We start from the raw sequence: 72,089 nt of genomic DNA, 5'->3' as shown, positions 1-72,089 counted from the left end.
CCAAACACAGAGTAGCGAGTCTGATCATGCAATGTCCTAGATAGAAATAACCTTACTTTCTTCCTCCCTTCCTTCAACATTTTATTGTGAGTAATATTGCACTTTCCTTAGTGGTGGTAATACAAGTTTATATAAGAAACATCCTTGTCCTCTATAGTCTAGTATATATAGCCTAGTGTCAGGGACATAAAGTTAAATATATATAATAATGGCAGTGAATAGGAGTGTTACCATAGAATTATATCCAGAAGGCTATATGACACTGAAGAAAATATCTAGATCAAATTGCAGATTCAAAGAATTGTTTGAAGAGCTAACTACTTGAACTAAGAATAATATGTAACATGTAAAAACGTAAAGATCTTCCAGGCCCAGGGCACAGGCCTCTGAAGTCAATAAAATATGACATAGCCTGATACACCAAGGACTGTACATGGTTACCATAGCTGGAGTAAGGGATGCAAGAAACAGTGAAAGGAGTGAGAGAGGTTATATGTGAGGTTATAAAATAACCTTTGTGCCTGGTAAAGTGACAGTATGAAAGCTTGAAGAACAATCAACTGGAATTGGAAGTTTTATTAGATTCTCTTTTAAAAAACATTCATGGAAGCAATCTAGATGTTCATCAGCAGATGAATGGATAAGAAAGCTGTGCTACATATACACAATAGAGTATTACTCAGCCATTTAAAAGAATACATTTGAATCAGTTCTAATGAGGTGGATGAAACTGGAGCCTATTATACAGAGTGAAGTAAGCCAGAAAGAAAAACACCAATACAGTATACTAACACATATATATATGGAATTTAGAAAGATGGTAATGATAACCCTGTATGTGAGACAGGAAAAGAGACACAGTTGTATAGAACAGTCTTTTGGACTCTATGGGAGAGGGAGGGTGGGGATGATTTGGAAGAATGGCATTGAAATAAGTATAATATCATATAAGAAACGAATCACCAGTCCAGGTTCGACGCAGGATACAGGATGCTTGGGGCTGATGCACTGGGATGACCCAGAGGGATGGTATGGGGAGGGAAGTGGGATGAGGGTTCAGGATTGGGAACACATGTACACACGTGGTAGATTCATGTTGATGTATGGCAAAACCAATACAATATTGTAAAGCAATTAGCCTCTAATTAAAATAAATAAATTAAAAAAAATTTACTACAAAAAAAAAAATCATGATGCCCTGGGAAAAAAAATCTCTTTATTCTTCTGATTTGAAGGAATCTAAGAAATGTTAATCTTCAATCCCTTAATGTCATATAAATGTATTTTTTTGTCCTGGTTTAAACATAGGGATTCTATAGTTCTGGTATTATGATCTACTATTGCTGAACTTGAATTCTAAAATTTCTAGCACCAGCTCTAATTCTTAAGTTCTCAAGGGTAGATAATGAAGGTTACAAGACTCTAAGAGGGAAGATCCTGTGGAGAAGGAAATGGCAACTCACTCCAGTATTTTAGCCTGGGAAATCCCATGGGCTTTGGACTCTGGTGTACTACACTCCATGATATCACAAAGAGTTGAACATGACTGAGGAACTAACACACAAAGGAAAGGACAGAAACAGTAGTAAAATTTAGTGCTTTCCTGTCTCTTCCGACAATATCATTTCCAAATACATCCCCTTTCAATTCAGTTCAGTAGCTCAGTCGTGTCCAACTCTTTGCGAGCCCATGAACCGCAGCACGCCAGGCCTCCCTGTCTATCACCAACTCCTGGAGTCCATCCAAACCCATGTTCATTGTGTCGGTGATGCCATCCAACCATATCATCCTCTGTCATCCCCTCCTCCTCCAGCTCTCAATCTTTCCCAGCATCAGGGTCTTTTCAAATGAGTCAGCTCTCCGCATCAGGTGGCCAAAGTATTGGAGTTTCAGCTTCAACATCAGTCCCTCCAATGAACACCCAGGACTGATTTCTTTTAGGATGGACTAGTTGGATCTCCTTGCAATCCAAGGGACTCTCAAGAGTCTTCTCCAACACCACAGTTCAAAAGCATCCCCTTTACCCCCTCACAAAAATCTTCTGACATAAGATTAGCTTGTCAGGTTCCTCTGTTCATGGAATTCTCCAGTCAAGAATACTGGAGTGGGTAAGCATTCTCTTCTCCAGGGGAATCTTCCTGACCCAGGGATTGAACTCATCTCCTGCATTGCAGGCAGATTCTTTACCATTTGAGACACCAGGCAAGCCCCAAGACATGCGAAAGAAGGATCAGAATTGGGTAAAGAGTATGAAATAATGCACTGAAGAAAAGATATTTTGTGCCTTATTTCATATCTTGTAGAAACATTTACATCTTAAGATGACTGGATTTAGGAGTTTAATAGCATTTCTGAGCTTTTTGTAAACAGTATTAATTTTTTCCTTTGTTATTTTCCCCTGAAAGTTAGTAAAACTGAACAATGGTAGAAAAGTCATGTTAGTAAAGTTGTAATATTAATTATGTACATACAGTTGTGCCTCTGTTACCACCTTGCAGATTCTATTATGCCTTACCTCACTTCCACCCTCCACAAATGAAGTCTTACACTTTTGTTTGTTTTTCTTCTGTTATAAAGTCTTTATATATTTCCTCTTCTTGCCATTTTCTTCTCCAACAAATGAAAAATGGAGATAAAGCTAAAACTGGGCTTAGAGAGAAATTTTAGTAGAAAATGAGTATTTGCTACTTAGTCCCTGTCATGCCCGACTCTTTTGCAACCCCAGGGACTTTATAGACCACTAGGCTCCTCTGTCCATGGAATTTCCCAGGCAAGAACACTGGAGTGGGTTGCCATTTCCTTCTCCAGGGGATCTTCCTGACCCAGGGATCAAACCTGCATCTCCTGCATTGGTAGACAGATTCTTTACCACTAGGGAAGCCCAGAAAATGAGTGTAATAGGAAATAAAAGAAACTCTGAAAACAAGTTAGTTAAGTATTTAGCTCCAGAATTTAGAAAAATAAGTAAAGAACATTTCTTTCTCCCCCCCCCCAAAAAACACCCAGAAAATGAAATAAAGTAAATGCTAGTGCAAAAAGATTTGTTTAAAAACTATTAACTAATAAATAAGATTAAAAAGACAAAAGTTAACTCATTAGAAAGACTAGTAAACTTGACTGGAAAGAATGATCAATTATAGTTGAGGAAAAGCATAAAAAAATCAAAATTAGGAATGAAGAAATGACATCATTACTAATCCAACAGACACTTTTGAAGATGTAAAAGAAAACAATTTTTAAAATCTGGGTACCAATTTTTTGAAAATTCAGATAAGATGTGAAAATATCTAAAAAGCACAGTTTTTAATAGTAATAAAAGGAAAAAAGGCTCAATAATCCCATAATTATCAAATACATTATATTCATATGTACAAACCAACACAAAGACATAAAAGTAAAAGGGAATAAAGACAGAAGGACAAAATGAAGAAAGGAATGGAGGGAGAGAGAAAAGGGAAGGAAGAGAAGGACAGTAGGAAGGGAGACAGACAGAAAGAACACAGAACAGTTTGCTTTAATTTCCAAACTATAGGCTCCCACTACACAAACTCTTTGAGAGAACAGGAAAATAAGGAACACTTCCTAATGAGGTTTATAAAACCAATTTTATTCAACATTGCAAAGAAGAACCCAGCCAATCCAGGCACCCAAAGGGAAGTAACACACAAACACACAGAATAAATGGAAAGGAAAGAAGAAAAGTAAATACTATTATTTATCGAAAGCCTTATAAATTAAGTAGAAGACTAAAATGAATCAACAAATAAGATTTATGGCATGTCACCACAGAAAGAATATTTTTCATCTTTTCCACCAACAACCAGAAGAGCAGATTTAAAGAGTTACTATTTAAAACACATGAAAAACCACATACTTAAGAATAAATTTCCAGTTTTTTAAGGAATCTCCACTGTTTTCCATAGTGGCTGTCCTAGTTTGCATTCCCACCAACAGTGTAAGAAGGTTCCCTTTTCTCCACATCCTCTCCAGCATTTATTGCTTGTAGACTTTTGAATTGCAGCCATTCTGACTGGTGTGAAATGGTACCTCATTGTGGTTTTGATTTGCATTTCTCTGATAATAAGTGATGTTGAGCATCTTTTCATGTGTTTGTTAGCCATCTGTATGTCTTCTTTGGAGAAATGCCTGTTTAGTTCTTTGGCCCATTTTTTGATTGGGTCATTTATTTTTCTGGGATTCATGTTGATGTATGGCAAAACCAATACGGTATAGTAAAGTAAAATAAAGTAAAGGAAAAAAATTTTTTTAATTAAAAAAAAATTCCCCCCCAAAAAAATAAAAGAATGAATTTCACAAAGGTATAAAACACTTCTACTCTAAAAACTATAAAACAACATTGAAACTAAATGAACCAAGTAAATGGAGGTATAAATCATATTAATGGACTGAATGATTCAGTAAACTATTGTGAAACATTCTCCCCTAGATTGTTCAGTGTAATCCCACTGAAACCTCAGAATTTCTGTGTAGATTGGTGTGTGTGTGTGAGTGTGTGTATTAACTAGTTATTCTAATGTTCACAATAATTTTTAAAAAATAAAGTTGTCTTACTCTATTCAATCACAGAACTGTTACAAAGCTACAATAATTATGACAATGTGATTTTTGCCCAGAATTAGACAAATGGAGTATTAAAGCAGAAAAGAATACAAAACTTGTACATTACATATATGGACACTCTATATGGAACCATATAGCAGTGGAGAAAAGATGGGTCTCTTCAATGAAAGTTGCTAGGTCAATTTTATATTCCTATTTGGCCACCTCATGCGAAGAGTTGACTCATTGGAAAAGACTCTGATGCTGGGAGTGATTGGGGGCAGGAGGAGAAGGGGATGACAAAGGATGAGATGGTTGGGTGGCATCACTGACTCAATGGACGTGAGTCTGAGTGAACTCTGGGAGTTGGTGATGGACAGGGAGGCCTGGCATGCTGCAATGCATGGGGTCGCAAAGAGTCAGACACGACTGAGACTGAACTGAGCTGAACTGATAAAGAAAATAAGCATCACCTCCACCTCATACGTTAAACAAAAATCTCTTCCAAATGAATTATAGATGTACATGCAAACGGTAAAAAAATAAAGTTCCTGTAGATAACACTGGGAAGTATATTTGAGTTGTTGGAGTATAAACCACTATTTCTTTAACATATAAGGCACTAAATATAAAGAAAAAAGTTTGCTCTAAATTAAAATGGGAAATTCCATCCATCAAAACATACTTTCAAGAAAATGAATATTAAGAAGAGGATATATAAAGAACTCTATAAAATTGATAAGAAAAATCAAACAAGGCAATAGAAAAATGGAGAAAAGTTTGGAATGAACACTTCATAAGAAACTAGATGAAAAATGCTCTGGGGGAGGGTTTACATTTTATTTTATTGGAGTATAATTGCTTTCCAATGTTGTACTACTTTCTGCTGTACAATGAAGTGAATCAGTTATATCTCTACATACATCCCTTCCCTCTTGGACCTCCCTCCCACCACCCCTCCCCCATTCCACCCATCTGGGTCATCCGAGAGCACCGAGCTGAGCTCCTTGTGCTGTACAGCAGCTTCACACTCTATCTATTTTACACACAGTGTTGTATATATGTCGATCCATCTCTCCCAATTCCTCTCACTCTCTCTTTCCCTTGTTGTGTCCACACGTCCATTCTCTAAGTCTGTCTCTATCCCTGTGTCCTGCAAACAGGCTCCTCTGTAGCAAACTGCTTAAATATATGAAAAGATATCTGACATAGCCCAACAATGAATGCTGGAGAGAGTGTGATGAAAAGGGAACCTTCTTACACTGTTGGTGGGAATGCAAACTAGTACAGCCACTATGGAGAACAGTGTGGAGATTCCTCAAAACACTGGAAATAGAACTGCCATATGGCCCAGCAACCCCACTGCTGGACATACACACTGAGGAAACCAGAATTGAAAGAGGCACATGTACCCCAATGTTCATTGTAGCACTTTTTACAATAGCTAGGACATGGAAGCAGCCTACATGTCCATCAGCAGATGAATGGATAAGAAAGTTGTGGAACACATGCACATGGAATATTGCTCAGCTATTTAAAAGAACACATTTGAGTCAGTTCTAATGAGGTGGATGAAACTGAAGCCTAATTATACAGAGTGAAGTAAGTCAGAAAAAAAAAAAACAATACTGTATATTAACACACACATATATATATATATGGAATTTAGAAAGATGGTGATGAAAACCCTATGTGCAAGACAGCTAAAGAGACACAGATATAAAGAACAGATTTTTGGACTCTGTGGGAGAAGGCAAGGGTGGGATGATTTGGGAGACTAGCGTTGAAACATGTATATTACCATATGTGAAATAGCTGACCAGTCCAAGTTTGATGCATGAAACTGGGCACTCAAACTGGTGCACTGGGATGACCCAGAGAGATGGGATGGGGATGGAGGTGGGAGAGGGGTTTGGAATGGGGGGACAGATGTACACCCATGGCTGATTCATGTCAATGTATGGCTAAAACCACCACAATATTATAAAGTAATTAGCCTCCAATTAAAATAAGCTGATTAAAAAAAACCAGCAGCATCTCAAAGTTGACCTAGAAATTTTACTTGTAGAATATAACCAACAAAAATGTATATATGCATGCTTGAAAGACATAAAAATCTTTATAGCAGCATTATTTTTTATAACCAAAACCTGAACACAATGAAAGTGTCCAGTGAAATAAAAACTGATAATTTTGGGTATGTTCATACAATTATAAGAACTGAAAAGAATGAACAATTCCAACACTGTGGGCAGGAATCCCTTAGAAGAAATGGAGTAGCCATCTTAGTCAACAAAAGAGCCCGAAATGCAATCTTGGATGCAATCTCAAAAACGACAGAATGATCTCTGTTCATCTCCAAGGCAAACCATTCAATATCACAGTAATCCAAGTCCATGCCCCAACCAGTAAAGCTCAAGAAGCTGAAGTTTAACAGTTCTATGAACACCTACAACACCTCTTACAACTAAGACCCAAAAAAGATATCCTTTTCATTATAGGGGACTGGAATGCAAAAGTAGGAAGTCAAGAAACACCTGGAGTAACAGGCAAATATGGCCTTGGAATATGGAATAAAGCAGAGCAAAGGTTAATAGAGTTTTGCCAAGAGAACGTACTGGTCATAGCAAACACTCTCTTCCAACAACACAAGAGAAGACTCTACACATGGACGTCACCAGATGGTCAACACCGAAATCAGATTGATTATATTCTTTGCAGCCAAAGATGGAGAAACTCTATAAAGTCAGCAAAAACAAGACTGGGAGCTGACTGCAGCTCAGAACATGAAATACTTATTGCCAAATTCAGACTTAAATTGAAGAAAGTAGGGAAAACCACTAGACCATTCAGGTATGACCTAAATCATATCCCTTATGATTATACAGTGGAAGTGAGAAATAGATTTAAGGGCCTAGATCTGATAGATAGAGTGCCTGATGAACTATGGAATGAGGTTCATGATATTGTAGAGGAGACAGGGATCAAGAACATCCCCATGGAAAAGAAATGGAAAAAAGCAAAATGGCTGTCTGGGGAGGCCTTACAAATAGCTGTGAAAAGAAGAGAGGCAAAAAACAAAGGAGAAAAGGAAAGATATAAGCATCTGAATACAGAGTTCCAAAGAATAGCAAGAAGAGATAAGAAAGCCTTCCTCAGCAATCAATGCAAAAAAATAGAGGAGAAGAACAGAATGGGAAAGACCAGAGATCTCTTCAAGAAAATTAGAGATACCAAGGGAACATTTCATGCAAAGATGGGCTCGTTAAGGACAGAAATGGTATGGACTTTACAGAAACAAAAGATATTGCGAAGAGGTGGCAAGAATACACAGGAGAACTTTACAAAAGAGAGCTTCATGACCAAGATAATCATGATGGTGTGATCACTCACCTAGAGCCAGACATCCTGGAATGTGAAGTCAAGTGGGTCTTAGAAAGCATCACTACGATCAAAGTTAGTGGAGGTGATGGAATTCCAGTTGAGCTATTTCAAATCCTGGAAGATGATGCTGTGAAAGTGCTGCACTCAATATGCCAGCAAATTTGGAAAACTCAGCAGTGGCCACAGGACTGGAAAAGGTCAGTTTTCATTCCAATCCCAAAGAAAGGCAATGCCAAAGAATGCTCAAACTACCACACAATTGCACTCATCTCACACGCTAGTAAAGTAATGCTCAAAATTCTCCAAGCCAGGCTTCAGCAATCCGTGAACCGTGAACTTCCAGATGTTCAAGCTGGTTTTAGAAAAGGCAGAGGAACCAGAAATCAAATTGCCAACATCCACTGGATCATCGAAAAGCAAGAGAGTTCCAGAAAAACATCTATTTCTGCTTTATTGACTATGCCAAAGCCTTTGACTGTGTGGATCACAATAAATGGTGGAAAATTCTGAAAGAGATGGGAATACCAGACCACCTGACTTGCCTCTTGAGAAACCTATATGCAGGTCAGGAAGCAACAGTTAGAACTGGACATGGAACAACAGACTGGTTCCAAATAGGAAAAGGAGTACGTCAAGGCTGTATATTGTCACTCTGCTTATTTAACTTATACGCAGAGTATATCGTGAGAAACGCTGGGCTGGAAGAAGCACAAGCTGGAATCAAGATTGCCAAGAGAATCAATAACCTCAGATATGCAGATGACACCACCCTTATGGTAGAAAATGAAGAGGAACTCAAAAGCCTCTTGATGAAAGTGAAAGTGGAGAGTGAAAAAGTTGGCTTAAAGCTCAACATTCAGAAAACTAAGATCATGGCATCTGGCCCCATCACTTCATGGGAAATAGATGGGCAGACAGTGGAAACAGTCTGACTTTATTTTGGGGGGCTCCAAAATGACTTCAGATGGTGATTGCAGCCATGAAATGAAGATGCTTACTCCCGGAAGAAAAGTTATGACCAACCTAGATAGCATATTCAAAAGCAGAGACATTACTTTGCCAACAAAAGTCCGTCTAGTCGGGGCTATGGTTTTTCCAGTGATTATGTATGGATGTGAGAGTTGGACTGTGAAGAAAGCTGAGTGCTGAAGAATTGATGCTTTTGAACTGTGGTGTTGGAGAAGACTCTTGAGAGTCCCTTGGACTGCAAGGAGATCCAACCAGTCCATTCTAAAGGAGATCAGTTCTGGGATTCTTTGGAGGGAATGATGCTAAAGCTGAAACTCCAGTACTTTGGGCACCTCATGCAAAGAGTTGACTCATTGGAAAAGCCTCTGATGCTGGGAGGGATTGGGGGCAGGAGGAGAAGAGGATGACAGAGGATGACATGGTTGGATGGCATCACTGACTCGATGGACATGAGTTTGGGTGAACTCTGGGAGTTGGTTATGGACAGTGAGGCCTGGCATGCTGCAATTCATGGGGTCACAAAAAGTCAGTCATGACTGAGCGACTGAACTGAACTGAATGTTGAAAAATCTCTTAAAGATAATGTGAAATGAGCCAGAAAAAAAAGTATGCTGCTGCTGCTGCTAAGTCACTTCTACGTGTCCAACTCTGTGCGACCCCATAGACGGCAGCCACCAGGCTCCTCTGTCCCTGGGATTCTCCAGGCAGGAATACTGGAGTGGGTTGCCATTTCCTTCTCCAATGCATGCATGCAAGCTAAGTTGCTTCAGTCATGTCTGACTCTGTGTGACACTATGAACAGCAGCCTACCAGGCTCGTCTCCATGTAAATCTCTAGGCAAGAATACTGCAGTGGGTTGCCATTTCCTTCTCCAAAATAAAAGCATACATACTGTATTATTCAATGTATATATTTATATTTCATTACACTATAGATGAAAATTATGAGCAAAACTAATCTAGGATGTGGAAAGTCAAGATAGTAATTAGTTTTGGTATAAGGGGATAGTTAATGGGATGGGCTGGAGCTGGAGTACCAGAGGTTATCCAGTAAGGCTGTATATCAGGATTGGCAAAGTATGACTTGTGTGTCTAATCTGCCTGCCATTTGATTTACAAATAAAGTTTCATTTGAAAACAGCCATGCCCATTCAGTATATTCAATGGCTGGATCATACAACATCAAAATTAAGTAGTTACTACAGAAAACTCTATGACCAGTAAAAGCCTAAAATATTTACTATACAGTCTTTACAGAAAAGAAAAAAACTCGGTAGCCTCTATTCCATATTATTGGCTGGGTGTCAGTTGCATGTGATAAATCAATGAGCAAGCAGTATGTTCATGAAATGCATAATTTGCTGAATGAATATTATCTTTCTATTAAAATATTATTTATGATTCAATCAATCATTACCAACTTCCTATGATGTATGCAGTGTGTTCAGCTTGTTTTAGATGATTCACCAAGGATAAAATGCACAATCTTTGTTTTCAATAACATCAAAGCCTCAATAAAGACTCGTGGCGTATCGCTCAGGGCAGAAGTAAATGTCACTCTGTGTTTTAATATTTTTACATTCACTGGCAATCAGAGATAGTAAAACAAAGGACAGCCAAAGAAGATTTTTTTTTCAGCTTTTAAGTAGAAGTTATTTATAGCTTCATAACAATTTACCACAAATGCAGTAGCTTAAAAGTGTTTATCTCATAGTTTCTGTAAGTCCAGAGTCTGGGCACAGCTGAGCTGAGTCCTCTGCAAGGCTATAATCAAGAGGCTGTCAGGGCCAGGGTCTCTTTTGAGGATCCACTGAAGAAGAATATGCTTTCAAGATCATGTAGCTGTTGGCAGAATTCAGTTAGTTCCTCACAGTCTGTTGGATTGAGGAACTGTGTTTCTTGCTAGTGGTTGGCTAGAGAAGGCAGCACTGAGTTTCTAGTTGATTGTTGGCTGGAGACAACCCTCAGTTCTTTGCAGTGTGGGCCTGCACAACATGGCAGCTTATTTTATTAAAGCTAGATCCTATGTGACATAAGCACAGAAGTCATGCCCCACTCTCTCTGCCACATTCTACTGGCTAAAAGAAAGTATAAATCCTACCCACAGTCAAAATCAGATAATTATACAAGTGCTTAAGAAAGCAGGGATAATCAGGGACTAATTTTATTTGTTCGTAATCTGTCTTAACAAAAGGATGTAGATGGAGAACCTAGTTAGAGTCTAAACTATTTGAATTCAATAGTGGTGGACTTTTCATTCTTAATACTGACATTAGATTTCAAACAATAATTTGGTTCATTTCTGTTGTTGAAGTATCAGTCCAGACACTTGGGGTACAGAGTGGGGGTGGTGGTTCCAGGAAGCATTACAGTGCTTGAATTAAATTCACCTCACAATTTCTGCCATTTAGAGTTCTTACACAAGAAATAATAGCCAAATATACATTAAAGAAAAATAGCTAAATGGGAACACATTATTGGATGTATTGCTATCTAGGCAAACAAGTGGAGAAGGTGATGGCACCCCACTCCAGTACTCTTGCCTGGAAAATCCCATGGACTGGAGAGTCTGGTGGGCTGCAGTCCATGGGTTGCAAAGTCAGACACAATTGAGCAACTTCACTTTCACTTTTCACTTTCATGCATTGGAGAAGGAAATGGCAACCCACTCCAGTGTTCTTGCCTGGAGAATCCCAGGGATGAGGGAGCCTGGTGGGCTGCCATCTATGGGGTCGCACAGAGTCGGACATGACTGAAGCAACTTAGCAGCAGCAGCAGCAGGCAAACAAGACACCCTCTGTCTATATGAGGCTTCTCTATAAAGTAGACACATGATATCTGGGTGTGAATTTTCACCTTTCCTATGGATTTCGAATTTCTAGGTCCATACAGTAGTCTGTATCCATTGCTTAACTGGCCACGATGACAAGGATGACCAAATTCTCCCCAGAGTCTAGATCCTTACACTGAGTACCACAGGAAAACAGCAAGTAAGACAGCAAGAGCAGATACACGTGAAAACTAATCATTTACCCAAAGTGACCTCAGCCACTAGCAAAATTGGACCCAATTAACATAAAATACAAAATTCTCCAATTCAGGCTTCAACAGTACATCAACTGTGAACTTCCAGAAGTTCAAGCTGGACTTAGAAAAGACAGAAGAACATAGATCAAACAGCCAACATCCATTGGATCACCAAAAAGGAACAGAGTGCCACAAAAACATCTACTTCTGCTTTAACTATGCCAAAGTCTTCGACTGTGTGGAACACCACAAACTCTGGAAAATTCTTAAAGAAATGGGAATACCAGACCACCTGACCTGCTTCTTGAGAAATCTGTATGCAGGTCAGGAAGCAACAGTTAGAACTGGACATGAAACAACAGACTGGTTCCAAATAGGGAAAGGAGTATGTCAAAGCTGTATATTGTCACCCTGCTTATTTAACTTATATGCAGATGAAGCGCAAACTGGAATCAAGATTTCTGGGATAAATATCAATAACCTCAGATATGCAGATGACACTACTCTTATGGCAGAAAGCAAAGAAGAACTAAAGAGCCTCTTGATGAAAGTGAAAGAGAAGAGTGAAAAAGTTGACTTAAAACTCACATTCAGAAAACTAAGATCATGGCATCTGGTCCCATCACTTCATGGCAAATAGATGGGAAAACAGTGGCAGGTTTTATTTGGGGGAGTTCCAAAATTATTGCAGATGGTGACTACAGCCATGAAATTAAAAGATGCTTACCACTTGGAAGAAAACAAATGACCAACATAGACTGCTGCTGCTGCTGCTGCTGCTGCTGCTAAGTCGCTTCAGTCGTGTCTGACTCTGTGTGACCCCATAGACGGCAGCCCACCACGCTCCCTCATCCCTGGGATTTTACAGGCAAGAATACTGGAGTGGGTTGCCATTTCCTTCTCCAATGCATGAAAGTGAAAAGTGAAAGTAAAGTCACTCAGTCATGTCCGACTCTTTGCGACCCATGGACTGCAGCCTACCAGGCCCCTCTGTCCATGGGATTTTCCAGGCAAGAGTACTGAAGTGGGGTGCATTGCCTTCTCCAACCAACATAGACAGCATATTAAAAAGCAGAGACATTACTTTGCCAACAAAGGTCCATCTAGTTAAGGCTATGGTTTTTCCAGTAGTCATGTATGGATGTGACAGTTGGACTGTAAGGAAGGCTGAGCACCAAAGAAATGATGCTTTTAAACTGTGGTGTTGGAGAAGAGTCTTGAGAGTCCCTTGGACTGCAAGGAGATCCAAACAGTCCATCCTAAAGGAAATCAGTCCGGAATATTCATTGGAAGGACTGATGTTGAAGCTGAAACTCCAATACTTTGGCCACCTGATGCGAAGAGCTGATTCATTTGAAAAGACCCTGATGCTGGGAAAGTTTGAGGGTGGGAGGAGAAAGGGATGACAGAGGATGAGATGGTTGGATGGCCTCACCCACTTAATGGACATGAGTTTGAGTAAACTCCAGGAGTTGGTGATGGACAGAGGCCTGGCATGCTGCAGACTATGGGGTCGCAAAGAGTTAGACATGACTGAGTGACTGAACTGAACTGAACATACCAGAAAGTAACCCATTTATTGGGAAAAAGCAAATGAGTAGCTGGAGAGAGATGGATTTGGGAATGGATATATCATCATCCCTATGGATCAATATGGTAGTGAAAAGACAGGCTTGGAGGCTGAAGTACACGTTTTCTTCTCTCTTCATTGTCTTCATAATTGTCCCAGTGAAAATTGATTTGCTTTCTTATTTTTCTAGCATACTGATAATCTAGACATAATAACATGCATCTCTCTATTCCCCAGTGCCTAGAACAATGCCTAAGCTTTCCATTTATATGGATGATTTGGTTTATTTTGCTTTGCAATATTGTCTCTGTGGACCACTGGTCACTCAAGTTATACCCAAAACCCTTCTGAGATTATACAGCACTATATTATATTAATAGATGGAGATAGGAGGATTTCTGCTTTTCTATATATGCAGCCCCAGGGATATTCACATTTTACCAATGGTTCCACAGTTCAATTCCACTTTACTATAAAATCAATGGCTCCAGAGCTGTAACTTGTTCACTCTCTGCTGATAAAGACTGAGAAGGCTTGTTTTCCCCCATAAAGCTGGTAAGAAGCTAGAGAAGGGTGTTTGTTGTATTGATTTTATGCCTTGTGTTCTATTTATAATTGTTCAAATGAGCCTACAAAAAAGTCAGATAACATTAGGTTTTACCGTGTCCTCAGAGATCCATATAACACAGATAATTGAGCCTTTCTACTTTACAGTCAAATATTATTATGATGATTTTCTCAGATTGAATGTTATCTTGAGAACTGGCAATTCAAATGGAACTATAGAAAACTAGCATAAAGGGATAGCAACACGTATGTTGTTGCAGGGAATTCACTTTTTGGAAGTAAGTTTTACCTAATTTTTTTAAAGCTTGATTGATAAATATTAATGTTATAATAACTAATATTGCTATTCTTTGATTTTAAGTTTTCCCAGAATTTATTTTGACACTGGAAATTTATTACTTTAAACTTATTTTTTAAATTGCAATTGAACGAAAATTCATAACATTTTTGAGTTGCCCTTTCTATTTCTTGAGTGTCTATTGAAAAAGTCTACTGTATACTCAAACCAATATTCATTACCTAATACTCCCTGAAGAGCAGTAATTTCCTCCTGATAAGTCAGGTAAGAAAAAAAATAAGCACTGGTTAATAAGAAACAAAATTCTAACATATGCTGAAACATGGATGACTCTTAAGGACATTATTTCTAGTGATATAAGCCAGTCACACAAGAAAAAATATTGTATGATTCCCTTATATGAGACACTTAAAGCAGTCAAAATCACAGAGACAGAAAATAAAATGGTGGTTGCCAGGGACTAGGAAAAGGGGAGACTGAGGAGTTACTGTTTAATGGATACAGAGTTTCAGTTTTACAAGATGAAACAGTTATGGAGATGGGTGATAGTGATGGTTGCACAGCATTATGAATGCATTTAAATCCACTGAAATGCACACTTTAAAAGGATTAGGATGGAAAGTTTTATGTTAGTTGTTCAGTTCAGTTCAGTTCAGTTCAGCCCGTCAGTCGTGTCTGACTCTTTGCAACCCCATGAACCGCAGCACGCCAGGCCTCCCTGTCCACCACCAACTCCAAGAGTTTACCCAAACTCATGTCCATTGAGTTGGTGATGCATCCAGCCATCTCATTCTCTGTCGTCCCCTTCTCCTCCTGCCCTCAATCTTTTCTAACATCAGGGTCTTTTCAAATGAGTCAGCTCTTCACATCAGGTGGCCAAAGTATTGGAGTTTCAGCTTCAGCATCAGTCCTTCCAGTGAACACCCAGGACTGGTCTCCTTTAGGGTGGACTGGTTGGATCTCCTTGCAGTCCAAGGGACTCTCAAGAGTCTTCACCAACACCACAGTTCAAAAGCATCAATTCTTTTGAATTGATGACACTCAGCTTTCTTTATAATCCAACTGTCACATCCATACATGACTACTGGAAAAACCAGTCTTGACTAGATGGACCTTCATTGACAAAGTAATGTCTCTGCTTTTTAATATGCTGTCTATGTTGGTCATAACTTTTCTTCCAAGGAGCAAGTGTTTTTTTTGTTTTTTGTTTGTTTGTTTGTTTGTTTTATAATTTCATGGCTGCAATTACGATCTGAAGTGAAATGTTAGTTGTATTTGACCACAATTTTAAAAATTGTGAAACAAAACAAAACCTAATAGCACTGGGTGATAATTGTCCCACAGCCTTACACCAGCTTATCCACTTGCACTTACCCTCTAGTGTCAGTGGATGTGCTGATCCTCATCTTTGTGAGGATTAATTATTTGGTTGGCAAAAAAATTAGTTCTGTGTTTTCCATAACAGTTTACAGAAGACCCAAAGGAACTTTTTGGCCAACCCAATACTGTCATGCTTTATATTCAATCTCCGCAGTTGTAAAGAATATACCTGCCAATTCAGGAGATGCAGGCATTGTGGGTTCCATCCCTGGGTCTTGAAGATCCCCTGGAGTAGGAAGTAGCAACCCACTCCAGTACTCTTGCCTGGAAAATTCTATGGACAGAAGAGTCCAGTGGGCTACAGTCCACAGAATCGCAAATATTCAGACACACACTATTTCCTTAGGGAATTTTCTATGCCAATTAACTCCTGTCATTCTATAGTTTTAATCTCTCACTATGTAACATTTTTAACCTTAGTTTATAAATATGCTCAGTTCTTTTTCCTATATTACAAATATCCTCCAACTACTTTATGGTCACCCTTCATCATGGCTTATTTATCTCCTTGCTTTCACTGACAAGTTTCCAAAAGTAATATATGCCATGCCTCCAGGAGTTTTCCATTTATTCCCCAAGCCACTGTGGCAGAATCTCAGCTTTCATTGCTGGATTTCAGCTAGTTTTGTCTGTTTGGTTTTTTTGTTTGTTTCTTAGGGTCATTCATGTGTTCTCAGCAGCATTTGATATTTTTGATCCTTAGAAGACCCACTCAAGCAGTTCAGTACTATTGTTCATGTAAGACCCAGACATGACGCTAGGCTCTCTTGGTTTTAGTGGTTCCAGGAAGGCTATCTAGCCTCATCTTGCTTTAGTCTATATAGTCCTTTCCAATAACTTCTATCAAATTCCATCTTTATTGGTTTTCTCTTATAGAAATCTACTCCCTGAAGGTATTCATCCACACTAATGGAATAACATGGCACTGGATTAACAAGCACTCCTGTGCTTCCAAACGTGTATTACTAGCAAAAATCTGGAAATGTTTGCCGGGAAAGTCTTGCCTACATGGGCACAGCAGACTCAACATCTTTAGCTGAATTTCGCTTTGTCATTTCTTGCATAAGATATTCAAAACTGAATGTATTCAATGTATTGATTTTTCTTAACTCTCTATCCATTTAATCTTATAATATGATGGAGCTAAAAATTCTATCAATATAGAAATTATTATTAAAATGTATGGAATTATTTGAATGTATTTTCTTAAATTTAAGAATAAATATGTTATATATATATAGTGAAAGCTATAAATCAAACTCTGTTATATATATTATATAATCACTTACCCATGACCTTAGATAACTCTCCTAACCAAGAGAAAATTTATCTGGATATCTTCATGTAACAATATAATGTATTATTTCTATAGGATGTATGCATTGTGAAGATAAATGTTACCAGTCCAGGAAAACATGGAAATCTTAGATAATTCAACATCTAAATTTCCAACTTTCTTGTTGACTGGAATTCCTGGCCTAGAGTTTGCCCATGCTTGGATCTCCATTCCCTTCTGCTGTCTTTATGCCACTGCCCTCTCTGGGAACAGCATGATCCTGTTTGTCATCGTCACCCAGCAGAGCCTGCATGAGCCCATGTACTATTTCCTCTCCATGCTGTCAGCTGCTGACTTGGGTTTGACTGTCTCTACAATGTCAACCACATTAGGTATCCTCTGGTTTGATGCAAATGCAATCAGTCTAGATATGTGCATTATCCAGATGTTTTTTCTTCATGGGTTTGCCGTCATAGAATCTGGGGTACTGGTGGCTATGGCCTTTGACCGTTATGTGGCCATCTGTGATCCTCTGAGGTACACAACCATTCTCACTAGTTATAGAATCATCCAGATGGGTCTCCTGATGGTTATACGCACTGTAGTATTAATTGTACGACTGCTTTTGCTTCTTAAGCCCCTCAGTTTTTGTGGAGGGAATGTGCTTTCCCACTCCTACTGCTATCATCCAGATATGATTAAATTAGCATGTTCAGATACTCTGGCCAATAGCATCTGTGGATTAATCGATCTCATCTTGACCACAGGAGTAGATACGCCATGCATTGTCCTGTCTTATATCTTGATCATTCACTCTGTTCTCAGTATTTCCTCCCCTCAAGAACGACACAAAGTTTTTAGCACCTGTGTCTCCCACATTGGAGCAGTTTCTATTTTCTACATCCCCATGATTAGCTTGTCATTGGTGCATCGCTATGGGCGATCGGCCCCCAAAGTTGTCCATTCAATGATGGCCAATATGTACCTGCTTTTTCCTCCTGTGCTCAACCCCATCATCTACAGTGTAAAAACAAAGCAGATTCGCAATGCTATACTCAGGCTTCTTCTTATGAAATAGACAGAGATAATTAAGTTTGAGAAAATAATGATAGAAGTGGCTTTCACTGTAGAAAAGCAGTTCTGCTAGGTTACTGTCTTTCAGACATTTTTTTTTCCTCATCTTTCCATTTGTTCAACAAATATTCAGTAAGCATTTTTGAGTTTTCAGTCATAAAATGCATATATAAGATACCTTAAGGAATTTACAGTCTAATAATAGAAGCATAAAAATAATAATAATGAAATAATTTAAGTAATGCCTGTAGTAACTAACATTTATTGTCCATTTTATACTAAGCATTCTATTAACTGCATTTAATATATACTACTTATTCTTCAAAACTGCTCATTGAAATGATTAATTATATTTTAGAGGTGAAGAAACAGACAAAGACATTTAGGCCATCAAAGGTAAGACATCTAACAGAGCAGGAATGAGGTTTGAATTCATGCTTTTTGTATCTCGGGTACTGTGTTCTTCACAAACTTATTGTGTACTCTTCCAAAAGCAACTACAAAAATGTCTCAAGATCAGAAGTAGGAACTTGGTCTTCACATCTGTGCATTTAAAATATTGTAATGAATTTCTAGCAGTATATTTTAGCTTTTAGTCCTTATTCATAATTAATAGTACAAAAAATCAAAACAGATATGACATGGCATGCAAGCCATAGGTCATTACCCAGTATGAACAACCAGTAGAAAATCTTCAAGGATTAGGGACATTAGCTAATTCACGACAGCAATTTAGAGAACTGGAGAGATCATGAAGTGGCATGACCTTTGAGGTAGAATTTGTTAACTTTCTTGTGTCCAAAGGTCCTTTTGAAACCTAATGAAATCCGTCAACCCTTTTCCAGAGAACAATAACATATAAAAACATTCATATTATTTTCCATAGAATGTCAGAGGATTCACAAAATGCCATGAAGGGCCTACATGGCTCTCTTAGTCAAAGAACCAAAGTAAAGAATTCATAATTTTTAGCCTATAAATGGTGATACACAGCTAGACTTAAAAAGTTTGGTTCCTGAAAAGAGATGCATGATGACAACATCAGTTTAAGAGATAGACAGAAACTTAGAACTCAGTTGCGCAAAATGGTTGAAAAATATGGAGGAAAAAGGAGATGGAAACCTGATGGGAGACCCATCAATATTATTGCCGTTGGAAAAGTGGTCCAAGATAGGAAGGGTGAGCCATGAATCCCAGAAACACTGGGGGCAGCTGTGAGCTGGAGCCAACTCACACTAGTTTGCCCGAAGCCATAGTGTGCATCTCTTCTCAACTCTGCATTAATGATGCCACATTGACAGCTAGAATCACCACTGATACTATGGCATTGGTAAATACTGCAAATAAAACTCATTTGTTTTGTCAGATTTTCTATTGGTTTTTCAGTACTAGACAATGACCTATGGCTTGCATGCCATGGCATATCTATTTTGACTTTTTGTACTATTAAAACTCAAAAGTTTTATTTCTTTTTTCCTAGGATTTCAGTTTGCCAGCACACCAGTGACTGGGTCTGCCTTACATTGGCTTTATGAAAAGCAATAGAAATTAGAAGATAATGCCCTTAAAATCTAACCTGTGAGGTAATTATAGAGACAAAAAAGTTATAAAATACTGTATGAAGCATTGCAATAGTTGCTAATACAAAATTACACCCCTTATTTGTGCTGCCTTCTAAGCTGAAAATGTTTCCAAAGGTAAATGGAGAAGAGTATTCTGGAAGCAATTCTGTGGAATGATGTAAGAGGCATTGTGTCACCATTTCACTCTTCATGGAAGAATAATCTCCTGAATTTTAAATTCATAGGTCCTATCTAGGCACAGCATCAAAGAATATGAAAACATAAAATACTTCCTTCTCTTTCCTTCTGATTTTTTCTCTCCATCAGATTCTTCCAAGTGAATTTTGGCTACAAGATTTTCATTAGTTGCTTAAAGAACATCTTTTATTTGAACAATATTATTTTAATAATTGATTTATAGATTTGGTTTAGAAATTCCATTGTTATTCCTGAATTGTATACATAGGGGACTTTTGTTCTGACAGTTCTACATGCCTGTTTCCTGCATAGAGCTTCAAAAATATAGAACACACAAAAATGTTAAAGTTGAGGAATTTTACTCTGAGATGCCCAAAGGACTATAACACTGTAAAGTGTAATCCTAGCTAAACCTGCTAAAGAAAAGATTCTATATCTCTTTGGATGCTTCTGGCTAGACCTGAATTTGTGCACACACACACAAACACGTACACACGTACACACAAGATGATGGGAAGGGAGAAATATATTTGGGGATTTCATGAGATGCAAGCAAAAACTTGGATAATTTTACTTAGCTTGAGTTGTATTGGTCTACAAATTATCTAGGATACTATATATGCATGCTGCTGCTGCTGCTGCTAAGTTGCATCAGTTGTGTCTGACTCTGTGCGACCCCATAGATGGCAGCCCACCAGGCTCCTCTGTCCCTGGGATTCTCCAGGCAAGAATACTGGAGTGAGTTGCCATTTCCTTCTTCAATGTATTCGTGCATGCTAAGTCACTTCAGTCGTGTCTGACTCTGTGCAACCCTAGGGACAGCAGCCCACCAGGCTCCTCTGTCCACAGGATTCTCTAGGCAAGAATGCTGGAGTGGGTTGCCATTTCCTTCTCCACATATACATGCTATTTACTGTAAATCAGTAAAGGAGGTTGGCTTGTGCTTCGCTTAGATGCAGAGTGGACTTGAGGTAAATTCATTAAATTAGCATTCTAATAAAATTCAGTACTTCAAGGAGGCCCCGTTTAAAAGATACTCAGGAGAATCTTGTAGATCAGAGTAGCTCATTCCCTAAGTCACAGGTAGAAATAAAAGAAGCTGACAAGGGGAAAAAAAAAAAAGAGAGAGCTATGTGAATGTGAAGGCATAACATTGTTTCACCATGTTTTTCTGTGCATTACATATGCCCTGATTCTTTCATTTATGTACATCTGTTGTGTTCTCTGTCTTTCCCTTTTTCCAAATCTGTCCAGTAATTCAAATTTGATCAATTTGTGGAAAAAATTAAAATTTTTCCTGCAGAAGGATGAATCTAGTTGACATCTCTCAGCCTGGAAATGAGTTGCTTGCTTATCTACTTCATTGGCCAGGAATTCTAAGTAGGCTTGAATTCGAATTTTTTAACTCCACTATGAGAAGTTGCTGTCCTCTGCTGACCAGGAGTGACCATTGGAGATGCAGTCATAGAGCCAGGCTCATTAATATCCATGCACATGGTAAGGCCTTGACATAACAGAGGCCAGATAGCAGTGATTAATCAGAAAAAAACAGGAGGCTGCAATTATAAGAACCCCCAAAGTCTGAAGGGTAGACAAGAGAGCTTAACGTCCAAGCAGTAGTGGGACATCCCTGGGACAAAAATAGACAAACAACCAACAAGGGGTTAGCTAGGTAACATTTATAACAAAAACAAGACAAGAATGGATGACACAGGGGCTAGAAGAATTGTCATACCTTGCAAGGTTGACCTTGAGTTTAGGAGAGAAGGATGGAAGAAAGTTTTGGTAGAAAGAAGCATCTTAGATGATTTGTTGTTATTTAGATGCTAAGTTGTGTCCAACTCTTTTGCAACCACATGGACCGTAGCCTGCCAGGAATATCTGTCCATGGGATTTCCCCGGCAAGAATACTGGAGTGGATAGCCATTCCCTTCTCCAGGGGATCTTCCTGACCCAGGAATTGAACTCGTGTCTCCTGCATTACAGGCAAATTCTTCACCATCTGAGCCACCAGGGCACCATGTTGCCAAATTTTTCTTCTTGTATGAAAAAGGCTACACTCATGGAGTCACTTGACTTTGTAATTCTGTTTTACTGCTTACTTCTGAATTATAGGAATGTATTTGCTCATTTTAACATTTAATGCATATGCACTATGACCCTGCTGCTATGTTATTACCTGGAGATACTTTCAAAGCATCTATTATTACACTTAGTTGTGCACGAAAAGCTGTGTGATAGATTCTTTAAGAGAAACACAGAGAATGAAAATTAAGGATTACTGGATCCTCATTAAATGACATATCCATGCTCAAATAATGATTCAATTTCATTTTTAATTAAAGCATGTAAACACAGATCTGCTGTGTCGATGTTCATTCTTCTTGGTTCTTTTGTGTCTGTCTTAGCATCACATTTCCAGGTGCCAGCAAGATAACCCGGGGGCAGGGAGGTAAAGCACAACAGAAGGGCACAGCAGTTCCCCTGGGGTGTATTTATTCCCACTGAGTAAATTCCTATATCAGCAAGTTTGCTTATAAAATTCTCCTTTCTTAGAGGTAAAGGGGTAGCCTTCATATACTCACCCCAACTAAGAGTAAGAGAATTCTTTCCTCTTGTCTAAAGGCCAAGTCAAGCAGCTGCTTTCAGATCAGAACCAGTACTTGGTTGTGTCTACTATAAAATACGTCTGATGAAATAAGGCTGAATCATGAGCAATTTAGCTTAAATAAAAGGAAGACTTTTTTTTCAGAAGTGAAAACAACAATTTATCTAGTCTTCCGGCATTGCTACTTCAGCATCTTTCTTTGTATGCCTTCTAATTTTCCACGTCTTGAAAGGTAAGGCATTCCCCCACTTACCTTGGTACCTGATCTCCAGGCCCTCGGAGCTCCTGGTTATTCTTACTTCCACTGTTTTGTTGACTTCTATGGCTCTTATATCTACTCAGAAATCCCAAACCCCATATAGATGTTTTGTTTTTATCTGTTTAGTTAATCATGGCAAAAAAAAAATGTGTTTCTTTTATGTGTGTATTTCATGGCACATATAATAACAAACCTCAAATACAATCTTTAAATTATTATACCTCAATTCTGATTTGTATTACATCTAATATTTGCTTTAGTTCTTTATGTTACTAGTATCTCATTATTTTGGCCCTTCTTTTCCCATTTCTTTCTTTTATAATGCTTTATGCTCTATTACCTGAATTACCTTAGGATATTTTCTTCTTCATTCTACAGGGGTTTTAACAGCTTTGATACGGAAGACTGAGATGCTATTCTCTTTTTATTTTTATGCAATATTTTAAAGATTTTATACTAGCATTTTTTTTTCTGTAGTGCAAAGAAAGATCATTTCACCTTTTTATCCCAATAAACTACTCATGCAATTTGCTTCTGGATGCTGTCTCACAAATTATGATCATGTAGAGTGCAGGTTCTGACCCATTTTCCAATTTCTAGAACCTACAGTCCCACTAACACCCATGTTACCAACACTTCTAGCTCTTTGCCACTTTGGAAAGAGAGGCAATTAAAACCTAAATTCCAGAATTATGCTGTTGCCAAATTTTCTTCTGTTTTCACTTCTGCTAACAAAGATGTACTTTAGTGAATATTTCACAATTCAACATGTCTCTATTCATGACACCCCTCACACCATCATCTTTGCCTGTTTTTCCTGAGATGAGATGTCTGGGGAGGAAAAACGCCCTAGGTCACCTTTTAAATATACTTTTAAAAAAGGTGATTTTTTTTTTTTTGATACAGACTCTTGATTCCTGAATGTAGTCTGTCAAAATGGCATTAAGTGCTGTCCTATGTTTTGACTCAATTCATGTCTATATTCCTTAGTTAGGAGCAGTTAATCACCTTCAAAAAATTCTGGATGAAGACTATCTGTCTAACTTTAGTGTTTCTTTGGTCTATTTCTCTTCCCCTTTATTGTTTTGTGAAAACTTAATAGAAAATTGGGAGAGACTGGTTTCAGTTAGTACTGGCTAAAAATACTTTAAAATGGAAGTCTATTCTATTTTATTTTTAAAAACAATTCACTGAAATATAGTTGTTTTACAATGTTGTGTTAGTTCCAGGTGTAGAACAAAGTGATTCAGTTATAACTATATACATATGTATATGTGTGTATATATATGTACATATGTGTCTACATTTATATTCATATTCTTTTTTAGATTCTTTTCCATTATAGGTTATTACAAGATATTGAGTATAGTTCCCTATGCCATACAGTAGGTCCTCTTTGGTTGTCTATTTTATGTAGAGTAATGTGTATATTTTAATCCCAAAGTCTATTTTAAATCTTAGAAAACTCTGAAAGCAATATGCTATACAAATTAGAAAGAATTTCAACATAGGTAGATATTGGTGATCAACAGATGGGAGGTGAGAGTACATTCAGATTTCTGAATTAGGCAACCTGATATATTGTTACCATAGACCTATGGATTGACAATGGATGTATAGAGCTGTTAATTAAAATGGGAAGAAATAGAATATACAAGTTGTGGGAAATAATTCAGATGCCATCATTTGGTGCTTGAGTTGACTTTGAGATACTTAAATGGAGAAATCGAAGAGTTAGGGAGATGGGTCTAATGTTTAAGAGATTTGTTGTTGTTGTCTAGTCGTTAAGTTGTGTCCTACTCTTTTTTGACCCCATGGACTGTATAGCCCACCAGGTTCCTCTGTCCATGGGATTCACCAGGCAAGAATACTGGAGTGAGTTGCCATTTCTTTCTCCACGGAATATTCCTGACCCTGGAGTGGAACCCATGACTCTTGCATTGCCAGGCAGATTCTTTACCACTAAGCTACTAGGGAAGTATTTAGATTAGCTTCAGATTAAATAAATATTTCAAAGTTGGAAAATAAATGAATAAAATAACATAATCCATGAGATGCCTATGGAATTGAAAGTATGTATAAATAGATAACAACATGTTGGAGAAATAGTCAAACTAAAATTTGACTACATCCATAAGTAAGTTGTATAGTTAATTTGATGACAAAATTGTGCAAAAATGGATATACTTAATGGAAATTATCTTGGCTGGCTTTTAAAGGAAAATCAGAAGTCTTAAATGAGCTCAAAATATATTTTGGACAATAACTTTATTTTTACAATAAATTTATGTCCACTATAGATTAATTTGAATTAATGTATCCCATATTATGATTAAGAATTTCCTCTTTGCTAAATTGTTTGCTAAATTGTTTCAATAATTTATCTAATCCATTTTGAGTTTATTTTTGTGTGCGGTGTTAGAAAGTGATCTAGTTTCATTCTAAAGATCTAAATGTAAGATCAGAAACTATAAAACTCCTAGAGGAGAACATAGGCAAAACACTCTCAGACATAAATCACAGCAGGATCCTCTATGATCCACCTCCCAGAATTCTGGAAATAAAAGCAAAAATAAACAAATGGGATCTAATTAAAATTAAAAGCTTCTGTACAACAAAGGAAAATATAAGCAAGGTGAAAAGACAGCCTTCTGAATGGGAGAAAATAATAGCAAATGAAACAACTGACAAACAACTAATCTCAAAAATATACAAGCAACTTCTGCAGCTCAATTCCAGAAAAATAAATGACCCAATCAAAAAATGGGCCAAAGAACTAAATAGACATTTCTCCAAAGAAGACATACGGATGGCTAACAAACACATGAAAAGATGCTCAACATCACTCATTATTAGAGAAATGCAAATCAAAACCACAATGAGGTACCACTTCACACCAGTCAGAATGGCTGTGATCCAAAAATCTGCAAGCAATAAATGCTGGAGAGGGTGTGGAGAAAAGGGAACCCTCCTACACTGTTGGTGGGAATGCAAACTAGTACAGCCACTATGGAGAACAGTGTGGAGATTCCTTAAAAAATTGCAAATAGAACTACCTTATGACCCAGCAATCCCACTTCTGGGCATACACATGGAGGAAACCAGAATTGAAAGAGACACATGTACCCCAATGTTCATCGCAGCACTGTTTATAATAGCCAGGACATGGAAACAACCTAGATGTCCATCAGCAGATGAATGGATAAGAAAGCTGTGGTACATATACACAATGGAGTATTACTCAGCCGTTAAAAAGAATTCATTTGAATCAGTTCTGATGAGATGGATGAAACTGGAGCCAATTATACAGAGTGAAGTAAGCCAGAAAGAAAAACACCAATACAGTATACTAACACATATATATGGAATTTAGGAAGATGGCAATGACGACCCTGTATGCAAGACAGGAAAAAAGACACAGATGTGTATAACGGACTTTTGGACTCAGAGGGAGAGGGAGAGGGTGGGATGATTTGGGAGAATGGGAATTCTAACTTGTATACTGTCATGTAAGAATTGAATCGCCAGTCCATGTCTGACGTAGGGTGCAGCTTGCTTGGGGCAGGTGCATGGGGATGACCCAGAGAGATGTTGTGGGGAGGGAGGTGGGAGGGGGTTTCATGTTTGGGAACGCATGTAAGAATTAAAGATTTTAAAATTTAAAAAAAAATAAAAAAATTAAAAAAAAATAAAAAAAAATAAAATAAAATATGACATAAGAAGCCATAAATAAAAGATAGCTCTGACAACATCTAAACAAAAACTCTATATACCAACAACATCATAAATAAAATGGAAAAGGAAATGAAAAACTGTGAAAAAAAAAAAAATTTATCTACATGTCCTCCAAAACATATGCAATCCAGAAATACAGTTGCTTCATCTCTGAACCATTAAAATATTATACAGGAGATTTGAAAACATAGATATCTCTAACATGGTTGCCATATTTATTAATAGAGGATTATATTACTGTTGGAATGTAAGTAATTATCATTATTATTATTATAATTATTTTTTCATTAGGAAGTATAGTGTAGTTTTTAATAGCACAAGTTCTAAAGTCTTATTTTCTGATTCTCAGTGTAATCTCTTCCAGATGTTATGACCTATAGTAATTTATAATAACCTCTGAATTTCTCTTTGTTTTATCTGTAATAAAAATATCTCTCTCAAGTTTATCATAGGTTCAAATGAAATAATCTTTGTAAAATACCTATAACATTATATAGAACACTATCTTAGATTCACACAATATTATATACCTGAACAACCCTATAAGAGATAAAAGACTAGATTAAGGACCAGGGAATACGTGACACAAAAAAAGATTTTTCCCTATTGATTTTTAGCACAACAAAGGCAGACTCTATAATGGTAAACAAGGCAGTATTTTAATGTTACAAATTAAAAACAGTATCAAGCTTCAGATTCACAGGACCTGAAGCATCTTCCCTCTAGTTCACTTTAGTAAATAAATGTAATGAGGCAGGATAAACTGATGTTATCTGGGATTGAGTCTTAGGTATATGTGGAACCTGACAAAGACAGGTTTCCCTACTAAGTTAAAATGACTTTTCACTTATAATCTGAGTTTAATAATTCTAAAATTCCAAGGCAAAATTAGTCAATTGTTTTCTCAGACCAAGTTCTGCTCATGGTTAAATAGAGTATTTCAGGAAGGCAAATAAAATATAAACCAATTACCATAAACATATTGAATATCTACTATGAGCAATGAATTCCATGGAGCAAAGATTAGCTAAAATTCACTCCTGTTCTCATGTAGCAGAATTAAGATTAACTCCCATTCTCAAGTAGAAGTGTACAATCCAGTTGAAGAATAAAATATGTAATAAAAATATTGGTAAGAGTCTAAGAGAATAAGTGATGAACATCAAATAGAGTTAGCTAAGTAAATTGAAATTAAATTAAACTCAATATCTTATTTCAGTGATGAACTTCACAGACATAGTATTGGTGAAAGAAGCAAGATGCAATTAGTATATACTACATGATTCTATTATATCAAGATCAGGAACAGAGAGAAGTAATTGTAGTGCTAGAAGTCAGAACAGTGGTTACCTCAGGAGAAGCTATTGTAAGGATGAAGCATTAGGAAGCCTTCTGGGTTGGTGGCAAGGATGTATCAGTTGATCATGGAAGTGGTTACATAGGTATATATAGATGCCAGAATTAGCTGTACTCTGAAGTTTTGTGAACTTTACTAAATTTATAGTAAACTTATACTAAAAATAAATTTTAAATTTAGAAAGTCAAGATCAAACAAGAGAATTCCGCTCCTGCATACATTAATGCCAATTTTCCATAACTCCACTTTGCCCACTTTCCTCTTGACTGGCATCCCTGGACTTGAATGGGCCCACACCTGGATCTCCATCCCATTCTGCTGCCTTTATTTGACTGCTCTTTCTGGAAATACTTTGATCCTGTTCATAGTCCTCACTGAGCCAAGCCTCCACCAGCCCATGTACTACTTCCTGTCCATGTTGTCCACCGCCGACATTGGCTTATGCTTCTCAACACTGGTGACAGTACTGGGAATCTTCTGGGTCAATGCCCAGGAAATCAGCTTCAATGCTTGCTTATCACAGATGTTCTTCATTCACCTCTTCACCTTCATGAAATCTTCGGTGCTCCTGGCTATGGCCTTTGACCGTTTTGTGGCCATTTCTAACCCCCTGAGATATGCTACCATTCTAACACACACGAGGATTGCACAGATTGGTCTAGCAGTCATCACCAGGGGGACAGTCATTCTGACACCACTAGTCCTGCTTCTTAAACGTCTATCATTCTGCCATAGTCATGTGCTCCATCACTCCTACTGCTTCCACCCTGATGTGATGAAGCTCTCGTGTTCAGACACAACGATCAATAGTGTATTTGGACTAACTGAAATTATCTCTACTGCTGAGGTGGACTCTGTCTTTATCCTGCTTTCCTATGTCTTGATCATTCGCTCGGTTCTCAACATTGCATCCCCAGAGGAGAGGAAGAAGGCCTTCAGCACCTGCATTTCTCATATCACTGCTGTGGCCATATTCTACATCCCTTTGATCAGCCTGTCTTTTGTTCACAGATTTGGAAAACATGCTCCATCTTATGTGCCCACACTCATTGCTAATGTATACTTGCTCATCCCTCCTGTGATGAATCCCATCATCTATAGTGTAAAAACAAAGCCAATTCAAAAAGCTATGCTCAAACTTTTACATTTCAAGGGAACTCATTTTTAACAATTCTGCTATCATAAATATCTATTTCAAAGTCAGTGAAGATTTATCACAAATTGGAGTTATCAGTTCAGTTCAGTTCAGTCGGTCAGTCGTGTCCAACTCTTTGCGACCCCATGAATCACAGCACGCTAGGCATCCCTGTCCATCAACAACTCCCAGAGTTCACCCAAATTCATGTGCATCGAGTCAGTGATGCCATCCAGGCATCTAATCCTCTGTTATCCCCTTCTCATCCTGGCCCCAATCCCTCCCAGCATCAGGGTCTCTTCCAATGAGTCAACTGTTTGCATGAGATGGCCAAAGTATTGGAGTTTCAGCCCCAGCATCATTCTTTCCAATGAACGCCCAGGACTGGTCTCCTTTAGGATGGACTGGTTGGATCCTCTTATAGTCCAAGAGACTCGAAAGAGTCTTCTCCAGCATCAGAGTTCAAAAGTATCAATTCTTCAGCGCTCAGTCATCTTCACAGTCCAACTCTCACATCCATACATGGCCACTGGAAAAACCATAGCCTTGACTAGACAGACCTTTGTTGGCAAAGTAATGTCTCTGCTTTTCAATATGCTCTCTAGGTTGGTCATAACTTTTCTTCCAAAGAGTAAGCATCTTTTAATTTCAAGACTGCAGTTACCATCTGCAGTGATTTTGGAGCCCAAAAAGATAAAGTCTGCCACTGTTCCCACTGTTTCCCCATCTATTTCCCATGAACTGATGGGACCAGATACCACTATTTTAGATTTCTGAATGTTGAGCTTTAAGCCAACTTTTTCACTCTCCGCTTTCACTTTCATCAAGAGGTTTTTTAGCTCCTCTTCACTTTCTGCCATAAGGGTGGTGTCATCTGCATATCTGAGGTTATTGATATTTCTCCCGGCAATCTTGATTCCAGCTTGTGCTTCTTCCAGCCTAGCGTCTCTCATGATGTACTCTGCATAAAAGTTATATAAGCAGGGTGTCAATATACAGCCTTGATGTACTCCTTTTCCTATTTGGAACCCGTCTGTTGTTCCTTGTCCAGTTCTAACTGTTACTTTCTGACCTGCATACAGGTTTCTCAAGAGGCAGGTCAGGTGGTCTGGTATTCCCATCTCTTTCAGAATTTTCCACTAAGCATATGCAATTTTATAGTCCAGTGGAAATAAATATTATCCAATTCAGTTATTTCCACGATTTAGTTAATGCCATCTAAGGCAATCTTACCTTTTACACCACTAAAATATGAATTCAGAATCTCACTATCTCTCAGTTAGCCTAATTTTACAGATGACTAACCAAATTCCTTTCTCTAATCATATTTTTGCCCCCAAACACCCATCATTCACTTTGAGATAATTTTCCAAATAGCTGAATCAATTTGTATTAAAATTTAAAAACAAACCAACAAGCATCTCTTTCATGGTTATTCCTCATTCACCAACTAAATGAAGAAGAAATTCCTGTCTGTGATGAATTCCTCCACAATTCTGGTTCAACTTTGCTATAAACTTTAATCCATCTTTTTATCTCTTCACATATTCTGCAGTTCTAAGAAAATCAGTCTGCTAAATGCTCCATGAACTTCTAGATATTCAAGCTGGCTTTAGAAAAGGAAGAGGAACCAGAGATCAAATTGCCAGCATCTGCTGGATCATCGAAAAAGCAAGAGAGTTCCAGAAAAAACATTTATTTCTGCTTCATTGACTATGCCAAAGACTTTGACTGTGTGGATCACAAGAAACTGTGGAAAACTCTGAGAGAGATGGGAATACCAGACCACCTGACCTACCTGTTGAGAAACCTATATGCAGGTCAGGAAGCAACAGTTAGAACTGGACATGGAACAACAGACTTGTTCCAAGTAGGAAAAGGAGTATGTGAAGACTATATATTGTCACCCTGCTTATTTAACTTTTATGCAGAGTACATCATGAGAGACGCTAGGCTGGAAGAAGCACAAGCTGGAATCAAGATTGCCGGGAGAAATATCAATAACCTCAGATATGCAGATGACACCACCCTTATGGCAGAAAGTGAAGAGGAGCTAAAAAACCTCTTGATGAAAGTGAAAGTGGAGAGTGAAAAAGTTGGCTTAAAGCTCAACATTCAGAAAACGAAGATCATGGCATCTGGTCCCATCAGTTCATGGGAAATAGATGGGGAAACAGTGGCAGACTTTATCTTTTTGGGCTCCAAAATCACTGCAGATGGTAACTGTGCCATAAAATTAAAAGATGCTTATTCCTTGGAAGGAAAGTTATGACCAACCTAGAGAGCATATTGAAAAGAAGAGACATTACTTTGCCAACAAAGATCTGTCTAGTCAAGATTATGGTTTTTCCAGTGGTCATGTATAGATACGAGAGTTGGACTGTGAAGAAAGCTGAGCGCTGAAGAATTGATGCTTTTGAACTGTGGTGTTGGAGAAGACTCTTGAGAGTCCCTTGAACAGCAAGGAGATCCAACCAGTCCATTCTGAAGGAGATCAGCCCTGGGATTTCTTTGGAAGGAATGATGCTAAAGCTGAAACTCCAGTATTTTGGCCACCTCAAGTGAAGAGTTGACTCATTGGAAAAGATTCTGATGCTGGGAGGGATTGGGGCCAGGATGAGAAGGGGATGACAGAGGAAGAGATGGCTGGATGGCATCACTGACTCGATGGACATGAATCTGAGTGAACTCCAGGAGTTGGTGATGGACACGGAGGTCTGGCGTGCTGCGATTCACAGGGTCGCAAAGAGTCAGACACAACTGAGCGACTGAACTGAACTGAACTGAAATGCTCCGTCATGTACATGCAACTTTCCTAATGGTTGACTGTTTACTATTTGTTTGATGTTTACTGTTGACTCCACTTCAATCCTGACAACTACAACTCCAGCTTGAAACTCTACTGATATCTCAAGGCTCCTCTTTAAATATCTTCTTCATTAAGACTTTCATGATTATTTTGGTGACATCTGATCTCTCCTTCCCATAATTTACGTTTTAAGTGCTTTATCTGTATACTTTTTGCCTTTAAATGTTTTGACCATACATTTGTATATAATTATCACACTTTCCACAAGGCTATAAATTCCCTAAATTTAAAAAAAAAAAAAAGCCTTGATTTTCTTTGAAACTTCTATGCCACATAGCAAAACGTCTCTCACAGAGCAGACGCAGTGATAGTTGTTGAGCTGAACTGAGCATAACAGACTATCAAATTGTCCTTCTGAACAATTCCAGTGATAAGTTTTCAATTCAGTGTTTGGCGTGTATAACATAAGAAATTGCTCTTATAACTTATCCCAGTTTTTCTGCCTGTGTTATCCAGTAATTGATCAGTTCTGAATTTCTCAATTATATAGAGAAAGGGTTATTTTGGAACTTGAGATTGCACTCTCAGGAACTTATCCCAGTTTCCATAAAGCTCAATTTGGCTAAGAATAATTTAAGCCATTTTTAAAAAATTTTAATGTGTTTTCCAGAACTGCTGCTATTAGGTAAGTTTGGAAATTTTTTCTCATGCCAGAGACAAAAACTTATAAACCATCTTCAAATGCTCACTTTCCTTTTGCTTCTGCATGCAATGAATCTGTATTTCTTGACTGTTCTAACACCAAAATATCTTTCATCTCCAACACTTAAGTTTATACACTAAATCTTGGCTTCCTTTTAAATTTATAGACCTCTAACATTGTCCCTTTTCCTCCTGTTTGCTATCAAGTAGTCAGAAAAAGGCTTTGCAAATGGCTTTTGAATAAAATTTTAGTTATACAAGAAATAATAATAAATATATTCCCACTAATAAAAGATTTTATAGAAAAAGCCAAAATCCTCCTTGATATATTCCCTCAAGTTCAATCATTCCTAGGTATTAGCTCAGTGTGGTTTCAAACCTCATTGTCTATTTCTGTATATGTCTGTAGTATCTATTTGGTAAATTAGCACTGAGCTGCTACTTTGTATAGACATAGAAATGCTTTGAAATGCTCTCTCGAAGATTTATTTCCCCAGACTCAATTAAATACCCTCCCTCAATTATTGTAGCTCATTGCCAAGCAATGCCCTGGATTTGTTAGTCTGACTGGTCCCACTCTACTTCACTCTACTTCACTCTCTCACTTCTTCACAGATGGTGATAAGACAGTGGCACACTACACCATCTGAGATATCACCATCTCAGAGTTTTGCAGCCACAAAAGTAGAACAAATAAAACTAAGGACATGGCCACCTCAAATTACATTCTTATTCATTTTCCAGTAGTAACATGCACCTAGTATCTCTAATACAACAGACTTTAGGTTGGATATTGAGACTATAAATGTGAACAAGATTAGCTTCTTACTTTAAGCGAGCTATTGCTTAGTAAGGAATACAAGTTGCAAAGATGTAGTTGCATTAAAATGCCTATTATAGATGTTCCTGCTTTCCAGGAGACTTAATAAAAGACATAAACATTGACTGATTCAATTTACAAAGAAATTTAAATAGCAATTCTACTTTATTATAACCATGGTATGAAATCATAAACCATGATACAGAAGTCGATAGGAACAAGCAAAACAAAAATGATAGGAGCAAGCTAAAATGAGAAGTAATAATGCGGCATATTAATTGAATTAATTATTCAATGGGAATGTTGTATCCACTATATACAATTTTAACTGACATTCAAATTTTAAAGAAAATACCTCTTGTCTGTAACATATTCCCCAAAGTCCTTTCCATAGGATTGTAATACAGGCTAGATACATATTGATGGATGGGCATCTTTTTAAAAATACAGATCCCTGGTTCATCCATACAGTGGTTGCTAAGAACAGCTATCAAGCCACAAAAGACATTGACAAACCTTAAATAGATACTATAAAGTGAAAGTAATCAATCTGAAAAGGCTATGTATTATATAATTCCAACTATATGACATTTTGGCAAAAGGTAAAACCATGGAGACAAGAACTTAGGGAGAGGGAAGGATGAATAGATGGAGCAGAGAGAACTTTTAGGGCAATTAGATACTATAACGGTGAATACATGTCATTATGCATTTGTCAAAATATGTACCATGAACCATGCCAAGAATGAATCGTAATGTAAACTATGAACATTGAATGATAATGGTGCGTCAGTGTTGGTTTATTGATTGCAACAAATATATCACTTTGGCGAGGGATGTTGATGGTGGGGGAGGCTGTGCATGTGTTGGAATGGGATGTATATGGCATTGTGTAATTTCCACTTAATTTTTAAAACTAATTGGTGAAACTTATTTTTAGCTGTGCTGGATCTTCGTTGCTGTGTGGCCTTTTCTCTGGTTGGAGCAAGCAGGGGCTACTCTCTAGGTGTGGTTCACGGGCTTCTCACTGTGGTGGCTTCTCTTGTTGAGTGGCACAGTCTCTAAATTGCGTGGGCTTCAGTAGTTGTGGTTCCTGGACTCCAGAGCACAGACTCAATAGTTGTGGTGGATGGGCTTCGTTGCTCTGCAGCATGTGGGATCTTCCCCGACCGCAGATGGAACCCGCATCTCCTGCATTGGTGGGTGGATTCTTTACAACTGAGTCACCATGGAGATCCTTCACTTGATTTTTATATGGAACTACAACTGCTCTAAAATAAGCAAAATCTAGGGATTTCTCTGGCTCCAGTGGTTAAGACTTTGCCTTCCAATGCAGGGGATATGTGTTTGATCCCTGGTCAGGGAGCTAAGCTGCCACCTGCCTCATGGACAGAAAACTAAAAACATAAAACAAAATCAATGTTGCAACAAATTCAATAAAGACTTCAAAAAAATTTTTTTAATGTACAAAAATTCTCCTTCCTTCAATCCCCCTCCAGAATATATTATTTTACCAGTTCTGGCTTAAGAATCTATATCTATAATAAGATTCCTCAGGTATATCTAAAAGTTAGCCAGTTTGGGGAGCCACTGAGATATAACAGGATACAACAAGGTGTTGTACAATATTCGTTATCTTCTGTGAAGGAAAATTTAAATCTTCCTCTATGTGAAATGTGTGCTATGTGATAAGTTGCTTAAGTCATGTCTGACTCTGTGCAACCCTATAGACTGTAGCCAACCAGGCTCCTCCATCCTTGGGATTCTCCAGGCAAGAATACTGGAGCAGGTTGCCATGCCCTCCTCCAGGGGATCATCCGACCCAGGGATCAAACCCGAGTCTCCTGAGTGTCCTGCATTCCAGGCTGATTCTTTACCACAGAGCCACTGGGGAAGTCCTGTCTGTGGAATAACCAGATCTAAAATCCTAGCATAGGAGGATGATATTTTTTCTTCTCCAAAGCATGCATGGAAACTGTATTCGCAGACTTCTCATGTTTATTCAATATTTATATTTTCCTGTTATATAATTTCAATATGAACCATTGTAAGTCAAAAAGAAAACAACCTCAGCAATCGCAGTACACCAAACATTGTGGGAGAGCAAGCCAATTTAGGCATGCAGAGTGACTCTGAAGAACAAAGGTGGCAAAACAAGCAAACACAACTGGCCAGAGAGATCCCTTAGGAATAGGGTTTTCTGATTGGTAAATGAGTCTCCCGAGAGTGGGTTCTTCATAGAGAACCTCTACTCTGGGAACTGAAGGAGATCACATAGCCCTGTCTCTTCCTCACGCTCTTCACTTGACATAAGTACAAGGGCATCAGAGAGACATGGATGTGTATTAATGTTGGAAGGTTTATGTAGACTCATTTTGCTGTAAGAGATTTGGCTTCTTCAGGGGAAGTATTTTTAAGAGGAAATTATAATAGCCATGCAAACAAAAGATGTTGTAGAATTGCCTTTTATTTAAGAATTTACCATAGGATGTGCTCCTGAAACTATCACAAGATTGTTAATCAGCTATATTCCATTGCCTGAAAACAATAAAATAACACTTTATTGTTTTCAGTGCAGCTTAGAAATAAGGAACAGATATTCTTTCCAATGTACTGAATCTCCATTCTGAAAAATATATAAACAATGAAATTCTGAAAATCAAAAAGTAATCCAGGTTATGTGATCAATTAGAAAACTGACCAGGAGTCCTTATATATCTAAAATATATTATTCATGGTACTGAATATGGAGAGTTCAAATAGCCCAAAGAGCTGAATTTCAGTCATCAATATATAATTCTGCCATGAAAAGTGAGATTTGATTTCTTTAAGTGAAAATATTGACTATGGGATATCTGGGGTCATATGCTCAAATCCTAGTGTTGAGCTTCAAAGAGATAAATAATTTATCTGAAACAATAGTGATTTATTGGTAGTAGAGCGTGAAAGTTTCATTAGTATCTTCCTTGTAACAATATTGTTCCATTCAGAATAACAGACTATAATACTCTTCAAGAAATCAAGATATTCAAGCCAGACTGATATCAAAGAGATGCATTTGAAGTCACTTAACTTAGGTTAAATATGCCAGCAGTGACTATGGAAATGAATAGGACTAATTTTCAGTATTTTAGCTCAAGTCTATGATTCCAGCAGGTCAAATTATACAATGTTAATCTTACCAGTCATCTTAATAATTTAGCATGTGACAAAATAATGCTTTTTCATCTCCCTTGAATGTTGATAAGGAAATAAGTTTTAAGTAGAACAATAGAAATCAGAACATACACCAAAAAATCTATAAAACACCAAGTGTTTGAAATGCTAATGTCTATGCATTTACACAATTATTTAGAGACAAAGAAAGATGACAGCATATGGCTATTGAAGAAAAAAATCACATGAATAATTGACATTTTAGTAATCCGCATATATATGTAACATAAAAGTTTATTTATTTAATGTTTTTCTACCAATTTTACCACCATCGAGAAGCATTGGTATGTACCATGGTGGACTTTAACAAATTTTGAATATACCAAGATGGAATTCAAAGCCTAGCTTTTCCATTGTATGAAATATTACAAAATTTATTTCTCTAATTTTTACTTTCCTGGATGAAAAGCCTGAGTCTTAAAAACAATATGATTTTCAAATTAAATGATTCTTCACTTAAAGAGCTAAATAACAGGCCTGACATACTGTGGAATTCTACGAATGATAGGTCTTAACTTCCTTTCAAAATAACTTAACTATTAATATCTCCAGTTTATCAATGTTATCAAGAATATTCTGTCCTCTGATTTCAAAATTTTTGCATATCAATTTTTCATGATGCCAGAAAACTGAGTGAGAAATTGATTTAATTTTACTTAATATACCTTTCCATCAAATAATTATAAAATTAATAGAACATTAATCATTTTATATCATGACAGTAGCCATTCCATAATCAATAAAACATGCACTTGAATTTTTCTGTATGTGGAGCCCTTTTAGAATCTCTCATATATTTAAGATACTAAGTAGTGTCCATAACCATGTACCATTGAAGTCTTTTTAAATTGCAACTGAATAGAATAAGAAAACAATCATGGAGATGACTAATTCAATCACCTTAATATATTAACATCAAATGACAAGACCAAAGACGTGGCTATTCTGAACAAAAACTGAGCAGCCTCAGATGTAAGATATGTTAGGATCTCAGTAGTGTAGTGTAGTGAAGTCACTCAGTCGTGTCCGACTCTGCGATCCCATAGACTGTAGCCTACCAGGCTCCTCTGTCCACGGGATTTTCCAGGCAAGAGTACTGGAGTGGGTTGCCATTTCCTTCTCCAAGGAACTCAGTAGCCTATAAGAACAGGAATAAAATTTGAGACTGGATAGCAATAATAGCTGGGGATTAAAAATAAAAGTAGTCACAAGAGGCATCTCAAACTAAGATTTGGAGCCAAAAATGTTTCAATCACTAAGGAAGTAAAAGCATGTAGGCATAACACAGCTATAGGAGTATATTCTCCAAATCAAGTGGTTTGAGAATCATGTTTCCAATATTCATGAGTGGCCAATGGAATTCCAGTCAATGACGGGGACTATGAGGAAGTCATCCAATCTTCAAGAGGCAAAGAGAAGGAAAATTAAGAATATATACAGCACCACCAGATTGGCTTAGTGAGGATCTTAGCAAGAGTTTGCAGTACATAAAGGGACTAGATCAGAGTTAAGTCAACATGTGAAAGAGAAAAAAAAAAAAAAAAAAACTTTCAGGACATAACTTACATAAGAAAAAAATTCACTGGTGGAACTGGAAGTTCCAATATGTTATTTACTTTGAGAAAGCCAGGCTCTGTAAGGGTATTGTTCTGAGACTGTAGGCAAGTAAAGGGTGGTGATAACTGGAACAAAACTAGGCTGAAGAGGGAGTATCTAATACCAGGTATCTGCACACCTTACTCTTAACCCTGAAATTTAATATAGTTGCCTCTGAAAGGAGTAATTGCTAAAGGCAATATCACAGAAAATTATCTTAACCAGTTATGTTTCAACACAATTACAATGACAACAGACATAAAAGGAAAAAAAATCAAGATCAGAAATGTAACTCTAGATTAGAAATAACCCAGTCAAGTCAGGGGTAAGATCCATTGACCAAGAAATAATAAATTAGGATATTTCAACATGTATAAAATTATTTCCTTAAAAAATGGCTTCCTAGAAAGACTATATATTTTTAAATGTATGATAAAGTTCCACAATAATGTACTAGAATTAATACAAATATTCTAGCATATGATGTATTTTTATTAAGTAATCCATCTTTCTTTTATAACCTATTATTACTTTGAGGTCTCCATTAACTTCTTGGTATTTTCAGATTATCTGATTCCAATTCTCCTTTATGTGGGAAGTACAAAGAAAGGGGGGAAAAAACTCTTAGGATCAAAGTGGAAGATGACAAAAAGTACTCTTGAGATATTATTAAAAATGCCCTCTTCACTATTATAAATCAGGAGACAAGAGAAGTTCAGTACAGCAAAGAAAGACTAAAGACTAGGGAGCAAAAAAGTGGAGATAAGGTCCTAGGGAAAATCTCCAATTTGATTTATCTAACTGTAGTTAATAAAAATCATAATGAATTTACTGAATGGTGTTTTCATTTATCCTTATAGGACATTTTATTTCAACACTATTATTTATCCATAGTATAAATGTCACCTTTTCCTAACATTACTTCCTCTCCTCTGATCTTTTTACTGACGGGAGTTCCAGGACTAGAAGCTGCCCATGCCTGGTTTCCCATCCCTTTCTGCTGTCTCTGCATAACTGCCTTATCTGGGAATGGTGTAATTCTATTTGTCATCATCCCTGAGTCAAGTCTCCCACAGACCTGGGATTGTGTATCTCAACACTAGTCACCATGCTGGCCATATTCTGGTTCAATGCAAGACAGGTCAGTTTCGATGTCTGTGCTGCCCAGACCTCCTTCTTCCAACTTTTGACTGTCATGGAGCCTTCAGTGCTCCTGGCAGTGGCCTTTGATCGCTTCGTTGCTGCATGTAACCCGCTGAGATGTGCTACCATTCTGATTGACTCCAGAATTATCAAAGCATGGTTTGCCGTCTTAGTCAGAGGCACAGTGATCCTAGTGCCTATGGCCCTACTTCTTAAATATCTATCCTTCTGAAAAGTCCACGTGCTCCATCATTCTTATTGCTTCCATCCTGATGCAATCCAGCTTTCATGTTCTGACAATAAGATCAACAGTGTTTAAGGACTTACTGTCCTCATAGTTACTGCAGGAGTGGTCTCCATCTTTATCTTTCTCTCCTATGTCTTGATTATTAAGGCCAAGCTGAGCGTTACATCCCTCTCATTAGCTTGTGCTTTGCCCATAGATTTGGGGAAAAGGCACCTCCTTATGCACACATTCTTATGGCCAATGTGTATTTGCTTATTCCACCAGTGATGAATCCCATTATCTACAGTGTGAAAACCAAACAGATCATTAGGACCGTTAAAAAGGTCCTTTTTCCCAAGGGATTTGAGTTTGATTCTAACAACTCTGTAATAAAAGCTACTCCTTAGCTATGACTTCTAAAACCTAGTTTAGTTAATATCATCTGTTCTATCTAACTCAAAAGCAAAAAAAGTAGAAGTTTGGATAGGTGGGGTGGGGATGTAGTTTGGTGAAAATTTACCTTTTTTTAATCTTTAAATTTTATTTTTTTATTTATTTATTTTAATTGAAGTTTAGTTGTACAATATTATAAAATTTGCAGGTGTATGATGCAGTGATTTAAAATTTTCAAGGCTTATACTCCATTTATAGTTGTTATAAAATATTGACTATATTCCCCATGTTGCACAGTATATTCTTGTAGCTTATTTCATATATAATAGCTTGTACCTTTTAGTCCCCTAACCTTATATTGCCCCTCATCCCTTCCCTTTGCCCACTGGAGAACACTAGTGTGTTCTCTGTATGTGTAAGTCTGTTTCTTTTTTTATCATATTCACTAACTTGTTGTATTTTTAGATTCTACATTTAAGTGATACCATACAGTATTTGTCTGTCTCTTTCTGACTTATTTCATTTAGCATAACCCTCCAAGTCTATCCACATTGTTGCATATGATCTGATATTTTTGTTTAAAAGATCCCAAGAAATCTATTCTAAAAATTATTAAAACTAATAAATCACATCAATAAAGTTCAATAAAACAAGATCAATATGTTACAAATCCATTGTATTTCTATACACTAACAAAGAACAACTCAAATTTGAAATTAAGGAGTAATTTCATTTACAATAGAATCAAAAAGAATAAAAATACTTGGAAATAATCTTAGCCAAGGAGGTCCAAAACTTATATACTGAAAGCATTGTAGACAAAAGCACTGCTCAAAGAAATTAAAGCAGTTGGAAATCAATAAAAAGATATACGATGGTTATGAATTTAGAGACTTAATATGGCTATATTTCCCAAATTGATTCTTAAGTTGTAGTGAAATCCTTACTAAAACTCAAGTTTGTTTCTTTACATAAATTGACAAACTGGTCTCAAAATACATATGAAATTTTAAGGCACCCAGAATAGCAAAAACCATAAAAAGGCAGCAAAGTTGGAAGAGTCACACTAAACAATTTCAAAATAAGCTATACAGTTACCGTAATCAAGGTGGCCTAATACTGGCATAGGATAGACATATAGTTTAATGAAATAAAATTGAGAATATAGAAATAAGAGCTCACATTTCTTTTCAATTGATTTTTGACACAGATATGCATAAAATTCAATGAGGAAAGAACAGGGGTAACAAATGTTTCTGCCACTCAAATGTCCCTCAACTGAAAAACGCTTATATATAACACAATAGATTTATACAATGGAACATTATTTGACCACTAAGAAGAGTGAAACATTTACACTTACCACAAGATGGATGAATCTTGAAAATATGATGCTAATCGAAAAAAGCCAGTACCAAAAGACTACCCAGTATATGATTCAATTTATATGAAGTGTCTAAAGTAGCCAGATCTACAGAGACAGAAAGCATCGGGTTTGACAAAAGGTTACTTTGTTTTTCCCATAAGATGGCTCCAGGGGTGCTTGGTCGTCTTTAACCTTATCCACAATTCTGTTAGATTGTGTTGTGACAGCTATCATATCAGCATGCATTAAAAAATACTTCTCAAAATTGGGAAATTTTGTGAACACATTTTATTATTGAAGCTGGAAGGAAAAAGGCAAAATTTTTGGCATACTATGTTTTATTATTTCAGAAAATGTAAGAATACAACTGAAAAGCAAAAAAAAAAAAAAATTGTGCAACATATGAAGAAGGTACTGTGACTGATCAAACACATCAAAAGTGGTTTGAAGGGACTCAGTGGACTCAGTTCCATTCCCTGCATTACCAGCGCAAAACCTGGGTATGTGATAGATACTTAAAGTGCTTTATGAAATAATTAATGAGATTTTAAAAAGAAATGTAAAGTTTTCTTAGAAAGGTACAAAATTCCTGCACTTGATATTGGAGGTTGGTAGATTTAGCAGCTGGGTGCGGGGTTGTGTGGGGATCACAAGTGAGCCTGGGCATAGAACAGGTGGTTTGTTTTGGATGTTCTACTCACAAATTTACTTTTAACAAACTTTTACAAGGATACAAAGTCAAGGAACTATCATACCAGTCCTTGCATAGAAATGAAAAAAATGAGCGTAACAAATCTTTTTACAGACATAGGTTTTCAATTCTTCTGGGTATATACTAAGGCGTACAACTGCTGGATTGCATGGTATGAGCATGTTTGTTTAGTTTTGTAAGAAACCACCAAATTGTCTTCTAAAGGGGCTGTATCATTCTGCATTCCCATCAGCAATGAATGAGAGTTCCTGTGGCTTCAAATCCTCACAAGGATTTGATGTCAGGATTAAGGAGTTTGGCATTTCTAACAGATGTGTAGTGTTATCTTATTACTGTCTTATTTTCATTTCCCTGATGACTTACGATGTGGATCATGTTTTCATATGCTTGTTAGCTGAGTTACTGTCTTGTAAATTGTACAGGGGTAATATTGCTTTTGAATGAGAACTACAATCATAATCCATTCAGGATTCTCTTCGGAGGAAGGAAAAAAAAGTTAGACTGAAATGAATTGCCCTCCAAGGTTAGTTGTTTGGGGCAAAAGTGTTAGAAGGACACAGCGAGAGTTCTCTCTTAAGAATTGATGGTTTTTCTGCTAGGTAAATGGCTTTCCCAGGAAGCTCCTGGACTCCTTATAAACTTTCTCAGATCTGAGAGTTCTCTCATTCCTGATAAATGCCTGTGAGTTCTAACAAAAGAGAACTTTGGAGATGGTTTAAGGGGGCAGGACTGCTCAGGAACTGTTTCTGAGTTTGAGATTTTCTCTCTCTCTAAGAGACTGCTGCTGCCTGGGATGGCTTTCAAAGGGTCAAATGACCTCCCTTTCCACATTCAAGAAGTCTTCTTTGCATGAGGTCAATGATTCAGTGCATTGAAGTCTTTTCTAAATATATGAGGAACTATGTAATTTTTAGATAGTTTATAAAGCCAAAGTTCAAAAGAAATTGGTGCATTTGGTAGTACATATTCAAGAGATTAGTATATTATATTCATATATATCAATTTAAAAACAGTTGCTGTGTTGTTCAACATAGTTATTAAAATAGTGACTGCAGTTATGAACGTGTGCTCATTATTCCACATATTTCATTAAGTTCTTTTTAAAGTAAGTGAAGAGAACAGAGTGAAATCAGAGAGAACACAGTTCAACTCCTGGATTTTCCGTGTGGATACATGTGAGAAAGTAACATGATTTTGCTGAGCCTTGGTTTCATAATCTTAGTCTCAATGTTTTCATCTGTAAAAAGGAGCTGATAATATACTATGCATTTGTGACTGTGCTGGATGTGAAGCTTTGTGATGGGGCAATCTATTTACAGGGTCTTGGTGGTCTGGTTACAAGGATTCTTTAAGAATTTAAGAATTCTTAAAGAATTCACCATGGGGAAGAAAGAGACATAAATGTATTTTTCCAAGATGAGTGATTTATCATTTGCTCATTAGTTTAGTCCAAGAACAACTAAGGGTAGTTTAAGAACCACAGAATTAAGAAAGGGAAAGCCATTCCTGCCCACATTTTTTACTAACAGAGTTCCCTGAATTAGAATAGCCTTACTATGTTTCCCTTTCGTTATATCAGTGGAAAACAGACATCATAAAAAGCGTAGAGAATAGTGGAAAGCATGCTTGGGGCTGGTGCACGGGGATGACCCAGAGGGATGTTGTGGGGAGGGAGGTGGGAGGGGGGTTCATGTTTGGGAACGCATGTACACCCGTGGTGGATTCATGTCAATGTATGGCAAAACCAATACAGTATTGTAAAGTAAAATAAAATTAAAATTAAAATTTTTTAAAAAGAGGTAAAATAACTTATTTGGCCCATAGGAGACAATGAAAAATTATCACTATTGTTAAGACTAGCTTTGACACTTGGACAATCCATGAGGTCACTTAATTTATTTACTATAATTAAAGGAGCTATAACTTGAGAGCCTGCTTCTGCTATGGAACCAAACTTAGGTCCCCTTGTCTTTGTGCAGTACAGCCCACTAACTAGTTGTGGTGAAGAAAGTGCAGCATTTAGTTCAGGGCATTAAGCAAGGGGTTCTGGACAGCTTGTGTTCAAACAAGCAAACTCCCATATCTGATGGATTTCAGGGAAGCATCTTTAAGTCATGGTGCAGGAGGAGTGTCCCAGGTTCTGTGATCAGCTGGTGTACAATACTCTAGTTGGTTGGTAGTGAGGAAAGAGTTTGGTGGTAGAATTGTTAACATCAATCCTCCAGCTTCAATAAATCTGGGGGCAATGTGTTCATCATAATTAAGTAGTTAAGTTCTTCCATATGGTGAGGGTTTTAGCATCTGTAAAAAGAAAAGGAAAACAATTCTGGAAATGTGCATTAGATACTGTTACTTGAGATGGTTACTCTCAGGGTTACTTGAGATGCCACCTCTCTGGCTTGATGTCCTAACAATACCCACCGAGTAAAACAAAACTCTCAACTTTTCAGTTGTGAATATTTTTTAAGTTGACATTGGGAAGGTAGAGATTAAGTACATGTTCTAAAGTCAAATGTGAAAAAGTGTGCCTTCTCTTTCAAATAAGGTCCATGGATTTCACTTTTTTATGCATTGCCTATTAATTTAAAATTTCCACCCATTTTTAAAAAGTAAGTCCTCAAGGGGCTGCCTATATTGAACATATTTCTCTGTTTTTTTCTCAAATGCTCTCTTTAGTACAAGTCCTGTAACTAGTTATTCCCACTCAGTTTGAAGCTGTGCCATGTTCTTTAAGGAACTGGCATGAAACTCATTAAACTAACTTAAACTGAGATTTTTTTTTCCCCGTGTAACATATAAACTATCTTTATGCACTAGGCCTAATTTTAATCCTGTTCATTGCACTTTGGCATTTTTGTCAATCATTTACATATTTCTTGAAAGGATGCATACATGAATGAGAGAAAGAATATATGCGTACTTTAAAATCCAGGCATTCTTTCTACAGATAAAAATAAGGTGTCAGAAAACTTAGGGAAAAACCAATATAAAGGAACTTATTTGATCCTAGAGATTTCTTGATCTGGGTTGAGTATATGCTCATAACCTCAAACAGAGAAGGTGGTTCAGAGTCATCAAACACCATCCAAATGGAAATGCATCCAAATTTAATAAAACTTTCTGAGGGACCGTAAACCCACCTCAAAACCCCTCAATTCATTTTCAATGTCCTTTTGTTCTAAAGAAATATTCTTACTAGATGATTCTGCTCCAATTATTATCTGTTAGTTTGCGATGACTTCCTTTGTTCTCGTTAAAGTTAACTTAAGCCCTATTTCTTCAGGGAGAATTTCTCTTAAACAATATCAGATTCATAACTACTACTTGAACAAATGCTTTCCCAACTACACACACTATAGTCTACATGTACTGATTGAATGACGTCTTTCTTAATATTTAATTTTTATCAATGTTGTTGTTCAGTTTCTCAGTCATGTCTGTTTGCAACCCCATGCACTGCAGCGTGCCAGGCTTTCCTGTCCTTCACCATTGCCCAGAGTTTGCTCAAACTCATGTCCATTGAGTTGCTGATGCTGTCTAACCATCTCATCCTCTGCTATCTCCTTCCCCTCCTGCCCTCAATCTTTCCCAGCATGAGTCTTTTCCAATGCGTCTGCTCTTCACATCAGGTGGCCAAAGTATTTGAGCTTCAACTTCAGCATCAGTCCTTCCAGTGAATATTCAGGGTTGATTTCCTTTAGGATTGACTGGTTTGATCTTCTTGCTGTCCAAGCTCTTATATATTTAAACAAGTAGGGTTTTTTTTTTGTAAAATATTTTAAAATATCGTAACCATACTAGTTTTATTGGGTATGCAAACTCTTAATGGCCCTATTAAGGAATTTTTCCTTGAAAAGTGAGAAATGAAGAAACAGGATGGATTGGCTTTGTGTTCTCCTATATTTGTATACAAATGTCCTATCTGCCCATGAACATAGAATCATAGACATGGGAAATATATTACCATTATCCAATCTAACTTATCTAGTCTAACATCCTCTTTTATATGTGTGTACCTGATGTGAAGAGCTGACTCATTGGAAAAGACCCTGATGCTGAGAAAGATTGAGGGCAGGAGGAGAAGGGGACGACAGAGGATGAGGTGGTTGGATGGCATTACTAACTCAATGGACATGGGTTTGGGCGGACTCTGTGAGTTGGTGATGGACAGGGAAGCCTGGCGTGCTGCGGTTCATGAGGTGGCAAAGAGTTGGACATGACTGAGTGACTGAAGGGAACTGAATGAATCTATTTAGGGTTTCCCAGATGGCGCTATTGGTAAAGAAACTGCCTGCCAATTCAGGAGATGCAGGTTCAATCCCTGGGTCATAAAGATCCCGTGCAGAAGGAAATGGCAACCCATTCCAGTATTCTTGCCTGGAGAATCCCATGAACAGAGGAGCCTGGTAGGCTACAGTCCATAGGGTCACAAGAGTCAGGTACAGCTGAAGCAACAGCATGCACGCAAGCATGGATATATTTAATATACAATGGCATCCCACTCCAGTACTCTTGCCTGGAAAATCCCATGGACGGAGGAGCCTGGAAGGCTGCAGTCCATGGGGTCGCTAAGAATCGGACAGGACTGAGCGACTTCTCTTTCACTTTTCACTTTCATGCATTGGAGAAGGAAATGGCAACCCACTCCAGTGTTCTTGCCTGGAGAATCTCAGGGACGGGGGAGCTTGGTGGATTGCCGTTTATGGGGTCACACAGAGTTGGACATGACTGAAGTGACTCAGCAGCAGCAGCAGTAGAGGAAACAAATGAGAATCTTGCTAAAACCCACGTGCTCTGGATTTAGTCCTCTGTCTCTTCCACTAAGTCATCGATACAACTCTGAATCTAATAAAAGAATAAATAGTAAGGCACTTGCATTTAAAAACAAGACAAGGTTCACTAGTGATTCAAAATTGTAAGATTTGTAGAAGAGAATTAAAACATTTTTCCTGCCTGTTTTTGCAGGACATGCTCCTTTTCCTCAGGGAACTCTGCTTCCTTCGCTCATCATGCCATCCTTCAATCAGAGCATTTTCCACCCTACAGTCTTCTTTCTTACTGGCATCCCTGGTTTTGAAACCTACCATGCCTGGGTTTTCATCCCATTCTGCTGTCTCTATGTCATTGCTATCACAGGGAATGGCATGATCTTGTTCGTCATCATCACTGAGTCAAGCCTTCATGAGCCCATGTACTATTTCCTCTCCATGCTATCCTTCTCGGACCTAGGACTATGCCTTTCCACACTGGTCACCGTGGTGGGTATTTTCTGGTTCAACGCTCGAGAAATCAGCTTTGATGCCTGCATTGGCCAAATGTTCTTCATCCATGGTTTTACATTCATGGAGTCCTCCGTCCTCCTTGCAATGGCCTTTGATCGCTATATTGCCATCTGTAACCCTCTGAGATATGCCACAATCTTAACCAATTCAAGGATCATTAAAGTGGGCTTTGCAATTGTTGTTAGGGTGACAACAGTTGTAGTGCCTTTACTCCTGCTCCTTAAGCGTCTGTCCTTCTGTGGAAGTCATGTTCTGCACCATTCATATTGCTTCCACCCTGATGTGATGAAGCTTTCATGCACAGACACCAAGATCAACAGTGCATTTGGTCTGGCCATTGTCATCTCTACCGCTGCTTTGGACTCTGTCTTGATCCTCCTCTCCTATGTCCTGATCGTCCACTCCGTGCTCGGCATTGCCTCCTCAGAGGGGCAGAAAAAGGCCTTTGGAATGTGTGTATCCCACACAAGTGCTGTTGCCATCTTCTACATCCCCATGATCAGCTTGTCACTGGTGCATAGATTTGGGAAGAATGCCCCTCCCCTTGTACATACTCTCATTGCCAACATTTATCTGCTCATCCCTCCTGTCATGAATCCCATAATCTACAGTGTGAAGACAAAGCAAATTCGCAAGGCCATGGTCAAAATGGTTCTTTCCAAGCTAATTTAGGACATTTTTCACTATGCTGTTTCTTTACATTGTCCTGATTACTTTGATCATTCACTAATGTGAGTTACCACTATATATTGAAACATAGTTGCACATGCTTCCATTCTTCTGATGATCCAGTAAAATACAATTTGAAGAGTTCTAGACCGAATTCTTTAAGAACAGGGAATATGTCTTATGTTATGTAAGCTTATCACAAATACTGTACCTGACACAGAATAGGATGATAGTTAAAGTATGTCTGCAAAAGGACAAATTAACTCATAAATTGCAGTCCAAACAGTCTCACCGCCTCTAGTGCATGCAGTTATCAAGGCATGTGTGATATAATTTTGATCAGTAGCAAAGTCTAGGTTTCAGTAATTCTTAGTTATTGGAAATTCTTACTATTTCCCCAAATAGATTATTCATGGCAGAGAATCATGAATAAACACAATAAACTAGGAGAAATGTGAATTAAAGGGTACTTTTAAAATTTTTAACAGAGTTCCTCAGAACTTTTGGTAATTTTTTTTAACATTTTGAGTATCTAATGTCTAGTGATTCATCTTCTAAATATGTGTCTAATGGGGGCAAGTGGCAAGAATGCAATGATGTGTTGCCATATTCAACAGATCACTATATATTGCAAAGATAATTTAGAAACTACTTAAATGTTTATTTGAGAATATTGGTAAAATAATATATGAACTATCATCCAACAAGTTAAATACTAATATAGATATGAATGATATATTGAGAAATGGCAGATTGGTATACAGTGTACTTATCACTGTTGTGTGTATATTTCTTGTGAATATACACAAAAATGTACACATACATGTACATAACATATTTCATATGGAAATATATGTTCCAAATGTCAATTAATTACATTTGATTCATATTTTTTCCTTTCTCGTAACTTAAAAATGCTCATTAACTAGGTTTTTGTTGTTGCTGTTTTTTAACTTCAGACAACAAAATAATATCCGTTTAACTGCTATCTAAAAATACAACTCGTTTGTTCTTCATCTTCCATAGGCTTTTTGTTCCTGTGTGTCCTCACAATCAGTCTTCATACTACCCACTGGATACATTTAGAATATGACATCCACTTTCCTTTAGCATCCTTCACTGTTCTCAGTGTGGTCCAGAACCAGGTCGTCACAACCACTTGAAATTATTTTAGAAGTGCAGATTCCTCGACTCTACCCCAGAACTACTTAATCAGACACTCATCAGCACAATAATTTGCATTTTAACAAGCTGCCTTATACAATATCACACATATTAGTGTAACACTCTTGTAAGACATTTTTACTTCTGGATAACACCATGAATAACCCTAACTCTTATCCATCATCTTTGATCATTTTGCTCTCTCTGTCTACATTATCCACACGCTGTTACTGACTTTTGAAATTTTAAAAATATATTTATTTTATTTCTTGCTGGTATTGCTTTCTTTCCTTCATCCAGGTGCCATTAAGACATCTTTTTTTGTAGGTAGTGAGGCTTCTCTTCCCTGACTGATGTGAAATTAATTTTTCTCCCAGATTTACTGAGAAATAATTGACACACAGCACCATGTAAGTTTAACATCTACATTGAAAATATAACTTACATACATTAAATGATTAGCATAATAAATTTAGTATACAACATCATGTCATAAAGATGAAACAATAAATAAATAGAAAAAATGTTTCCCTTGTAATGAGCACTCAGAATTTACTCTTAATAATTTTCACAGATAACTTACAGCAAGGTTAATTATATTTATCATGTTGTACTTGTTAATCTTCTAAGTGGAAGTTTATATTTTGACTATTTTCAACCAATTCCCCCTTTCCCCATCCCCATGTATGGTAACCACAAATATGTTTTTGTTCTAAGTGTGTGTTTTTGAAGTAGAATTTATGTTTAACATTGTTAGTTCCTATTACACAGCATAGTGATTTGATATTTCTATAAATTTCAATGTAATCACCGTAAACTTAGTTACCATCTGTCACTATACAAAGATATTACATAATTATTGACTATATTCCCTATGTTGTTCATTTCATACCTGTGACTCAAGCATTTTATATATGAATTCTCCCTCACCAGTTTCTTAATCTTCTTCTATTTCTCTCCTCCCCTGACCGTCAAACTGCCTCCCTCTGACAATCACCTGTTTGTTCTCTGTATCTGAATCTGTTTCACTATAGATGTTCATTTGCTTTGTTTTTTAGATCCATATGTAAATGAAACCATAATGTGTTTGTCTTTCTCTATCTGACTTATTCTACTTAGCCTAATATCCTCTGGGTCCATCCAAATGTTAAAAAATGGAAATATTTTAATTTTTATGGCTGAATAACATTTAGTTTTATATATTACATCTTTATCCACTTAAATACTGATGGGCACTTAGGTTGCTTTCATATCTTGACTATTATTCATAATGCTGTAGGGAACATAGGAGTGCATGGATCTACTCGAATTAGTCATTCATTCTCTGTGGATAAACACTGAGGGATAGAATTGCTGGATCATATGGTAATTCTATTTTTAATTAGAAAAATTAATCTCTTGTTTTTCTGTAGTGGCTGCACCAATTTACATTCCACCAACAGTAGTGTGCATGAAGGTTCCCTTTTCTCCACATTCTCTCCAACAATTGTTATTTCTTGTCTTTTTGATAATAGCCATTTTGACAATTGTGAGTGAAAGTGAAGTGAAAGTTATTTAGGCATGTCTGACTCTTTGCAACCCCATGGACTGTAGCCCATCAGGCTCTTCTGTCCATGGATTCTCCAGGCAAGAGTATTAGGGTAGATTGTCATTTCCTTCTCCAGGTGATCTTCCTGACCCATGGATCAAACCTGTGATTACTACATTGGCAGGCAGATTCTTTACCTGCCAATGTAAAGAAGGGAACCCCACAATATGTACAGGGGCATGCTGAAGGGGAAACGGAGGCTGCTCTAAGCACTGTTTCAAATTCTGAGGTTCTGGACTGCAGAACTCCATCGAACATCCAATGATTTTACTTCTGCCCCTTTCACCCTAACCTGATCCTCTTTGTGCCAAATTTTAGGCCAAGGGGAAATTTGCTTAAATGTAAAAGAATGAATAAGGACGTTTCTGCCACCGAGGCAGGTCTGCGCTTTAACTTTTTGGCAGTATCTAGGATGAACAAAGAACGCTTATGCCCAGATAAAGAACAAACAGCATATTGCCCTCCCCATGACAAGATACATCATCCTATCCATAGATATATCAAAGGCAGTGTCTATAGAAAGCAGAAACAATACCCACAAAATCTTAGATATATAGATCATACAGTGAAGAGTTTCTAAACACATTATTTCAGAGTAGCTCTGAATTGATGGGCAAAAGGCACATGCACGCACACACACACACTTTACCATTAGAATTAAGTATTAAATAATTAATATTAAGTATTAAGAATTAATACTAAATCCAGATACTTTTTGAGGTGTCCCTATATCTGAGGTATACATGTACCATATCTAAGCGTACCTTCACTTATATCCCAGAAATATAAATGTGTAGGTGGGGGGTCACATGAGAAAGCAGAGCTGCTGACAACTGTCTTTACATGTCAGGGCAAGGTCAGACCAGAGTCAGATTTCTTAACCAGTCATAGTCCTTAGGCCTGTAAATATAGAGCACCCTGACCTTCACTCAGATGGGAAATAGCTAACCAAATAAACTAACTTTTAACAGGAAATACATACAAATATCTGAGGATCCTCTGAGTATTGAAAATTTCAGTGTCAGTGAGGCAGCACCTAATAGTGTGTGGAGAGAGGTAGGGAGAGAAGGAGTCAGTGTAAATGCCTCCAGAACCCAAAGGGACATACTAAACATTGGTATCCTTCTTGGGTTTGGAGAGCAAAACAACATTTTCACTTTACTGAGCAAGAAATGTCCTAGCGGACTCCGGAACACTGAGCCACCAAGAGTTTTACAGATAGGGAAGGACTCTGTATGTGCAAAGCCTTGCCAGCCACGCTCTAGAGTGCATGTGTTGCTAGCTGTTTCTTGTCCATCTCACATGCTTAGCATGATTTCATCATTATATCAATGTAATGGACCAGTGTGAGGCTTTGTGGGATATCCTACTATTCCAGGTCTCTTTGAACTGTATTAGGACAGAACTCCAGAAAGATGACGTAGCCTTGGGTCAAGACTATGACTGTGAGTAGGATAGTAGAATAGGAATTTTCTACAATATTCTCTCCAAAGAACACTGGTTTTGACAACTGCTCACAGATAAAAGTACCTTTGTGGGAGTCCGGGAGTTCTGGGAAGAAGTCTCAGCAAAAACATCCAGGAATAGAGCCACTGAAGAAGAAAAAAACAGATTCATTTTACCTGCATCATGCTACCTGAAGGCAGCATAACTCCACTGAGATATGAGTGCCAAGAGAGGTCACCTCTTCCATGGGGGAAAATGAGAGGGAAGTGAGGGGGCACCGCCCCCAGCAGTAAAGGATGCTTCAAAAGAGGCCTAGGTCTTTTTGAACTGCTCTGCACCCCGCAGAATACTAAGGTGATTTGCATGACTCAGGGATATGGAGAGCTGGGATCACAGCAGTCAGGGATTGAAAGTCACAGAAGGGATTCAGAAGCTATTAACCACTTTGCAGACTACTAGGAAGCCTGCCCAAAAGCCACTGGGGACACCTCACTTCAGCCCCACATTTGCTCACATGCCTTACTATATGTCCTCCATAGACAGTTCACAGTGTGTGTCCCCACAGGTGGACAGTGCAAGCTTTTACTCATGGCCAGTGAGCACACACAGAGAAACAGATGGACTAGGCAGAATCAAAAGAAAGCACATGAAGTTGAACTAATAGCAGACTACAGGGAAAGCAAATGGGAGTCTAGCAACAGTCAGCCTGGCTCTGCAGGGTGGAGAGAAGACATACATTCTAAAGAATTGTCCCACCACCAAGAGGAAACAAGATGTGTGAGCCATCACATCCACACAAAAGATCTGTGAAATCCTTAGAATCCCTGGCAGGACTGACAGGTAATTTTGTTAAGACTTATTTTAGTACAAATAGGAAAAGGAGTATGTCAAGGCTGTACATTGTCACCTTGCTTATTTAACTTATATGCAGAGTACATCATGAGAAACACTGGACTGGAAGAAACACAAGCTGGAATCAAGACTGCCAGGAGAAATATCAATAACCTCAGATATGCAGATGACACCACCCTCATGGCAGAAGGTGAGGAAGAACTAAAAAACCTCTTGATGAAAGTGAAACAGGAGAGTGAAAAAGTTGGCTTAAAGCTCAACAGTCAAAAAACGAAGATCATGGCATCCGGTCCCATCACTTCATGGGAAATAGATGGGGAAACAGTGGAAACAGTGTCAGACTTTATTTTTTGGGCTCCAAAATCACTGCAGATGGTGACTGCAGCCATGAAATTAAAAGACACTTACTCCTTGGAAGAAAAGTTATTACCAACCTAGATAGCATGTTGCAAAGCAGAGACATTACTTTGCCGACTAAGGTCCGTCTAGTCAAGGCTATGGTTTTTCCAGTGGTCATGTATGGATGTGAGAGTTGGACTGTGAAGAAGGCTGAGTGCCGAAGAATTGATGCTTTTGAACTATGGTGTTGGAGAAGACTCTTGAGAGTCCCTTGGACTGCAAGGAGATCCAATCAGTCCATTCTGAAGGAGATCAGCCCTGGGATTTCTTTGGAAGGAATGATGCTAAAGCTGAAACTCCAGTACTTTGGCCACCTCATGCGAAGAGTTGAGTCATTGGAAAAGACTTTGATGCTGGGAGGGATTGGGGGCAGGAGGAGAAGGGGATGACAGAGGATGAGATAGCTGGATGGCATCACTGACTCGATGGACATGAGTCTGAGTGAACTCCGGGAGTTGGTGGTGGACAGGGAGGCCTGGCATGCTGCGATTCATGAGGTTGCAAAGAGTCAGACATGACTGAGTGACTGAACTGAACTGATGACCTAACATATGACCTATCCTGGTAGAATTTCCTCCTGTGCTCGAGAAGAATATGCATTCTGCCTCTGTTGTCTAGAATGTTCTGCATGTCAGTTAGGCCCATTTAATCTAAAGAATAGTTCACATTCCATGTTTCCTAAAAATGTTCAATTAGCAGCATTGCAAAAGATTGTATGTAGAAATATTTGGTGAAGTATGGAAGCACTTCTCTATCTATGAAAGTGAAAGTGAACTCGCTCAGTCGTGTCCAACTCTTTGCGACCCCATGGACTGTAACCTACCAGGCTCCTCTGTCTATGAAATTCTGCAGGCAAGAATACTGGAGTGGGTTGCCATTTCCTTCTCCAGGGGATCTTCCCGACCCAGGGATTGAACCCAGGTCTCCCGCCTTGCAGGCCGACCCTTTAACCTCTGAGTCACCTGGATACTGATATTATTATCAACAATCCAGATTAGAGCAACTAAGGAAATTCCTGTAATGGCCCCATCAAACTTAATTCTGTTACATGCACATTACTGCACTGTGCTGTATATGAGGGTGTTGTACCTCAGCTTTATAAACTACCATTCTCTATGCTCCGAAGCTGCTAAGAAGACAGAAAATAAATAACCATGATCATTGCTCAGAAAATAAATAACCATGATCGTTGCTTGACAGCTGGGTTCCCTGCTATACTGGAAGGACAAGTATCTCCACTGTTTCCTTGCTGTTCCTGCTAATGCTTGGACAGCAATAGTTCTTTGTTGGCTAGTTTCAGATCCACTTTCCAATTTCAAGTATTTCCACACTCTTAGCACCAATATAAGTAGGCTCCTTTCCAGGGATCTGAGTCCCAGTTCTCTGAAAGGTCCTCTTCTGGACTCCTAATGCAAAAGCTCCTCCTACAAAGTGCCCATCCATAGAGGTTTGAGCTTTGGCTCCCTGTGGTCTGTCCTGTGACCTTCTGAGGTACTAACCCAGCAGGGTAGCACCTCTCATTACAGGTCTGAGAGTCAGCTCTGAGGAGACCCTCCACCAAGCGTCTAGGTTTTCATAACCTCAAACTCTTCTTTTTGCTTTGATAGACTTAAAGGCAGAAGTGACATCCTGCAGTTATTACCTCTGTATTACCTTTGTGCCATTGAATTTCTCTAATCCTGTGTATCCAGTTCCTTGGATTGAATAACTCCAGTGTTAACCGCTGGTGTGACTTCCATTTTCTTATCTGGAGCAAGACTACCTAACCCACTTCAAGTCTTCTTGACAGAAGAATTCAAATATAGCAACATAAATCCAACCAAATTAAACTGTGTCTGCATTTGGTTCCTGATAAACTAAGGACTATAAAGAAAATTGCTTTATTTCTAGATGATGTTTGCTAACCAACAACAAATTTATTAAGCATCAAGTATGACATCAGTACTTCTAAATAAACTGTAGAGTTTGGAGGTGATCTGAGGAGACTTATTTTCACAGAATGATTGTGTTATAAATCTTACCTGAAGAGCTAAGTGAAGGTAAGAATATTTGACAAAAAATTTTTAATGACTGACAAAGCAGTAAAAAATGTATGGATGATGATAACAGCCATCATATTAAAGGTCAGGGAAGCCATAGGCATAAAGAAAAGTAAGCATATTTAGAACAATTCTATAGCCATGGACAATGCCAGTTTGTGTGTGCCAGGTTTAGATGATAAAAACTTGGTAATTTACAATTGTTAATATACTTTTCATTCCCATCTTTGTCTAAAAAATCAAAAACAAAAACTAATTCCATATGTAAAACCAAAACTGGATTGTAGGATCTTGGTAATTATAAATCTTTCATCTTGAATGAAGAAATATTAATATAATTGGGGTTATCTGAGCAACCTGGTAACAGGGATTTTCCAGCTTAAATTTATCTTTTTTATCTGAGGGTCTTCTTACTTAAAGCTAAAGTGATATTTTTGATGTTTTCATCCCAAGCATGAGCCTCAAGATTTTTGCTTCTATAAATGGCATTTTACTCATCTATAAGTTGCCCATGGGCTTCCCTGGTAGCTCAGCTGGTAAAGAATCTGCCTGCAATGCAGGAGACCCCAGTTCGATTCCTGGGTCAGGAAGATCCCCTTAAGAAGGGAATGGCTACCCACTCCAGTATTCTGGCCTGGAGAATTCCATGGACAGAGAAGCCTTGCAGGCTACAGTTCATGGGATCACAAACAGTCAGACCTGACTGAGTGACTTTCACTTCTTATGATGCCCAGGACTAGAAAAAGATTGAGAAACACATCTACTTCTTCATTGCAGTGGCATGGAGAGCTTTTAGCACAGCTCTGCGTATCTGTTTGGTCTTCACACTGTAGATGATGGGGTTCATTACAGGGGGGATCAACAGGTAGGCATTTGCAATCAGAGTATGTACATATGGTGGGGCCCGTTTCCCAAATCTGTGAACAAAAGACAGGCCGATCAATGGAATATAGAATACAGCAACAGCACCAAGATGAGAGATGCATGTGCTGAAGGCTTTCTTCCTCTCTTCTGAGGATGCTATGCTGAAGACAGTCCTGATAATCAAAAGATAAGAGAGGATAATGAAGATCGAGTCCACCCCAGCAGTGGTGATCAGGGATGTCAGACCAACCGCACTGTTGAGCCTGGTGTCTGTGCACGAGAGCTTCATCACATCAGGGTGGAAGCAGTAGGAGTGATGGAGCACGCGGCTGCGGCAATAGGACAAGGGCCTAAGAAGCACCACCATAGGAGTCAGTATTAGGGTCCCCCTGGTGACGACCGCTACTCCAATCTGTGCTATTTTAAGATCAGTTAAGACACTGGCATATCTAAGAGGATTGGAGATAGCCACAAATCAATCAAAAGCCATGGCCAACAACACTGAAGATTCCATGACAGTGAAAAGTTGAATGAAAAGCATCTGTGACAAGCAGGCATTAAAGCTGATCTCCCTGGCATTGAACCAGAAGATACCCAGCATGGTAACCAGAGTGGATACAGACAAGCCAAGGTCAGTGGTGGACAGCATGGAGAGAAAATAATACATGGGCTCGTGGAGGCTGGGCTGAGTGACGATGGCAAAGAGAACCAGGCTGTTTCCTGAGAGAGCAGTTGCATAGAGAAAGCAGAAGGGAATGGAGATCCAGGTGTGGAAGGCTTCCAGCCCGGGAACACCCGTCAGCAGGAAAATGATGGAAGAGGATGTGGTATTTTTGAAAGCTGACATGTTGAACTCAAGCTGAAGTATTTAATCTGAGTGTCCTAAAATAATAAATTGTATTCATTCACTTACTATGCATTCACATAAAATTATTTCGCAAGTAAACATTTATAAAAGACAGTTGTTATTCAGCTGCTCAGTCATATCCGACATTGCAATGTCATGGACTGCAGCACGCCAGGCTTCCCTCTCCTTTACCATCTCCCAGAGTTTGCTCAAACTCAAGTCCATTGAGTCAATGATGCCATCCAACCATCTCATTTTCTGTCACCACCTTCTCATCCTGCCTTCAATCTTTCCCAGCATCAGGGTTATTTCCAATGAGTTGGCTATTTGCATCAGGTGGGCAATGTATTGGAGCTTCAGCATCACACCTTCCAAAGAATATTCAGGGTTGATTTCCTTTAGGATTGACTGGTTTAACCTCCTTGCTGCTTTTTAATACGCTGTCTAGGTTTGCCATAGCTTTTCTTCCAAGGAGCAAGTGTCTTTTAATTTTGAGGCTACAGTTACTGTCCACAGTGATTTTGGAGCCAGAGATAATAAACTTGCCCATGTTTCTATTTTTCCCCATCTATTTGCCATGAAGTGATGGAGCCAGATGCCATGAACTTAGTTTTTTGAATGCTGAATTTTAAGCCATTTTTTTCACTCTCCTCTTTCACCTTCATCAGGAAGCTCTTCAGTTCGTCTTTACTTTATGCCATTAGAGTGGTATCACCTGCATATCTGAGACTATTGATATTTCTCCTGGCAATCTTGATTCCAGCATGTGGCTTATCCAGCCCAGCATTTCAATGATGTACTCTGCATATAAGTAAAATAAGCAGGGTGATGATATACAGCCTTGGTGTACTCCTTTCCCAATTTTGAACCAGTCTGTTTTTCTATATCTGGTTCTAACTGTTGCTTCTTGTCCTGCATACAGATTTCTCAAGAGGCAGGTCAGGTGGTCTGGTGTTCCCATCTCTTTAAGAATTTTCCACAGTTTATTGTTATCCACAGAGTCAAAAGCTTTAGCATTGTCAATGAAGCAGAAGTAGTTGTTTTTCTGAAGTCCTTTTTTTTTCTTCTATGATCCAAAGGGTATTGGCAATTTGATCTCTGGTTCTTCTGCCTTTTATAAATCCAGCTTGTACATTTGGAATTTCTTAGTTCATGTACTTTGAAGCCTAGCTTGAAGGATTTTGAGCATTACTTTGCTAGCATGTGAGATGAGTGAAATTGTATGGTAGTTTGAACAGTTTTGACACTGCCTTTCTTTGGAACTGGAATGAAAACTGGCCTTTTCCAGCCCTGTGGCCATTGCTGAGTTTTCCAAATTTGCTAGCATATTGAATGCAACACTTTCACAGCATCATCTTTTAAGATTTGAAACAGCTCAACTGGAATTGTATCACGTCCAGTAGCTTTGTTCATAGTAATGCTTCCTAAGGCCCACTTGACTTCACACTATAGGATGTCTGGCTCTAGATAAGCGACCACACTATAGTTATTATCTGGGTCATTAGGATGTTCTTGTTTAGTTCTTCTGTATATTCTTGCCAGTTCTGCTTAATCTCTCCTGCTTCTGTTAGGTCCTTGCCATTTTAGTCATTAATTGTGCTCATCTTTGATAAGATGTTCCCTTAGTGTCTCCAATTTTCTTAAGGAGATCTCTAGTAATTCCCATTCTATTATTTTCCTCTATTTCTTTTCAGTGTTCACTGAAGAAGGCCTTCTTATCTCCCCTTGCTATTCTCTGGAACTCTGCTTTCACTTGGGTTCGTCTTCCCCTTTCTCCTGTGCTATTCTCTTCTGTTCTTTTCTCAATTATCTCTAAGTCATCCTCAGACAACTGTTTTTCTTTTTTGCATTTCTTTTTCTTCAGAATGATTTTGATCACTGCCTCTTATACAATGTTAGGAACATTTGTCCATAGTTCTTCAGGCACTCTGTCAAAACCAACCCCTTGAATCTATTTGTCACTTCAACTTTATAATCATAGGGATTTGATTTTAGTCACACATTAATAAAGAAGAGCAGCTAAAGCCAAAGGAGAAAAGGAAAGATATACCTATTGAATGCAGAGTCACCCTGCTTATTGGACTTATATGCAGAGTACATCATGCAAAATGCAGGGCTGGATGAAGCACAAGCTGGAATCAAGATTGCTGGGAGAAATATCAATAACCTCAGATATGCAGATGACACCACCCTTATGGCAGAAAGTGAAGAACTAAAGAGCCTCTTGATGAAAGTGAAAGAGGAGGGTGAAAAAATTGGCTTAAAACTCAACAATCAGAAAACTAAGATCATGCATCTGCTCCCATCACTTCATGGAGAATAGACGGAGAAACAATGGAAACAGTGAGAGATTTTATTTTCTTGGGCTCCAAAACCACTGCAGATGGTGATTGCAGCCATGAAATTAAAAGATGCTTGCTCCTTGGAAGAAAAGCTATGACCAACCTAGACCACATATTAAAAAGCAGAGACATTACTTTATCAACAAAGGTCCATCTAGTCAAATTTATGGTTTTTCCAGTAGTCATGTATGGATGTGAGAGTTGGACTATAAAGAAAACTGAGCGCCAAAGAGTTGATGCTTTTGAACTGTGGTGTTGGAGAAGACTCTTGAGAGTCCCTTGGACTGCAGGGAGATCCAACCAGTCCATCCTAAAGGAAATCAGTCCTGAATATTCATTGGAATGACTGATGTTGAAGCTGAAACTCCAATACTTTGGCCACCTGATGTGAAGATCTGACTCATTTGAAAAGAGCCTGATGCTGGGAAAGACTGAAAGCAGGAGGAGAAGGGGACAACAGAGGATGAGATGGTTGAATGGCATCACCGACTCGATGGACATGAGTTTGAGCAAGCTGCAGGAGTTGAAAATGGACAGGGAGGCCTGGCGTGCTGCAGTCCATGGGGTCGCAAAGAGTCAGACACAACTGAGGGACTGAACTGAACTGAACTGATACTTGAATTGCCTAGTGATTTTCCCTACTTTCTTCAATTTAAGTCTGACTTTTGCAATAATGAATTCATGATTTCATCCACAGTCAGCTCCCATTCTTATTTTTGATGGTTCTATGGAGATTCTCCATCTTTGGCTGCAAAGAACATAATTTGTCTGATTTTTTTATTGACCATCTGGTGTTATTCATGTGTAGAGTCGTCTTTTCTGTTGCTGGAAGAGGGTGTTTGTCGTGACCGGTGCATTCTCTTGACAAAACTCTGTTAGCATTTGCCATGCTTCATTTTGTATTCCAAGGCAGTATCCATATTATATAAGGAGCTCATGAAGATTGATTTTAAAAAATAAAAATAAGATCACATTTAGTAAAATCCCAGAAAACATAAAATGAACCATTACACAAGAATATAGAGTTTGTGCACAAACACATCTCATAACAACCCGTCTTATTTAAATCATATGTCTGTTAAATGAGATTATACCCATCACTTCCTGAATTCATGTGATACACAATCATTAAATATTTGTTAAAACCTGTTTATAGAAGTAAGTGGAATTTAGATCAGATCAGCAGCGAACAATACACGCAGTGATTCTGAATATGGTAAATAAAGTAAGTTAGCTTTTGGTGGCCCCCAAAAGAAATCCTTTCTTCATTCCCTGGATACTTCTTTTCAACCAGGGTGAATATCTCCAATCTTAATAAACAGCTAACATTTTTTGAGTCCCCACTAGTGGTTGTGATAATATCATATATAAATATACAGTCTATTTGCAATATCATAACTTGAACTGTACCTTTTTAACTTTCACAACATATAGCGAGTATAAGCAATTGAGACAGTTACAAACAGAACAATCTGAGTATAGAACTCTCCAAATTATGGGTGTTTTCATGTTAATTTTTTGGCATGTCAATAAATTTTTTAGGATTTCTCATTCTAAACTTTGATGTGTTCAAACATAGATGAATATATTTATTGGCTGAGTCAACTAACTACATGATAAGTTACTAAACTGTCTGAATTTCTTTCTCTCTAAAGTAATCATGATATACATAACCCAAAGGATGATTTTGAGGATTAAATTAATGTATGTGAAAAGTTCAGGAGGGCACTCAACTACAGTGCAAAAGTTCACCAAAATGATACAGATAAACCTATTTGCAAAACAGAAAGAGACTCACAGAAATAAAAAATAATTTTGGTTACCAAAGGGGAAAGTGGGCTAGGGATAAATTAGGAGTTTGGGATTAACAAATGTACAATACTATATATAAAACAGATAAACAACAAGCACCTACCATATAGTGTAAAGAACTATATTCAGTATCTTGTAATAACCTATAATGGAAAAGAATCTGAATGAGAATATATACACATATGTATAACAGGATCACTTCACTGTATTGCCTGAAACTAAAACAACATTATAAATCAACTATGCATCAATAAAAGTTGCATAACCCTCCCCACTTATCCACGTAGTTTATTATCTGATTTCTGAGAGGAGATGGAAGTATTATCTGTCTCAAATATTAGAAAGTTGTATAGCAGAAGTATTAGAAAAAAAAAAGGATTCCTTGAGAACAGGAAGATTTCTTGTGCAGGATTTAATAAGTTAAAACAACTGTGAAAAAATTTTAAGCACATCAAAAGTTTGTAGCTTCAGGTATTTTCAAAATGCCACTAAACTGTGAAATATAAAAATATTAATAAGTAGTATTTAAAGGTAACAGGGACCCAGTATCAAATTATCTTTTCACCAGTAAAAGGGTAAGGAATATAGGTTTTTTTTTTTCTAAACACTAAGGAAAAAGTGAATATATAGGACTATTTTTGTACTGTGAAATAATTCCAACAGTTTTCCCTCTTTCTTTTTTAAAAGTCTCATTCTCTTTCATTTGTAGCATTGCCACATTCTGTAAATGTTCCAATTTCTTCCTCAACCTAAGCAATTTTTTGAGAATTTTTTTAAAAAGAGAGGGCAGAAGACAGGGAGGGAGGAAGGAAGGGAGAAAGGGAAGAAATAAAGAAAAAGAAACTTTTTCTTAATAACCTTGTCTCACTGTTACAGTCTCTCCTTCTCTGCATGAACCACTTATTGAATATTTGTCTGCCCTCAGCCCTCTTTAAAGGTCTCCGCCTCTGTAATGGTTCATACCTATAGTTGGAGTCTGGTTCCTTTTTGAGGTTTCAGTCAGCGCTGTCTTCTCATTTGGAGCTCAGTGTCCTCTTCCAGACTCATTCAAGTTATAGGCAAGAGTGATTGCTTGTGATGTAGTGTTCAGGTCTCCATTTTCCTGCTGGCTGAAAATCAGTCCTGAATATTCATTGGAAGGACTGATGCTGAAACTCCAAGACTTTGGCCACCTGATGCAAAGAATTCACTCCTTAGAAAAGACCTTGATGCTGGGAAAGATTGAAGGCAGGAAGAGAAGGGGGTGACAGAGGATGAGATGGTTGGATGACATCACCGACTCAATGGACATGAGTTTGGGTAGACTCTGGGAGTTGGTGATGGACAGGGAGGCCTGGCATGCTACGATTCATGGGGTCGCAAAGAGTCAGACACATCTGAGTGACTGAACTGAACTGAAGCTCCCTAAGTGGTGTCCCACCACATTCATAGCTCCACTCAAACTCAAAGGAAGGGTTTTGTACTGACCTAGTGTGTAAGAGGCAGGAATATTGAAGGTTCTTTAAGAATTCTGTCTACCAAGTTGTCCTGGCCATCTAATCTCCAAACTTCCATATCTACACCTTCCTCAGTATTCTTTGATTGACTATCCTTATTTTCCAGCTCCTTCACCATCACTTTACATAACACTCTCATCAATTTTTCCAGAATTTAGCAAAATTCTCATAAGTAATTTCCTTGCCCTGAGTTTCCAGATGTTCTCCATATTGATGCCAAAATGATCTGTCAAAAATACACCTCCATGTCACTCCACAAAGCTCTTGATTGCCTTCAAAATGAGGTCAAAACTCTTTATCTCTTTTTTATAGCAGTCAAGGATCTCTCCAGTCTACTTTGCCACCAAGACTCTTTGCTGCCCCAGGAACCTTTTAATATAGTTAACCTAGGCTTTTTCTACTTCACCAAACTAACCGCAAAAAATTTTTCATATTGTTTTAACTGATGGACCACCTCTTCTCTTTTGAACTAGCCAACATACTTTAGACCCATTACTTGCTGCAATGAACCATTTGTAAATTCATCTCACTTGTTTACATTTAACATTAAATAGTTACATTAGAAAATATTTGATGGCATCACTTTCTCCAAGCCAAGTCAGAAGAAAAAAATTCCACTAGAGTCACATCCTTTTGTATTTCAGCACCTAGAATTGTGGTTATGCCATTGTGGGTTATTCGAAAATATGTGTCTCCAACAAAAATTATCTACCGGAAGGTGGATTTTTGCTTATTCATCATTATATTCCCATTACTTTGTACTATGATGTCCAGTGCAGGAAGAAAATCCATGCTTCTTGATATAAATTAAATCCAAGAGTTGTAAGCTGACAAAGAAATCTCACTGAACTCTCCTTCATTGCCACAAAATGAGTGAGTGTGTGTGTGTGTGTATGTGTGTGCACACACGTGCATATTAGATTTTTCAATGGAAGACTCTGTCCTAATACTGTAGAGTAAACTTTCATATGCTTCCTTCCATTTATTGATAGTAATTTTCTCCTTACAAGAAGGTAATATTCCAGTCTCACTGTCAGAGTATGCTGCAAGTTCTAGACTTGAATACCTTGACTTCTCTCTCTCCTTTAACTACAGAAAGATACTAATATGGCTGTTGGGTCAGGCAAGCCTAGGTTCAAATGCTGGCCCTACCAACAACTAGATGAGGTTCTCCAAGTGAACACTGAACATAAGTTTCTTCTCCTGAGAAATGGGTAGCTTATCAAAGCACTAATTTGTAAGGATTAAATAAAATAACATTTGTAAACGTTTAATAACTAGTCCTTGGGAGACATTTAATAATGGTAAATGAGTATGGAGATGAGAGGTGAATGATAGTAATAGTGCCAGCTGGCCTTGCACATGGTTTTGAAATGTGGTACAATTGACCAGAAAACTCACAATTGCCAGAACATGCTTACAAATCATTCTAAGCAGCAAGACATATGGTCCAAAGACCAATGGAAACCACCCCCCACCCTCAGTTAGAAATATTATGTCCTCAGAAATACAAATTTCCTTGAACATCAAAAGTACTTTTTGCAGTTAATAAAATCTTCCTCATTCTTAAAGAAGCCAATGTGGGTAAAATCTCATCTTTTTCTCTGAACATAGCAATCCTACTTACGCAGTATGGAGGTAAATTCTTTCCTGCCCTGTTTTCCAGGAAGGGGTCTCAGGAGGCGGGGAGGTTTACTACTTAGGGATTGGCGGCATATATAAGCAGCTAAGATGTAGAGTGTATGAAATCTCTTATTTAGAAAAATCCTAGTGGACATTTTTATGGCCCCAGAGTATGAAGCTTCCCAAGTGTTCATTCTCCCTCAGGGCTGCCTTCCCTATCTACTTCATCAAACTTATTTTAGTCATTTCTATACAGGGACTAGTATGATCATTCCTTGAATTTGTATCCCAGTAAATGTTTGTTAAAAGTAAATTTGTGAGTAAAAAGTCCAAAACAAACCACTTGGTCTATGTATAGCCTCACCCCTGACCCCACACTACTCCACACCCAGCTGATAAATATATCAGCCTCCAGTATCTCCTGTGAATTTTGTACATTCCTAACAATACTTTCCATTTATTTTTCTTTAAAATGTCATTAATTCTTTATAAAGCATGTTAAGTATGTATCACATGCCAGGGTTTTGCGCTGTTAATGCAGGGAGTAAGAACCGAGTCATTTTCCTCTCAATGCTGAAAGTCCAGTGAAGAAATAGCCATAAACATGATGACAACTGGACATATTTATTGTGAAGGCATCGAAAGACATATATTTATCCTGCAGGAGGGTCAGCACCAAGTTTGTCAGGAGACAAGGAAGAACAGAGTACAGGAAAAAGAAAAGTGACTAACAGCATATTCAGCATGCTTGGAGCCCTGGGTGCAGGCGGGACAGCACGTGGCAAGTGAACCTAAACAGGGAGGCAGGATCCCTGCTGCAGAAGACCTTGCAGGCATTCTGAACGCATGTAAGAATTAAAGATTTTAAAATTTTAAAAATAAATTAAAAAAAAATAAAATAAAATCTATAGCAAAAAAAAAAAAAAAAAAAGCATTTGTATCTGAATAACGTAATAGAATTGCTAGGTATGCAATCAAATCTTTCTCCTTTCCTAGAAAAATACATTTCTACACATCCTTATGAAGTAACTGAAGATTTCAGGCATCTTATTTGAGGCTCAATAACATGCTGCAGTTCCCTGCTTGGTGCAGTATCAACCTGAATGATAAAAATATAATATTTTTCCTCTAGGACACAATCTCTCAGTTATACAGAAATGTCAATTTAGGAAACATTCTCAAACAGACCCTCAATTAGCTTATGAGGTCTCAGCAGAATACTTGATCACTTACTCTTTCAAATTTTGCATCATTTTCCAACCAGGCTATTATTTTTAGCATTGCTCAGATAATCTCAAAAAAGCATTGTTTCATAAAGTCTATAAATAAATACAAAAGCTATAAAAATGTGTAGACCTGTCTCTAGTTGATGACATTGAATTCACAGAAAAACACAGCTAACAGAAAAGTATTTCCTGTAAGGAAAAATAAAGACTATCCTAAGGAAATGTTCTATGAATTGATACTGGATGCTTGGGGCTGGTGCACTGGGCTGACACAGAGGGATGGTGCGGGGAGGGAGGTGGGAGGGGGGTTCAGGATGGGGAACATGTGTACACCTGTGGCAGATTCATGTTGATGTGTGGCAAAACCAATATAATATTGTAAAGTAATTAACCTCCAGTTAAAATAAATAAATTTATATTTAAAAAAAAGAAAAAAAACTTGTATACTTTAAAACGGATTGTGTTACTTTACATATGACTATGGGCTTCCCTGTGGCTCAGATGGTAAAGAATCTTCTTGCAATGTAAGAGATGTAGGTTCGATCCCTGGGTCAGGAAGATCCCCTGGAGAAGGGCTACCCACTTCAGTATTTTTGCCTGGATAATTCCATGGACTGAGGAACGTGGCAGGCTACAGTCCATGGGGTTGCAGAGTCAGACATGACTGAGCTACTAACACAACAACACACATGACTATACTATACAAAATCATATATAATTCACACACCTTGAGTCATCTTTCTTACTACAGTGTATGTTAATTTCATGGGAACTTTCTTTAACACATTTATTTTAAAATACAGTGAAAAATATGGTTCTCCATTTTCAATACTTTCACTGAGCATCCATGAAATTTGAATCATGATATTTCTACTTTTATTGCTTATACTTGAATATGTGTTTGGTCTCTTCTGTTAAATAGTATATATTTAGAAAGAGGATATAGGCCTAAGTGTTTCCTGGGTTAATGATTTTCCCTTTACTACATGTTCTTCCTATAGAAAGAGACCACCAACTATGAATCCTCTTATTATCTGATACAATGATGTGCACAGAGTATCATGCATAAGAAACAACTGGTTAAAATATCTTTCCAGTTTAGAGGTGTATAGTCAGACAGTGGAATGGACACAAAATGTATTATGTTAAGCAAAATAAGTCAGATAAAGAAAAATACAATATAATTTCATTTACATGTGAAATCTAAAAAATTTTTAAATGAACAAACATAATGAATCAAAACTGATTCATAAATACAGAAAACAAATAGGTAATTGCCAGAGGGAAGGGGTGTGACGGTCAGGGGAGGAGAGAAATAGAAGAGGGAAATTAAGACATTGGTGAGGGAGATTTCAGATATAAGATAGATGAGTCACAGGTATGAAATATACACCATGGGGAATATTGTTTTTCAGTTATTCAGTCATGTCCAACTCTGCATGAATTGCAGTACACCAGGCTTCTCTGTCCTTCAACCATCGTCCAGAGCTTGCTCAAACTCATGTCCATTGAGTCAGTGATGCCACCCAACCATCTCATCCTCTGTTGTCCCCTTCTCTTCCTGTCTTCAATCTTTTCCAGAATCAGGGTCTTTCCCAAAGAGTTGGCTCTTCACATCAGGTGGCCAAAGCAATGGAGCTTCAGCATCAGTGGGGGAATATAGCCAATAATTATATAACATCTTCGAATGGTGACAGACAGGAACTAGACTTATCATGACGATTTTATTGAAATATCAAATCACTATGCTGTGTAGCAGGAATTAACATAGTGTTATAGGTCAATTCTACTTCAAAACCAAACACTCTCATAGAATAAGAAAGCATTCCGGGGTCACCAGACATGGGGATTGGATGAAGGCAATCAAAAATATAAGCTTCCAGTTAGATGATAAAAAGTACTAGGGATGTAATGTACAACATGATATATATAATTAACACTTCTGAGTGTTATCTATGAAGTTGTTAAAAGAGTAATTCTGAGTTTTCATCACAAAGGAAACATTTTCTTTTTAATTTCTTTATTGTTATACCTATATGAGGTGTTATTGTTCACCAGACTTACTGGGGTAATCATTTCATGGTGTATGTAAGTTAAATTATTAAGATGTAAACATTAACCTTACACAGTGCTGTGTGTCAATTACTTCTCTGTAAAACTGGAAGAAAAAAATGAACAGCTTCAAATCAATCAGGGAAGAGAGGCCTAACTAGCTGTAACAAAAAGATTTCTTTAATGCCACCTGAAAGAAGGGGACAAAACAGCAATACCAGGAAAAAATAATAAAATGAAAATATATTTTAAAACTTAAAAAATAAAAGAGAGGAGGTGGAGGTTTCAGTTAGAGAGAGAAAAATGATTAAAGACTATAGCTAAGGGTTAGGGTCAAGATTGCCGGGAGAAATATCAATAACCTCAGGTATGCGATGACACCACCCTTACGGCAGATAGTGAAGAGGAACTCAAAAGAATCTTGATGAAAGTGAAAGTGGAGAGCAAAAAAGTTGGCTTAAAGCTCAACATTCAGAAAACGGAGATCATGGCATCCGGTCCCATCACTTCATGGGAAATAGATGGGGAAACAGTGGAAACAGTGTCAGACTTTATTTTTTGGGCTCCAAAATCACTGCAGATGGTGACTGCAGCCATGAAATTAAAAGATGCTTACTCCTTGGAAGGAAAGTTGTGACCAACCTAGAAAGCATATTCAAAAGCAGAGACATTACTTTGCCGACTAAGGTTCATCTAGTCAAGGCTATGGTTTTTCCTGTGGTCACGTATGGATGTGAGAGTTGGACTGTGAAGAAGGCTGAACACTGAAGAATTGATGCTTTTGAACTATGGTGTTGGAGAAGACTCTTGAGAGTCCCTTGGACTGCAAGGAGATCCAATCAGTCCATTCTGAAGGAGATCAGCCCTGGGATTTCTTGGAAGGAATGATGCTAAAGCTGAAACTCCAGTACTTTGGCCACCTCATGCGAAGAGTTGACTCATTGGAAAAGACTCTGATGCTGGGGGGGCTTGGGGGCAGGATGAGAAGGGGATGACCGAGGATGAGATGGCTGGATGGCATCACTGACTCAATGGACGTGAGTCTGAGTGAACTCCGGGAGATGGTGATGAACAGGGAGGCCTGGCGTGTTGTGATTGATGGGGTCACAAAGAGTCGGACACGACCGAGCGACTGAACTGAACTGAAGGGTTAGGTTTAATCATGGTGTTATTCAAACGTGAAAACCTCTTATAAAAGTGTTACTGCAATATATGTGATATTCTATAGGTAACTTGTTAAAATGCAAATTCTTGCACTCCATCCGAGGAGCATCTAAGTACTTCTGTGGGAGAGGAGGGGAGCTGAGGAATCTTCTCTTAATAAAAGAATTTCAAGTGTTTTTGATGCCTGGATACTGGACCACACTGAGAGCAGTGAAGGATGCAATGGAAATGAAAACAACAACAAGTGAAGTCACTCAGTTGTGTCTGACTCTGTGACCCCATGGACTATAGCCCACCAGGCCCCTCCATCCATGGAATTTTCTAGGCAAGAGTACTGGAGAGGGTTGCCGTTTCCTTCTCCAGGGGATCTTCCCAACCCAAGGATCGAACCTGGGCCCCCCACATTGCGGGCAGATGCTTTGCCCTCTGAGCTACCAGGGAATCCCATGGAAATGGAAAGTAGATGTCATAGTCTAAATGTATCTAGTGGGCAGGATGAAGACAGACTATGAAGACCCTTGGTAACAAAGAGCCTGTGGAAAGTGAAGAACAAACAAATTGTGTGTTTTTAGAGAGCTGTTAAATGGAAGTTGATCATTTTGCTATCTGTAGTTAAAAAATAGCAACAACAGAAACCTCATTACTGAACATTTTTAAAGTACAGGAAGTAAAGAAAAAGTATAGCTAAGCCAATACTCAATTATGAAAAAATAACTAACTTTGACATTTGGAACATATCTTTCCATACCTTTATAACAAATGTGCTCCATGTATGTACGTGTACACTTGTGTATATTCAAATGAAATATACACACAACAGTGATAAGTACACTATATTTTAATCTTTTATCTTAATATATATGTTTATCTATATTATATCTTTTTTCATGATAGTTCATGTTTAATTTTCAGATATTTTGAAGTAGATGTTCAGTTTCAGATGTAATTATCTGAAGTACATGTCAGATAATATGATGAGAACATCATATTAGATGTAACATCAGAAGTAGATGTTACAGTTGCATATTAGATGTTACAGTTTCATATTAGATGTTACAGTTTCATATTAGATGTAACATCAGAAGTAGATGTTACAGTTTCAGATGTAATTATCATATAAATTACAACATATAACAACATGTTGAATCTCACAACATATCATAACATTCTTGCCCACTTTCCCCAATTAGACATATATTTAGAAGATGAATCACTAGATATTAGATACTTAAAGTGTTAAAAAATTTACCAAAGGGGCTGAAGAACTCTTTTAAGAATTAGAAAATTACCATTTTAATTCACATTCCCTCTTGTTTATTGTGTTTTTTCATGACCGTCTATTTGGGGGAATGGTAAGCTTTTCCAATAACTGAGAATTGTTGAAAATTAGACTTTGCTACTGATCAAAATTATATCAGACTTGCCTTGATAGCTACATTCACTAAAGGTGCTGAGACAATTTTGACTCCAATTTATGGTTTAAATTGGGGCTTCCCTAGTGGCTCAGATGGTAAAGAGTCTGCCTGCAGTGGGGGAGACCTGGGTTCAATCCCTGGGTCAGGAAGATCCCCTGGAGAAGGAAATGGCAATGCACTCCAATACTCTTGACTGGAAAATCTCATAGATGGAGGAGCCTGGCAGGCTATAATCCACGGGGTCGAAAAGAGTCGGACACGACTGAGCAACTTCACTTCACTCACTCATGGTTTAATTTGTCCTTTTACAGACATATTTTAAGCATGATCCTATTCCATGCCAGGTGCAGTACTTGTGAGTGGCTTACATATACACAAGACATACATCCTGTTCTCAAAAAATTCTGTTTAGAACTCTGCATATAGTAAGTTACTGGATCATCAGAAGATTAAAGCATGTATAAACATATTTTAATGTATCATAGCAACTTACATTAGGGAATGATCAAACATCAGTCAGAGAAGACAACATAATGAAAGAATACACAGGAAATGGCTCTAAATTTTTTTAGAAAGAACCATTTTGACTATGGCCTTGTGAATTTTCTTTGTCTTCACACTGTAGATTATGGGATTCATTACAGGAGGGATGAGCAGATAAATGTTGGCAATGAGAGTATGTACAAGGGGAGGGGCATGCTTCCCAAATCTATGTACGAGTGACAAACTGATCATGGGGATGTAGAAGATGGCAACGGCACTTATGTGGGATACACACGTTCCAAAGGCCTTTTTCTGCTCCTCTGAGGAGGCAATGCCGAGCACAGAGTGGATGATCAGGACATAGGAGAGGAGGATCAAGACAGAGTCCAAGGCAGCGGTAGAGATGACAATGGCCAGGCCAAATGCACTGTTAATCTTGGTGTCTGTGCATGAAAGCTTCATCACATCAGGGTGGAAGCAATATGAATGGTGCAGAACATGACTTCCACAGAAGGACAGACGCTTAAGGAGCAGGAGTAAAGGAATCAGAGCTGTTGTCCCCCTAATAACAATTGCAAAGCCCACTTTGATGATTCTTGAATTGGTTAAGATTGTGGCATATCTCAGAGGGTTACAGATGGCAATATAGCGATCAAAGGCCATTGCAAGGAGGACGGAGGACTCCATGAATGTGAAACCATGGATGAAGAACATTTGGCCAATGCAGGCATCAAAGCTGATTTCTCGAGTGTTGAACCAGAAAATACCCACCATGGTGACCAGTGTGGAAAGGCATAGTCCTAGGTCTGTGAAGGATAGCATGGAGAGGAAATAGTACATGGGCTCATGAAGGCTTGACTCAGTGATGATGATGAACAAGATCATGCCGTTCCCTGAGATAGCAATGACATAGAGACAGCAGAATGGGATGAAGACCCAGGCATGGTAGGTTTCAAAACCAGGGATGCCAGTAAGAAAGAAGACTGTAGGGTGGAAAATGCTCTGATTGAAGGATGGCATGATGAGTGAAGGAGGCAAATTTCACTGGGAAAAACAAGCAAATCCTACAAAAACAGGGAAGAAAAATGATTTCATGCTTTCCACATATCATACAATTTAGAATCACTAATGAACTGTGTCTTGTTCTTAAGTGTAAGTGCATTATTATTTACTCTTATTAGGCTTAGAGTTAATCTTGGTTGACTTAGGGGAAGAAACAGAGGACTAAATCCAGAGCTGCTGAGTTTTACCAGCGTCCCACTTGTTACCTCTAGGCTTCAGTACATATCTATGTACACCGACATAAGAGGAGATTAGTTTAGGTAATGGTAAGATATTTCCCACATCTATGATTTGATGGTCATGGGCAGAGAGAATATTTTTAC

General features: G+C 38.0%; 5 protein-coding genes and 2 pseudogenes across 5 annotated transcripts in view; 5 read left to right on the top strand and 2 right to left on the bottom strand.

The window, feature by feature from the left end:
- The window catches only part of LOC102182241 (olfactory receptor 51F1-like), a 1,014-nt gene extending 999 nt beyond the window's left edge, over positions 1 to 15 (top strand). Inside the window, exon 1 of the mRNA XM_018058902.1 lies at positions 1 to 15. This exon is cut by the window's left edge and continues 999 nt beyond it. Coding sequence (XP_017914391.1) covers positions 1 to 15 — 15 coding nt within the window.
- On the top strand, positions 17,149 to 18,108 carry LOC102182519 (olfactory receptor 51F1-like). Its single transcript, XM_005689832.2, has one exon. It carries the CDS (start codon positions 17,149 to 17,151, stop codon positions 18,106 to 18,108), a length of 960 nt encoding a protein of 319 aa, XP_005689889.2.
- On the top strand, positions 19,291 to 28,991 carry LOC102171727 (olfactory receptor 51F1-like). The gene is made up of 3 exons (XM_018058901.1): positions 19,291 to 19,434; positions 23,722 to 23,780; positions 28,064 to 28,991. The coding sequence occupies exons 1-3, from the start codon at positions 19,291 to 19,293 to the stop codon at positions 28,989 to 28,991; spliced, it is 1,131 nt and encodes a 376-aa protein (XP_017914390.1).
- On the top strand, positions 39,001 to 39,758 carry LOC102171996 (annotated as a pseudogene).
- LOC102172284 (olfactory receptor 51F2-like) lies at positions 46,951 to 47,895 on the top strand. The gene has a single exon (XM_005689933.1). It carries the CDS (start codon positions 46,951 to 46,953, stop codon positions 47,893 to 47,895), a length of 945 nt encoding a protein of 314 aa, XP_005689990.1.
- Positions 56,141 to 57,091, bottom strand: LOC102172561 (annotated as a pseudogene).
- LOC102182812 (olfactory receptor 51F2-like) lies at positions 70,780 to 71,724 on the bottom strand. Its single transcript, XM_005689833.2, has one exon. It carries the CDS (start codon positions 71,722 to 71,724, stop codon positions 70,780 to 70,782), a length of 945 nt encoding a protein of 314 aa, XP_005689890.2.

The sequence above is a fragment of the Capra hircus genome, chromosome 15, assembly GCF_001704415.2.
Source record: "Capra hircus breed San Clemente chromosome 15, ASM170441v1, whole genome shotgun sequence".
In the NCBI taxonomy this organism is placed as follows: domain Eukaryota; kingdom Metazoa; phylum Chordata; class Mammalia; order Artiodactyla; family Bovidae; genus Capra; species Capra hircus.
The sequence above is the reverse complement of the archived record's forward strand: the minus strand, read 5'-3'. Positions and strand labels throughout refer to the sequence as shown.

Bases quoted from the DNA above. Each gene is read 5' to 3' on its own strand.
- LOC102182519 (XM_005689832.2), top strand. From the start codon at position 17,149: ATGTTACCAGTCCAGGAAAACATGGAAATCTTAGATAATTCAACATCT.
- LOC102171727 (XM_018058901.1), top strand. From the start codon at position 19,291: ATGAATCCCAGAAACACTGGGGGCAGCTGTGAGCTGGAGCCAACTCAC. The intron at 19,435-23,721 runs GTAAATACTGCA...TATATTCCTTAG, and splicing joins CCACTGATACTATGGCATTG to TTAGGAGCAGTTAATCACCT. The intron at 23,781-28,063 runs TGTTTCTTTGGT...AATTTTCCATAA, and splicing joins GACTATCTGTCTAACTTTAG to CTCCACTTTGCCCACTTTCC.
- LOC102172284 (XM_005689933.1), top strand. From the start codon at position 46,951: ATGCCATCCTTCAATCAGAGCATTTTCCACCCTACAGTCTTCTTTCTT.
- LOC102182812 (XM_005689833.2), bottom strand. From the start codon at position 71,724: ATGCCATCCTTCAATCAGAGCATTTTCCACCCTACAGTCTTCTTTCTT.